The sequence below is a fragment of the Lycium barbarum genome, chromosome 1, assembly GCF_019175385.1.
Source record: "Lycium barbarum isolate Lr01 chromosome 1, ASM1917538v2, whole genome shotgun sequence".
NCBI classification, from domain to species: Eukaryota; Viridiplantae; Streptophyta; class Magnoliopsida; order Solanales; family Solanaceae; genus Lycium; species Lycium barbarum.
The window spans coordinates 141,964,596-142,027,656 of record NC_083337.1 but is presented as its reverse complement, the minus strand read 5'-3'; the positions used below and the strand labels follow the sequence as shown (position 1 = coordinate 142,027,656).

Genomic DNA, 63,061 nt, shown 5'->3' with positions numbered 1-63,061 from the left:
TGCTATAGTATTTTTTTTTGTTATTTGATGAAGGTTATTTTATGCCAATTAAGTATTATGATACTTTCTTTCATGCATTAATCAGTATATTTTCTTTACTCAACAATTATAATTTTATCGTTTTTATATAGGAATTAAGTTATATACATCGATAACATAATGAATTTCTTTTATAATCTTCTCTGAAACTGCATGAACAAAAAAGCATTCACAAACCGGTTTTCTTTTAGTGTAATTTAACATATTATATTAGACTATTTACAATTTATTTTAGATATTCACCAATGAATGCTACTTAATAGAATGAACTACAATTATCGTAAAAATTGATTTGAAGGTATAAGTATTTTTTTACACTGTCAATGCTCAAAACTTAAACTATTACGTTATATATGTTCATTTATTCTTTTTCTTGTATGCGATGATAGCCAAATCAAAATATTCACTTTGAATTTGGACCTCAACATAGGATAATCCATCACTTTATTCTTTGCTCTCTTCTTCCTTTTAAAAAAAAAAAAAAACGCTATTCTTTTTGTCTTAAAATGATTAATTTATTGTTTAGAACGCAACATTTTTTTTAGTTACAAATTTCCTCTTAATATGATTTTGCCTTAGGCCACGAGATCCGTTGAGCCAACCCTACGTTCATCCTACTCTCCCCAGAACCCACTTTGTGGGATTACATTGGGTATGATGTTGTGGTTGTTGTTGTAATTTACATCACGGCTGAAAACAAAGCAGTAGGGCATCATATATATTGACCAGTAATGGGTACCCAGAAAAATAGTCTAGGTACATGCAAGCTGAAACACCATTAAACACCATTGTTATTCAAATATATACAGTTTACTATTAACTAGCTAGAGAAGTCAGCTTTTTGAAGCAACATTTACAACCTGCAATGACTTTGTCAATTCTTCAATCATTGTAGGTTTCCTGACCTTCAATCAAGAAATAGCTCCTCCGGTGGCCACCATCTAGGCCGAGGAAAAAACATAGCACGCCTCTTAGCAGTCTCCAACAAGTCTGCATCCTTGCTTTCCCCGTTCTTCTTCCCAAAAACCTCCATTATAACTTGTATAATGTCCTTGAACTTCCCCTTCTTCATTGTCTTCCTTCCAACTTGCATGTTTTTTTTCCATGAACAACATGATTCTCACCATCTTCGGACTCTGTTACTGCAAAATCCACATTTCTCTTTATTCTATTATAGTCAACTACTCCCTCCGTCCCAATTTACATGACACTATCTAACTAGGCAAGAAGTTTAAGGGGAAAAAAGAAGAGAGACTTTTAAAAAATTGTGATCTAAACAAGCTTTAAATATTTGTGTGACTGTAAATCATCCATTAAGGATAAAAGGAAAATCTTAAAATTAAATTGTTTCTATATATAAAAATATCATTATTTTTAGGACAAACTGAAAAGAAAAGTGTGAATGGTATATGGAAGAGAGCGAAATGGAGTGTGTTATTTTTTAGTAATTAACATTTGTTTTTATAGGGGTTTATTGATGTATTAAAATATTCCCGCTTTTTCTCTCAACTCCCGCCTACGGCATTAACGGTTACCGACCTGTCTGGGTAACCAACACGACATCGTATGAATCCCCAAATTCCTTTTTACCAGGATAATTGACTAGTAGTTTATATTTACATTTACATGGTTCACGGGGAAAAAAGCGTTTCTCTGATTGAATATTCTAATATTAATCTATTACTTATCCTAGCAAATTCAATAAGACGTGGTGCTTAAGAGCAAAAAAGGACGAAAAATCTAAAACAAGCAAAGATGGATAACAAAAATTAAAAATGAAATTCTTAATATTGAAAATATGGTAAGAAGTAGAAGTAAAACGAACACATTATACTCTTCAACAAACTATGTCATGTTTTCATAAATAGCTCCAAGAAAATTAAATGTTCCATAGAATATAGATATCCGAAGACCTACCTTTTAAAGGCACTGATAATAAGGGCTTCTAAATTTAAGACAACTAATGTATATGTTGTGATAAATTTCACGGATGGTCACGTAACTATCCATTTTTCCCAACAAAATCACTTAACTATCTTTTTTAATACAAAAGTCATTTAACTTTGGGTATACTAAAAGAAAAGTATCAAAACCACTTTTCGATAACACTAAACCACTTTCTGGTGAATAACTCACTAAATCACCGGAAAGTGGTTTAGTGATACCGAAAACTGGTTTGGTGACTTTTGTGTTAGTATACTCAAAGTTAAGTGATTTTTGTGTTAGAAAAGATAGTTAAGTGACTTTTTAAAAAAAAAAAAAGTAATAGTTACATGACCATCTGTGAATAAAATTTAGTAAATAAGCTACTCACATCTTCATATTAGTAAATCAAATTTTATACAACCACATCCAAAGGATTGTATTGCAAACACATGGCTAACATCATATTTTAACTTGAATTAATCATAACTAATATAAATAATAACAATAACATTATTATGTAAACTAGGCTGCAAACACTCTATTGTTGTTGTCCAGGAGTTCATTCATAGCCACAATAAATTGTTTCGTCTCTTTCACGTTAAAGAGAATGAACGCTCGATAAATTCATCGGGCTTATAGATGTAAATGACTGCAACAACAACTCAAACCGTAAGAAACATTTACCAAAAAAGAACCTAAAAACACAAAATAAAATAACAGGTTACATACACTACATCATGGATTGTTGTTCTCTCTATATGTCCTAAGAGACTTATAAAAGTTTGAGTTCATCTGAAATCTCCTATATGGATGATTGGAAAAGGACTTTGATTGGGATGCATCAATATTGCTCGTTGCAGCAAGATTTTGAATTCCTCTAAATCTTTTTTCATCTCATAAATCATACTTGTATCTAAAAAATTCACATAAAAAGAGTTAAGAGTTATTGAACATTTAAAAAAAAAAAGGATCTTAGCCTTAAACTCGATCCTAAAGCACATATATACCTTGATGTAGTGTAAAGTTAGCCATTTTCACTTTTTTTTTTTGTCAAGAAAAATATCATCCACGAGATTGTCATGGAATGCATCCAGTTTGTGAACTACATCTATTGTCAGGGCAACTTGCTTATGAAGGACGAGAAAAAATGAAGAGTTAGCTATTATAAAATAATACTTCTGATTAAATGGTTCTATTTGTTGCTCAAGTTACTTGGAAATACAAAGATAAAATTCAAGGACATTTTAGTTAGAGTCGTGTGAACAAACATTTTTTCTTCTAAGGTGACACAATAAAACACATCATTATCTTTGCAGATACTTCAAGTCTTGTCTTAGAAGTTCAACGAGTCTACTAACCGGCAAGTCTTTAAGTAAGAGACATTTGTAGATATTGAAATTTTAATTGGATTAATCCATATAAAATTGAAATTTTAATTTGATTAATCCATATAAAATTGAAATTAAATTCTAATTTATTGACACGTTGACCAAGTCAAATTTTGGTTAATAAAGTTGAATTAGTTATTTAAGTTAAAATTACACGGCTTAAATGAAATCCAAGTTATAGATGGGTTAGTCTATTGAATTAGGGCTCTACAATACGAGCCTGACCCATGCTCGTCAAGCCCCAAATCTGCTAGAATTACTTGGAGACCAAGATACCCCTAAGCTCTAGCTCACACTATATAAAAGTGGCACACATCCTCTAATGAAGAAATCTTGAAAATTACATAAGATGTTGACCGGAGATTCACAATGAAATCTGCAGGGAAGTGGGGTAAACGGCCGATACTTCTGGAAGGATTCCTCTTTGGATAATAGGTACTGTAACTGTTATTCTTGTAATCGTTTTAATAGTTATTTTCTTTTATGGTTCATATTCCGGATTGGGTTCATGTAGTAATCGAATGAATTAAGTTGTCAACATGAAAGCGTAAGAACTCAACGGGATTCTCAGCATCTCATATAAAAAGAGTATGTAATGAGGAGAGCAATGACATCTACATAAGTCTTCTCCAAAGGTATTACTCGACCAGAAGGAGAATTCGAGAGACGTCCTCCCAGGTATTGCTCAAATTTTCTTTGTGATTCAACACATTAACGGAAGCCCATCCTTCGTTCGTGAAAACGCAACATAGGCCCTCGAAGCAAGGCGAACAACACGAAGATTAGAATCAAGGGATATGTCTCGAGTTGTACTCACAAAATATCCTTATATTGCAACTATTTATTTTCTGCTAGCAAAATTTGTCACGAACAGACACGTCAAATAAAAATATTAATAGGGTATTTAAAACATCAACTAGGTTTTTTAACTTTTTAATTTTTAGGATTTTCACTTTTATAATAATATAAATTATTGAAATACTTTACTTGTGAACTTAAGACCTGGTTAGCAATATTCTGTAATAATTTTTAACAAAAAATTATGCTTTTTAATTTTTGGGTTAGAATTTAGACCGAAAAAATTATAAAGAAAAATATTTCAAAAACAAATGAAGGGAACTACAACCCACATCTTTATTAGGACTAGATTGGACTCATTTTGAGGCCCATCTAAATAGCAGACCGACCAATGAAATCTCAAGATTTGTGGTCGATAAGGGCATTACTGGTTATTACTAAGGTGCTTTCTGAAGTTCTTAACTATTAGCTAGTGCTCATTTCTAGAGTTGGACTCAACTTATATTGACAACTCTAGGTTTTTAGTGCAATTTATGAAGAAATTGCACGATTTGTCCTTCAAATAGGCTAGTCTTTATTTTTTTCTCCTTCAAATGAGTTGATCTTTAATTTTTGACCTTAAAAATTGAACTTATACTTAGAGGGACATAAGTTCTTTTAAGAACGCGATACATAACTTATGTGATATTATGATGTGAAAATATGAAACTTATGCTCCGTGAACAATAGGAGCAAAAGTGCAAATGACCCTTTTTATTGGCCCTTATGAAGAAACTAGCAATACATGCCCGTGCGATGCATGGGCTGAACGTGTCTATTCACTTTAATTAGCCAGTCTTTAGGTTTGTATTTTGAAAATAAATTTTAAAAACATTCTAATTGTTATTATATATACAAAATGTATTTTATGTACCATCACTTTAGTTGTAATTAAAAGTCTTTGAGATGAAAAGAGTCGGACTTTTTTATCATTATCATGACAATGAAAGTTGTTCATTGGTGTAAAAGAAAATTAGTAAGAATATGAGGGAAAATTAATATTTTGATTCTAAATTTTTTCTTTTAAATTCTTTAATATTTTATATGTATACCGACATGTTGATATCCATTTCAATTAAGTAACTGTTCAGATCCAAACATAAGAACCATTTTGTTGTATATATTGGATTAAAACATTTTCATTAAATTAATTAAAAAATATATATTATAAGTTTTTATATTAATTGTTAAATAATATAAAAATATTATTATATTATTTAGTAATGTGGCCAAGGGAGTACTTCATTTTTATTAATTCTTAAAGAACGTGAAAAGTCAAGTATAGTAATGTGGCCAAGTAATATGAGACGGAAGGAGTACTTCATTTATTAATTCTTAAATAACGTGAAAAGTCAAAAGTGAACAAGTAAAAGTGCACGGAGGAAATAAATATGTGTCGGAGAATTAAAATAGAAGTGCACACGTGTATACATGAGAAGAGAATAAATATTCAGCTAGAACACGAAAAATCAAAAGTGAACAAGTAAAAGTGCATGGAGGAAATAAATGTGTAGGAGAATTAAATTTGAAGTGCATACGTCTATACATGAGAAGAGAATTAAATATTAAGTACTATGACACATGTCTACGTTAATATGGACGAAGGGAGTACTTTATTTTTATTAATTGTTAAAGAACGTGAAAAGTCAAGTATAGTAATGTGGCTAAGTAATATGGGACGGAAGGAGTACTTCATTTATTAATTCTTAAATAACGTGAAAAGTCAAAATGAATAAGTAAAAGTGCACGGAGGAAATAAATATGTGTCGGAGAATTAAAATAGAAGTGCACACGTATATACATGAGAAAAAAATAAATATTCAGTACTATGACATATATCCATATGAGATTTATTAATTCTCAAAAAATGTGAAAAGTCAAAAGTGAACAAATTAAAGTGCATGGAAGAAATAAATTTGTGTAAGAGAATTAAAATTGAACTGCATATGTTTATACATGAGAAGAGAATAAATATTCAGCTAGAACACGAAAAGTCAAAAGTGAACAAGTAAAAGTGCACGGAGGAAATAAATGTGTCGGAGAATTAAATTTAAAGTGTATACGTCTATACATGAGAATGAAATAAATATTTAGTACTATGACACATGTCTACATGGGATATAAAAATAGTTGGATAAAGTATACACATTATATAGCTCATGGTACAAGAATTTAATATGGGTACAATTCGTGAAGCTGTTGGTACAAGCTTGGGGAGCCGTGTTCGTACCCCCAAGCCGCTTATTATATATAGAAACTAGCAAACTATGCCCGTGCGATGCACGGGGCTCAACATGATTAATTTGGTTATTCAATTTAGTTAGTTTTAATGGTTTGTATATTTTGTAAATGATACCGCGATTCTCCTTAGTGAGTCTTCATATTTTTTTTCGTTTTATTTTTCCCCTTAATTTCTCAATTATTGTTAAAATTTATCTTATTGTGGTTATGTCCGCCTCTTTTTATATTAGTAAGTTGACAATTCAAATATTTTACATGTTAAGTTTATAATCACAAGATTCAAAGGATATTTTATTACATTATACACATTTTTAATTTAGAATCACAAGATAGTCTATCTTTATTTCTTAAACTCCGTGTCTAGTCAAACGTAGACACTTAAATTGAGACAGAGGCATTATATGCCAAATGAAGGAAATGAAAGGACAATTAAGATACTGCGGACCTGTGGGGACTTAAAAAGTAAACACACAAGAGGTAGAATTAATGTTCAACTTCTGAAATGTACACGTGTTAATTCCTGCTTAGAGTACAATTTCAGTTGCTTTTTGTACAACTTATTGTTGCTGTGTTCTTCCACCTTAGGCGTTTATATATAAGAAGAAGAAAAATATAGAATAGAAAAATAGACATATATTTTTAGTAATGTGGCCAAGTAATATGGGGCGAAGGGAGTACTTCATTTATTAATTCTTAAAGAACGTGAAAAATCAAGTATAGTAATGTGGCCAAGTAATATGGGACGAAGAGAGTACTTCATTTATTAATTCTTAAAGAACATGAAAAATCAAGTAATGTGGCCAAGTAATATGAGACGGAGGGAGTACTTCATTTATTAATTCTTAAATACGTGAAAAGTCAAAAGTGAACAAGTAAAAGTGCACAGAGGAAATAAATATGTGTCGAAGAATTAAAATTGAAGTGCATACATGTATATATTAGAAGAGAATAAATATTCAGCAAGAACGTGAAAAGTCAAAAGTGAATAAGTAAAAGTACGGAGGAAATAAATATGTGTCGGAGAATTAAAATTGAAGTGCATACGTGTATACATGAGAAGAGAATAAATATCCAATACTATGACATATATCCACGTGAGATTTATTAATTCTTAAAGAACGTGAAAAGTCCAAAGTGAACAAGTAAACGTGCACGGAGGAAAAAATTTGTGTAGGAGAATTAAAATTGAACTACATACGTTTATACATGGGAAGAGAATAAATATTCAGCAAGAACGTGAAAAGTCAAAAGTGAACAAGTAAAAGTGCACAGAGGAAATAAATGTGTCAGAGAATTAAAATTTAAGTGCATACGGCTATACATGAGAAGGGAATAAATATTAAGTACTATGATATATGTCCAAGTGGGATAAAAAAATAGTTGGGTAAAATGTACAAGTTATATAGCTTATGGTACAAGCATTCATTGCGTGTACAATTTGTACAGATTTTGGGACAAGTATTTGATGCTGTGTTGGTTCTCAGGCTTATATATAATAGAAAAGTGACATTATGATAAAAGCTGGAGGGTTCAATTGCAAAGATGAAGTACCCCTCAATTTCCCCGTCTTTCGCCCAGACAAGTATATTATAGGAAAAAGCAAACCGTTACAGAGACCAAGTAAGCAGATACCATTTCCATCTATCAATCCCTAATTATTTGCTCTTACCATGCAAACCTATTTTCAGATCCATTTTTAATCAGATTCTCTTCAAATTTGAATTCATTTCTAGTTCCAGATACCCATTTCTGTAAGCTTGCTTGTTCCTCTGTTTTTTTTTTTCTTTAATTCATTTATAGAATTGAGTTTGTTTATGTGAATTTTTATTTTTCGTCTGTTTTAGATCATGATCATTTGCCTCTTGTCTTTTTTTTTTTTTTTGGTGGTCTGATTAACCAGGACTTCAATTTTTTACATAAAGTTAGCTGAAGAGCAAGTTTGAAGTTCATCCTTAAAATTGGTATGATTTTGTTCTTTAACTTATGATTTATTTGTATCTCTAGCATGTGAAACTTTTATGTACAATTTTTCGTTTCGTTTGATAGGATCGATTTGTTTTCATTTCCCTTTTTACCCTTGTGGCTGATTAGAAAGTTACCATTTCCTGTATGTGGTTTTTTATTTGTCTTGTCTTGTAGTAGGTTCTAGGGCAGCTCAACAAAATTGGTGGTCTAGACCTGACCTTAAAAAAGGCTAAGATTTTAATTTTATTTTATATATGTTTATTTGATTTCTCTTTGTTTTGTAATGATCACGTACGAACCATCATCTTGTACATATCTTGACCAGTGGCGGATGCGCCAAACAGATATTCGGTTTATCTGAATCCGATGCTTTTGATGCAGAGCATAAATTTATGCATAAAAAATCACTAAAATTGCAACAAATAGTAAGTCTGAATCCATAGTTTTACAAATACAACGAGTTCAATACGAAGAGCCTTTAAGAATGAAATTATAAAATTTAAATCCTAGATCTGCCTCTGATCTTGATCATTTTCGCCCACCTGCTAGCTTCTACCATATTTACAAGATTAATCTCGTGGATATGGTGGCTTCAGAGGCCCACCATTCATTCCCATACTGTTAGGGTTTTGCCCGGAATTTCTTACCTTATTTGGATACCATCTATAAACTGCTAAGATGGATGTGTGTCATTTAAGATTAGATACGATGGAAAATGGTCACATTCAGTAGAAGGTGTAAGTGGCACAAACAAAGAATACAATGAGAAAAGGTAACTTGATATGATTTGGTCATAACCTACGTTGACTTCTAGATGCAGCTATTCATAGGTATATAACCATGGTATGGTGAGAAAGAATTAAAGGAGGATGAGAGGTAGATCTAAAATGGCATAGAAGTTGTCTCTCAAGACCTACAATGTCACACCCCAAAATACACGTGACCGGCACCCGGAACTCTACCCGAACCTAGTGGACCAACCCATGTAATAATTTCTACTTATGCACCTAAATCATGAATGCGAAAGCTTTTGAAAAATCCCAATCCGTTAAGTATTGAAAACCATGCATGAATACGGCCGTTACATCAACCACATTTCATTTTAAATGAAATATTCATGAAAGTAAAATAGTCTCATGCATGCATGTCTTATGAATAACGATAATTACAACTTGAAAGAACTACTACCATCTATGGAACCTCTATGACAAGAATTAAGCTAGTCAACCGAAACACCCCATGCGGAATCTTTTGAAAATCCCAATCCTTTAAGTATTGAAAATCATGGATGAATACAACCATTATATCAACCACGTTTCATTTTAAATGAAATATTCATGAAAGTAAAAAAGTCTCATGCATGCATGTCATATGAATAACGATAGTTACAACCCGAAAGAACTACTGTTATCTATGGAACCTCTATGACGAGAATTAAGCTAGTCAACCAAAACAATAGACACTGGTGACTCAAAGAATATAACAATCTAAGCTCCACAAGAAGTAAGTGGAGTCTCACTAAAAGTATTCGATTAGAAGATGTGGAGCTGTCCTAACTGCATGGCTCAGGATGATCTTGAAATCAAAAGTTGAATGGCCTAAGCTCCACATACCTAGTATGTATCATTTCCCCACGTAGTGAAACAAGATTTAAAGAAATCAAGTGATATGCATAGACATTGATATAAGAAGGAAGCATTTATACCAATTCTAAAGTTAGACGGTGAAATGGAATATCAAGGTAAAACGCATTTCAAAGTCCTTATTTCTAGCATTAAAAGACAGACTACACACCCAGTGAAATCCTACAAAGTGGGGTCTGGGAAGGGTAGAGTGTACACAGATCTTACCCTTAGCTTGGGAAGTAGAGGCTATTTTCGGTAGACCCTCGGCATAAAGACACTTCTAGCATTAAAACTTAATCAAAATCATGTGAGATTTTATCTTTTATGGGGAGCACTACACCGACACTGACATAAATCGAAACAATACTAGGTGATCAATCTAGTCACAAGTATTTGACCCTACTTGTCCGGGCGGCTTTCGGCCGTGCCGTACGAGTTGACTTAACCTTAGTACATTAAGCAATGATCATTTGCCCTCTCAATGTGGGAGTTTATCCCACAAACCTTGGCCAGCCTTTGAATGTATCCCTACACTAGCACGTGTGTTCCATGTCGACAAATATAACAGTTGAATCAATCTCGGTGGTCTCACTAGTAACTCCCAAAATATTTAACATTTTCAAAAATGGATTCATAGCCTAAAAGCCTCAAAGAAATCTATTTTATCAAATCACGGTGTTCATAACCGATCCAAACATTTGGCACAAAAATCAAGTGTAAAATTTTCCCAATTCATGTTGAAGCATTTAACAAATGAGGGACAAATCTTTAAAGATTAAAGAAATATCATTCCCGTCGAATCGAATTGTTAAACATAGTTCTATTTTTCATTAAAGAAAATGGTGATGATAACACGTAAATCAATTCAACAATATGAATTTCAGGAAAAGCTTCGAGAGGTAGTAAGTTACAATATACCTTGAATCGCTTTCCAAATCTTACTCCAAAGAATCCAATGACGCCAACAATTCACAATCTACATATACGAGCTTACGTAAAATCAATAAAGCTTCACAACCATACCAACTAAGTCAACTAAATGTCCAACACCTAAATTCAACTTCATAAGTTTAGCAAAAATCCATATTTTCCACTTCGAAAGTCAAATCCTTGGATTTTAACTTCAATTTGTCCATTACACGTGTTATGGAACCTAGTCGAATCCATATTTCCCAATTCGAAAGTCAAATCCTTGGATTTTTACTTCAATTTGTCCATTACATGTGTTTTGGAACCTAGTTGCTCCTTAAGAAAGTCAAAACGATATCGTTCAAGCAAACCCGCACTGCTCATCTTCTTTATCAACAAACTTTCCAATTTCAAGACTAGCTTTCTAGGGTTTTGTGAATCGGTGTTCAAATCCAAATCTTTCTTAAAAAATGTAGTCTACGATATCCATGGAACATAATATACAAGATTGGAGTGAAACGAATACCTCTTTGTCAAACCCTAGAATTTTCAAGACTTCTGTTCTTGAGAGATTCTTGAGATTTTCTTCAAAAATCTATAATTTCCATGATGTTGAAGAGTTAGGAAATGTATTTGATAAACCAAATCTACCGAGCAATGTATTTAATACTCACCTCAAAGTAGCATTTATGGAGTAGGAGCTCTCCCTTCTCTATAACCCCCAAGAACTTGTTCCAAACAATTAAAATTGCTCTCTCCCGAAATGCCTTTAAAAAGGCTGCTTCAGTTGGACGCCATAAGGGACACGTCACGCCACAATCGCCCGCGCCCGGCTTCTTCAGAAAATCTGGATGCCAGGTTTGGCGCCGTGCTTGCATTTTACTGCCTTGCTGCATTTCACAGCTTCCCTTTCTTTCTTTGCTACATTAATTCCTTCATTTCTTTTCATAGTCTAACTAAAGATCTTGTTCCTTAGTTTGATTATTTTATTCTCTTGTCCCCAGGGGCAGATTCTTAGGGCAATTTATGGTGCCCGTGAACCTATGGTCTCTCCGCTAAATTAGATATTTTATATATATTTCCTAGAATTTATCTAATATATCTGCTAACACTCATTCTCTGAAAAGGCTAAATGGTGCAGTTGGTTGAATGCTAAGTTATTTACCTAAAGGAGCAGGGATCAATTCCCACTTGATACTTCTTTTTTCTCCTTTTTTAGTTGCGCCCCCATGCTATTGAAATCCTAGATCCGCTTCTGTTTGTCCCCCACTAATTCCAGCATTCAATCAATTGCTTTACAATCAGATTCTCGCGTTCTTAAGAAACTTTAGTCCAAGCATTTACTCCTTTGAGAATTAAATATTTTCCAAATTAATATCTTATATTCCCCAACCTCCTCTTGTGTGCATTAGTCCACGCACTTGTACAACTTTACTTAGCATTTTTGAATCGTCTTAGATGGCCTTGTTACAATTGTTTGGGACCCGCATGGCTCGAGATTATATATATTGAATTCTTAAGTTCTAAATTAACCCAAATTAATTATCGAGATTCACGGGGCTTCACATACATCTCTTGGAATCCATGCAAATCTAGCAAACAAATGGCACAATGGAAGAAAAATATCTATATTATGTGAAATCAATTAGCTGAGATTAAATTTTGGTCGGGTGGGTATCAATTAGATGAGATTAAATTTTGTTCATGTTAGTACATTTACTTTAGTTCCAATATGCGCTTGGACTTTCCAGTCTTGTTAGAAATTATGTGCCAGTAGAAATTTTAGACAATCTCAAGTGCTAAGACTAAGTTTTTATAATATTGGGACTGAGACGGACATAAATTGAGCAATACAGATAGTGATGATTCATCCAGTGGGATTGAGGCCTAAGTTTTGCTGTGCAAACACTAGAAAATGACTTCTTTTGCAAAATAATTTCCATCCTAGACCAAAGAGGAACTAGATATGTTTGTAAGTGTTTCATCTCTACTAAAGCTGATGTCTTCTTTTCAGTTTCAGGTTTCTTAACAGCCAAGAGGATTTCTCCTTAGTTGGTCAAGGATGGCATCAGTGTCAAATGATGGGTTATCCAATGGTAGCGTGAAGAAGCGGTTGTTGGAAAATGGTTGTCACTCATCATACTTGAGCATTATACCAAAATACAAAATTCGAAAAGTCTCAGCAGTGCGAGATTTTCCTCCAGGGTGTGGTAAAGTTTCTCCGAAAGTTGAGTTGAATCATGAACAAAATGCTGTAGTGTCCACCAATATTGAAGAGATGGCTAACGCTGTGTTGGTCGATGGTGTTAAAGAGTCTGACTTTGAGATCAAATCACAGTCTGTTGAAGTTGTGGACTGTCTAGTTAACTTGGAAGAGCAACAAAAATTGGATAGGTTAGTAGGGGAAGTGGTAACGACAAACATGAGTGCAATATCAAATGGGGTGGGAGAAAAAATAAGTGACGACAAATCGCTTGGATTTGAGTTGCCGAAAGATCTCGAGAAAAGTGAAATGGAGCTTGCCAAGGGAACAGAAGACATCCAGAATGATACTTCAGTGAAGGAAGTTGATGAGCAGAGTTTACATTTGGTTGAAAATGTTAGTGGTGGGCATAAGACACCTGTGAGAGAAATCGGCATTGTGATTGATGAGCCAAGGCCTGTTAGTGAAGTCAAAATGTTGTCGCCACCTCTGCAGCTAGTCAGTGTTATGGAACATAACTCCTCCTCGCCAAAGAATAAGTACCGCAAAAGAAGAGTATCCGCTCTTCGTGACTTCCCTCCATTTTGTGGAACAAATGCTCCTAAGCCAACTGAACAGAATTGCTTTGGTGTTACTGAAGAAAGCAAGGATGTGGCTGGGTTCGATAAGGAAGTTATAAAGAATGAAGTAGTTGAGACATTGACAGATGTTACGGAGGATGCTGATTCTCTGAAAGAGAGGGACGTTTCTATTCCCAAAGGTAGGGAGTTGAAAGAAATACCGATTGTTCACAGTGAAGAACAGGAAGGCGTCCAATGTGATAATGATGGAAGAAGTCAGGTGGAAAGAACTGTGGTTATTATGCCCGAGATAATGACGAAAAAGGAGAGTGATGCAGGAGTTGTGGGGAAGGAGACTCTGGTATATTCGGAGGACGAAAATGAAAAGACAATTACTGTGTGTAGTGCTCTTGGTTCTGGAGATGAAAAGCCGATTACGGAGGGTGCTAAGCCATATTGTCCAGGGAAGCAAAAGAGTTTAGATGACCCTGTGATTGGAAATGAAATTGTTGTCTCACAGGTCAAAAGTGATCTGACAAAGACTGCACCCAATAGTTCTGGTTCTGGGCTTGAAATAGTTAAGCCAATTGTTCAAGGTCTAATGGCCGAGCCATACTGTCCATGGAGGCATGGAGAGAAAACTAGTTTAGATTGTGGAAACCAAGTTGAGAAGGCTAATCAGTCTAGGTGCAAGAAGGCCAAGGCTACTCCGTCTTGGCACAAGAAAGCCAAACATGTCGCCAGAAAAAGTAATCCTAGTGGTAAGAAAAAATCAGCTTCTGTTGGTGAAGCTACTGATGGACTTTCAAGTGCACTAGTTGTGTTCGACGACGAAGGACCTGGTTTACGGGCTTCCAGCAATGATGGACCTTGCGGTTTGAATAGGGAAGCACTACATGAAGATTCTTCTGTTCGACAAGGTCAACGTGAATTTGATGTGGCCCTACCACCTTTTGGTCCAAACAGTTCCAGTCATGGTGATGCCCGTACTAAAGTTAGAGAGACTCTTCGTACGTTTCAGGCTGTCTGTAGAAAGCTCTTGCAAAGTGAAGAATCAAAGTCAAAACCTGAAGAAGGAAAATCGAAGCAGGGGCCAAACAGAATTGATCTTCAAGCAGCAAAAATCATCAAAGAAAAAGGAAAAGAAGTTAACACGGGTCAGCACATACTGGGAGAAGTTCCTGGAGTTGAAGTGGGAGATGAGTTCCAATACAGGGTGGAACTTGCTATTGTGGGGGTTCATCGCCTATATCAGGCTGGTATAGATTACATGAAGCAGGGAGGTACGCTGATCGCGATTAGTATTGTTTCTTCAGGGGTCTATGATGACGGTCTGGAAGACGCTGATGTGTTGATTTATTCTGGGCAAGGTGGAAATGTGGTAGGTAAGGTCAAAACCCCCGAGGATCAGAAGCTGGAAAGAGGTAATTTAGCTTTGAAGAATAGTATATCAGTAAAGAATCCTGTTCGGGTGATTCGTGGATCTAAGGAGACCAAGACCTCTGAATCTGTGGATGGTAAAGGTAAGGTAGTGACGACATATGTTTATGATGGGTTGTACACTGTTGAGAATTATTGGACAGAACAAGGGCCAAAGGGTAAGATGGTTTTTATGTTTAAGTTGGTGAGAATTCCTGGGCAACCAGAGCTTGCTTGGAAAGAAGTAAAGTCATCAAAAAAGAACAAAGTGCGCCATGGTGTTTGTGTCCACGACATTACAGAAGGAAAGGAGACATTCGCAATAAGTGCTGTGAACACAATTGATGGTGAGAAACCTCCACTGTTCAATTACATCAAGAAGATGATATATCCTGACTGGTTCAAGCCTTCTCCTTTTAAAGGTTGTGATTGTGTTGGTAGATGTTCGGATTCCAAGAAGTGCTCATGTGCAGTTAAAAATGGAGGAGAGATCCCATACAACCGTAACGGGGCTATTGTTGAAGTGAAGCCTCTTGTATATGAATGTGGTCCTCATTGTAAGTGCCCCCCCTCTTGCTACAATAGAGTTGGCCAACACGGTATTAAAGTTCCACTTGAGATCTTTAAGACAAATTCAAGGGGCTGGGGTGTGAGAGCTTTAACATCTATTCCTTCAGGAACCTTTATATGTGAGTATGCAGGAGAACTTCTTCAAGACAAGGAAGCTGAACGAAGAATTGGTAATGATGAGTACCTTTTTGATATTGGGCAGAACTATAGTGATTGTTCCGTAAACTCTTCAGCAGAATTAAATGAGGTAGTAGAAGAAGGTGGTTATACAATTGACGCAGCTCAGTGTGGAAATATTGGGCGTTTTATCAATCACAGTTGTTCACCTAATTTGTATGCACAAAACGTTCTTTATGATCATGAAGATAAGAAAATGCCTCATATCATGCTTTTTGCAGCAGATAACATTCCTCCTTTGGCGGAGCTCATGTACCATTATAATTATTCCGTGGATCAGGTACATGACTCTGATGGCAATATCAAGGTGAAGAAATGCTATTGTGGATCTTCAGAGTGTAGTGGTAGGATGTACTAGGGGTTAGTAAAGCTTTCTTTCAAGTTGAGGTGAAAAATTCCTCATATTTGATGTAAGAATTTCCGCTGCATTTATTCGTTCTCGTTGCTGTTATGTCTTTTAGCTGCATTTGCACTGAATGATATACTATGTGTTTTTCTCCTCATACATGAATCAGGATGCTTTAGTGTTTGTATCTATCTCTTCTTTTCCTATAACTAAATAATATCTGCTACTTTGTGGGTGTGTGCATACTGATTTTGCATGGAAAGAGAAGCTTGTTCAGGGAGGCTCATAAGCTTTCCCTAATCAGGACTGTGATTTTGCATTTCCAATATGTTCTTCACGAACTTGAAGAATTCTACAATGGTCAATGATAAACTGACGGAGAGGCAGTTGTTGCCTTTGTACATGTGATTTATGTTGCTTGGACTCTCCAAAAATGTCAATGGGTGTGTGCCGAATCCTTAAAATAGCAGTGCTCTTTTTTTAGAGGATCTGACAAGTGTTCGGCTGCATTATTGAAGAGTCCGAGCGACATAACCTTTGTTGACATACAGTTTGTGTTGCTAAATGTGTCGTCGTTCAAAAAGGTTTAGAATCCAATCCTTATTATTGGAAGACGGTATACTCGAGCAAATATCAAATGCAAGCTCACCATACTTACTGAATCAATGCACGTGACGGAAGTTGTCATCTGATAACTGTAGTTAAGATCTGTTGTTTCTTTTGTGAATTTAACAATCATGTCAGCAGTGGAAAGAACAGGGACGTATTCAAGATCCCTGGCTGCTGCAAAATCTGACCACACTAGAACAGATGATATAAAGTGTTCCAACTTTACTAGTTGCAACTACACTCATTACTTATATGTTGAATCAACTGCTACTAGTATTATGTTTTACATCAAATAGAGAACGAAGTACAAGAACTTGAGCCATGATAACTCAACAAGATAGTTAAAACAAACAGCAGTGAAGAAATTTATTACTATTATAATATAATATTTATTAGAGAACGAAGTACAAGAACTTAACACATGATAACAACTCAAGACGATGGTTGAAGCATCGTGTTCAGCGTGGCGTGATTCCTAGTATGCCTGCAACTAATCTAAAATTACTTCTGTAAACTGATAGCCAAGCACTAATAACTCATTAGACATAGATATATGTTATACTGCTTATATATATATATATATATATTTTTTTTTTTTTTTTTGTCTAAGAGAGCTGAATGTCTGTCTCAATAGTAGTCCCAGCTTTCCATTCAGCAGGGATTACAGCCTTATCAGACTGCACCCATTTGGTCTCAGCACCAGCACTTGTGAGGAACCTCACTTTAAGTTCACCATTTGGTGGGTTCGGTAGGTCGAACACAGCTCCATAGGACCTCCTCATTGATATCCATTCTTGTGTTTTCTCCTGCATCAACATATAGCAATTATTCATGTTTGCCAAGATAGACTCTTAACATCACATAAATACTAAAGGTAGATAGTCCTTGAAAGGTTATCAATATACAATGCACCAAGTTGATGAACTTTTGATGACTTTCCTATACTTTATGCTACGAAATATGGCCGTGTTGTTTATTTACAATTTTTTATGACTTTACTGCAATAGACCTTTATTAGTTGGATGATCATCCTTGAGATTAAACCTGACTACAACTATTAAGCTTAATTTAAGTGAACTGGCACAGTTAAAAATTGTATAAGGTTGGAAAAATAGGATTATTGGATAGTAAATGTGGCAAGTTGACTCAATATGGTATAGGGCTTGTGGACAGACTCCTCTGCACTGCTCCGACTCGTCTACCATCCACACTAGTTTCAGCCAAGGGTGGAGCTAGAGGGGCAGAAGAAGGGTGTTCATATGAATCTCTTCGTTGTAAAATCTCACTGTATATAAAGGTTAATTTTTTTAATGTATATATATACTAGATAATGAAGACTTCGATAAAAATTCTGCCTCCACAACTGATTGCAGCCCAAAAAGATTTTGTTAATATGGTAAATGAGACGAACCTCGTAGACTTCGACAGCGAGGATGTCAGTAGCACCACCTTGGTTCATAAGAACAATAGCAAGGTAGTTAGGGTACTTGCTATGTTCATTGATTTTAAGCATCAGATTTCCTCCATATTTGCAAGAAACTCTACGATATTCTACTTCAACCACTCCTTTAGCAAACAAATGCTTAGCCATATTAGGCTGCTTAGCCAATTTAGCATAGGCGCGGTAGCTGAGAATGAAGTCTGTTCCAGGCCCTTCTCCACTGTCAGTCACCACTACCTTTGTACCTTCCTCACTGCATAATCCCTTGTCCTTGCACCTTACCTGTACATTTTCTTTGTTAACCAATGCTACTTGATTAAGTACGTACTGAATAAGTATTGAGTTTAACTAATAATATTCATCTTCAGTGTAAAGGATATAAGGTCACTTGTTGTAGCAGATAATATGCCTTATTTTCAAGATTACAAATCTCACATTTTATGGAAGTTACTCATTTACATATCTTAGTTGACCTGATAGTATAAAAGTTTCTTTACACAATTGTCGATGTATATAAATTAAAGTAACATAAAACAACATGTAACTAACTACCCCACAGACCACAGTAAGCATAATTTGATAAGTTTATTAGTAAAGCGAGTAATTTTCTATAATCAATTAAAATACATAGATATTAATATGTGTAATTAATTAAATCCTAAAGAAGGAACAAGGATTATATTAATTACCTGGTAGCAAGCTCCACAGCCAGCTCCATTTTTGTAAAGCCTCTTGGAGGCTGTAAAAACATGGCCACTATTAACATCTTTGCCATAGTCTCCGTAACCACACGCTCCACCTGATTAAATGTTCAAATAGTAATTAGCTAGTGCATGCAAGTTAACTTAATAATATACTATATCTGTATTAGTGGGAAGGGCCGGTTTAAAATCATGTATTAAGATGTGGGTGAAGTTCTCTTAAACTTTAGTTACATTTTCATCTCATTTTTATGTGACACTAGTCGATTTTGAAAGTCAAATAAATCAATGGTTGTCAACAAAGTGACATTAATTTGATGTCCCAAAAAGATTGACGCTTTTCGTTTTTTGTGAGTCAAACTTTTTAATTTTGACCGTGTGATTTAACATAGAATATTTTATTTTTTCGAAATAAAGTTTACATGTTTGAAAACTACGTAAAAAGTACTATAAGTCACCATAATTGATAATTTAAAATATTTAAAAGACGTATAAAATAATTACAGTCAAAGAACAACTCGTTTGACTTTAGAAAAACGAAAAGTGTCAATCTTTTTGGAATAGTAATTTTTAGAAACAAAGTCTTGACATGGAGTCAACTAAAAACTTTATGTACCTACAAAGCGTTAATTATAAATTTAACATATAGTATATGTTAGGGCATATACTTGGTGTCCCCTTGCCATCAGGGGTACTGTAATAGGTAGCTCTAGAAACATAATTATTGCTGTAGCATAGCGTAGGCAAGAGCAAAAACATGCAGAGAACAGTATAATCGTTTTTGAGAAAGACCGCCATTTTTTTTTTTTTTGCCTTTAGGAAAATGATAAAGAGTGTTGTGAATTAATGTTATATTGTAGTGAGGAAATCCTCTAAATTTATAGGTGTTCTGAAGAGGAATGGGGATGGACGTATGCTGCCACATTTCTCTTCCACTATGGACAGTGGAAACCACATGTAAACGAAAGAAAAGTTACTCCCAAAATTAACTTGATGACACACAATTACACTATGTGCTTAATCATTCACTGAACACCTTAATTAAACCCGGAAAGAACCACATGATATTTTTGCTTCCAGAAGCATGGGTGAGGAGTGAGGACTAAAGATCGTCGACCAAGGGCATTCTTGTAATTTCCACTGTTAAATGGTAAAGTCAGCCTCAACATCTCCTTTTCAAACGATCCGTTGGCCACCTCTTTCTTTGTAGCTTAAGTGTTTTTTTTTTTTTGGGTAGCTAAATTTTTGTATTAATCACCAAAGTGCATCATTACATATAGGAGTGTCTAAATGAGACCGAAAAATCGATCCGAACCGGTAAACCAAGTCAAACTGACTTAATAAACCGAAAACCGGCTTGGTTTGACTTGATTTGGTTTTAAATTTTAAAAAACCGATAAAATTTGGTTTGGTTTGGTGTTAAACCAAAAAAACCCGAATCAAAACCGAACCGAACCGATAGATACATACATATTTAAAATATATATATATATATATATATATAAATATGTATGTATCTATCGGTTCGGTTCGGTTTTGATTCGGGTTTTCTTTTCTTTCTAATTATTTGAATTTGTATTGGACTTGGAATGAGCCAAAGTTATATATATATATAACTTTGGCTCATTCCAAGTCCAATACAAATTCAAATAATTAGAAAGAAAAGTGTAGCCCATTTAAGTTTAAGGTAAAATAAAAAGAAATTTTGCTAAAGGTAAAATAAAAATTTTCCCCTTATCCAGTTTTACGGTTCCCTCTTTTACATGCCATCTGAATTACTACTAATAAGCTAGCATTTTATCTGTAACAAATTAAAGGGGAGAAAATGGCAATTGGAATTTAAAAAGATTTGGTAGATGATTTTGTCTTTCTGTTTATCATTTTTCGTTTTAACTTTTGTGCTTTCTTCTCAATGCTTCATAAATACGATGAGTCTAGATAACAAAAATTTGAGAGGGCTGCGAAATATCAAAAGGCTATATATAGGGAGGTAACTAGAATCATGAAAAGTAGATGTTATGTTTCTGTAATTCCTATACCTATAACCATAGGCCTATACCTAAATAAACTTAATGAATTAATTAAAAAGATTCTTAGATTTGAATGGATCACGGTCAAAGCCGTATTTAGTTACCGTTTAATTCAAAGATTCTTTGTATTAATACATTCTTAAAATCCAAAAAAACCCGTAAAAACCGAACCAAACTGATAAAACCGACATAACCGAAACCGATAGAATTTATACTATAATGGTTTGGTTTGATTTGAATATTAGAAAAAACCCAACTTAATTGGTTTGGTTTGATTTTAACCAAAAACCGAGTCAAACCGGACCATGAACACCCCTAATTACATATCTATAGCCTATCAAACTCAACAGGCTATTCCCATTTTGAAAAGGAAAATACTATTCTACTCTTCCTTACTAATTCAAGCTAGCTGTAAAAGAAAAAACAGTCAGAAAAGTAGCTTGTGTACATAATTCCTTATGCCCACAGGGGCTCTAGCAGAGCACATAAACGCAATGTCCCTAGCTAACAGCAACCAATCTCTCTTCCTGTTCTCTTTGCAATTTCACAGTGGGCCCATTTTGTGGCTGACAACTTTTTGTGGCCGGTGCTCCAACTTTTTACTCATTGTAGCTTCTTTTAAGATCTAATTATTAATATTAGATACCCTTTTATTTAATTATATTTAGTAGCTAATTCACTTTTCTAAATTACAATTGATAACTATATCAAAAATACATACCCAAATACATATATCTTTCTTTTTTCCCAATTACTATCCATTTCATATGTTTCATTTCTCAAAACCCTAAAAAATCTCTCTCCCCTTCTCTCAACAACCACCACCACAACCGAGCCGCCCTTCTCTCTCTTCTCCCTCTCCCTCTGTGCTCATCCCTCTCTCTCTCTTTTCACTCTATCCGCCGTCTGCATCGTTACTTTCAAGGAAGAAGATGGCCAGATCGTTACTCAAACACCCGCCGATTGAGTGGCCTGAGATGGCACACGATGCAGACGACGACGATGAAGACTCGGCGAGGAAGAAGAAGATGCAGACGACAATGACACAGATTTGGCCGTGTGTATTTTTGGTGGTGGCGGTGATGGCACTGATTTTGAGATGGCGGCGGAGAAGATGACGTGGAGGTGGAGAGATTAGGGTTTTTGGTGGTGGTGGTGGTGGTGTCTCAGATTAGGTTTTTGGTGGTGGTGGAGAGATTAGGGTTTTTGATGGTGGTGTCTCAGATTTGGCCGTGTGTATTTTTTGTATTTTTGTGTGTATTTGTTAAAAGTCAAATACAAATACATTCAAAAAATCTACATCTCACAAATACACTGTTTTTGAATGTATTTGTATTTGTATTTTTTGAGTGCATTTTTTATTGTATTTTGTAATAGCCAAACACGCTGTTTTTGTATGTATTTGTTATGTATTTGAATTTTTTTGTCTTGTATCTGAATGTATTTGTTGAAATCCATTCAAATATACGAAACTTTGAATGTATTTGGCTTCATATGTAGTTGGAATGTACACAATGTATTTGAAATACATAAAAAAAAAGCCACTGAAATACATCAATAACAAAAAAAAAATCACTGAAATACATAAAAAAAAAAAAGACACAGAAATACATTATAGCAAAAAAAAAAAATCACTAAAATACATCAAAAAAAAAATTAATATCTAATTTAATAGCTCCACCGTTAAAGGCTAAAATCAAAGATTCTATTTTTTTTTTTACCATGTTCTCGTGTATTTGTTGACATGTGAAAACATACACTATTTTGTCAAAATGTAGTTACAAATGGTAATATTTAAAAGGGTAGCTACAAATGGTAGGAAGCTACAATAAGGTAGTTATTTGAGTAGTTTTTTCCAGTTTCCACTTCCACTCCCACATTTTCAACCCCATTGTTTACAAAGTAAAATCATAAATTTTTTATACTAAATATAGCAGCTCCTGTATTCATATATACTTTCAATACTCCAAGTTCCTAAAATGATTCATTTTATCCCAATAAATACTGTTATGAACTTCTACTAACAAATGTATAAAAATAATTTGGAATTATTTGTTTGGTAACTTCTGTAGAAAATTTGAACAGAGAAGGCATTGGGAAAGTTTGTCGCATATAATAAGCCTTTATTTTTTGTTTATTGAAGTTTAAGGGATTTTGTAGACTCACGAAGGCTTTTCATTACAAAAATATTATCTTTAAAGGGCTCTTTATATACTTCATTTTTCATTCAAATATGGATTAGTGATAATTCAATTGTGGTAAAGAAAAGTCAATTAAGTTACTGTTTTCCTTTAACTCTAAACAATAAGCACATGTTTACCAAAATTTTGAAATTTATCATTCCCTTATAATTGTAAAATGTAGGACAAGGTTATGGTTACTGGTTAGATTAAGTTTTGAAGTATGTTATGTGAATATATATGCATAAAGATTGCCATAAAATGAGAAATTAGTATAACTTAAATAGATATATAGTGGATAATTTTGATATTTATATTTGTACCTATGAGGAAAAAATTTAGTTAGTGTTCGAATCAGATGTCCCAAAACTCCTCATATATAGGAAAATTCGCTATGACGATATTAGTGTTTTCGAAAAGTTTAGCTTATTTATAGGTTGTATATACTAAAAACCTCTTGGTGCTTAGAAGAAATGGAGACCCCACTTCTTTAATGTGTTCCATTGTTTTCGTTTATAGTTTTTTTTCATTATCCTTTGCATAAGAAACACTTACTCAGTGACTTTATTCTAAGGAAATCTACCTTGTTTGCCCAGGCGGTCTAAATATTATTCAAAAAATATCTATTTTAAAAAAAAACTACACTGCATACTTATTTAAATAAGATATTTACAAAATTCGGTAAGTATATGTAGTTGTATATCTTCAAGATGTGCAATTCATTATTTTGTGTACCATTAAATAGCTTGAATCAACTATCTTTTATCGTATTTTGTATACATTGCTTCCATTAAAGCCAATCATCTCTGCTCTTTATTCTATAACAGTATGTTATACAGTTTATTAAAGTATTAATGGCCAGAAAAAAATTATTTAGTGTTTAAATAATAGGTGCAACTAAAGATTAGACACAAATTAAACTATATCCGAATTCAAAATGTTGGGCACGGGCAAACCTCATCTAGTTCTATCAAGAGATGGAACTAAACGTTTACTTTTGACATAGCTATGTTGCATAAACTTTTCATTTTTCAAATTAGTAAAAGGCTGATTTTGAAATTACAAAATGATCATTTTGGATAGTTGTAGGCTTGTAGCGGAGAGGTGAAAATAATTCAGGATCTGATGTGATTACGGGATATTTGATGCTAATTTCTTAAGTTTTTGTAATTTTTCAAGCACTTTTGTTGTTACTTTTTGTGTATTTATGTCGTTTTGTAGGATAAGATGCCTGGAGAGCATAACGGAGCAAAACGGAGCAAAATAGAGCAAAAATAGAATAAGCAGCACTTTCTGGCAGCACATGCTAGCAGCACTTGCTGCAGCATGTTGTGCATGCAGCACCTGCAAGTAGCACTTGCTGCAGCATGTGCTGCACGCAGGGCATTTTTGTCCAAAATGTGTTCCCGTTTTGGAATGTTATAAATACTCTTTTAGGGTTTGTAAAACATTATCTTTGGCCATTCAACACAAGTTGGAGACTAGGGTTCCTACACCACACTTGGGGATTGAAGATTTGAAGTTTTGATAAGAAATTTCTTAACCCTTCACTCATTTCTTCAATTCCTTGCTTTGTATTGTATATCTAAGTGTGTAGAATTTTATTCCATAACTTTAATCTTGTTTATGAAAATATTCATTTGCAAAGTTGGATGAAACCTCTTGTTATGCTTATGTATTGAATGATCTTTATTGCTATTGAAGTGGGTCTTTGTTGTTTTAATTAATCTTGTTCTTTAATGTTTCTTAAGGGATTAGCTAAATCTTGTTATTTAATGTTTCTTAAGGGATTAGCTAACCCTAAGACTCGCCCATTTACTTTGATTGAGCTCGGAAGAGGAAATCTAGGTTGGGAAAGATTAATTAACAAGAATTTGAGTCATTAAATCCATCTAATAACTTGAGCTCGGAAGATGATAGTTACTTGAGGTTAAATTGATTGTGTCTAATATCACACTCTACGGCTTGGAAAAGCTTAGAGTGAAATTCATTGATTTGGTTGGAAGACTTTCAATGAGATTTTAGAAATCATTATCTATTAACACAATTCGGCTCTTAGTTGTAAAATCATAAAATACATTGGATCGTTACTTGAGAGTTTCTTGTACCCATTGATAATTTTACTTGCTTTCTAGGTTAGTTTACATTTCCGCATTAGTTATAATTTTCTTAAAAAAACCAAAATATTATCTATCGTTTGGCTTAGCTTGGTAAGTAAAAGTTTCTTACTTTCTTAATCGCCTAGTATATTGTTCCCTGTGGGATGGACCCCGACTCATAGTTGGGTAAATTATATTGTATACGACCGTGTACACTTTCTCTTTGAGGAGTGGATTTGGACGTTATCAGGATCTACCATTAGTGGTTTAGAATGAGTGTATTCTTATTTTATGTATACAAGAGTGAATTTATCCACACTTCGCGAGGTTATTAAAAAATAGTATTCAAACACAATTAACTAATTATTGTCAGTTTTTCTAACTAATAAGATTAATCTTCACTCATTGATTAATTTTATTTTTTCTCTAATCTTCAATTGTTATTTGTTATTCTAGTTATATTTTCAAGGTTGAACCAAAAGAAAAAAAGAAAATTTAGGTCAAGAAATTTAATATCAAATAAACGATCGTCGTTAGTTTTGACTCTCTCAACTCTCATCTCTCACAAGAATCGTATGTGGCTTGTCAAAGGCATACAGTTTTAACCCACCAACTTAATAATTTTCTTAAGATTTCTAATAAATATTTTTAAGTTATAAAATTTGTTTACCAATTTTAGGAATTTAATTAAGAAAATAAATTTATTCGATCATGTTCTCATTATCTTCTATACATTTTTGGAAATCTCTTTTTTTTTTTTTGTTATTTTTCTTGATTAACTGTCCTTTTTTTTCGTCACTTTTTCTATTATTTTCCATCTTATTGTGTTTCTCTCTTGTAATCCTACTCCTCTTCCAATTCATTCCAACATTATTTTTTGACCTTTTCCTTTCCTCACTTTCTTTACCTTTGCTTATTCAATTCCTCCCGAAAATCAATACCTATCATGTTATATTTTCTTAATAGGTAATTCATTTCTTGCATTTTTTTCTAGTAGTAAGCTCAAAATATTTAGACTGAACAAACGATACTAATATTCTATGAATGTAACGACCCGTTTGGTCGTTTAGCACATTAAAACTACGAAAAGGGTATGAAACTATATTGTATTTATTTATATGATTTTAATATATGAAATGGTGCATGAATTAGTTAAGTAAGTAAGTGGGACAAGCCCACTACCCTTTTTATCTGTGCACGTTATATTCCAAAAGAAAGAGGAAAAAATAAAAGAAAAAATTATTCACTTATTTCTAAACTAGAGGGGAGAAAAAGGACGAATAGAAGGAGCATTGTCAGTTAATGTTGAAGGAGCAGTGAAGTTTTATTTTATTTCCACCAAATACAAAGGCAATCAGGTATAGTACAATTAACTTTTATATACTCCTACAAGAAAGTATGTTGCAGAAAGTTTAGTTTAGTATGGTAGTGTTGGCAAGAAGTTATTGGAAGTCAAGGATTACCCTAATAACTAGAGGAGGACCACATGATGATAGAGATTGTAGGATTGATTATAAAATCGATTTCAAGGAGTGGAATTTGCTTCTTCTGTGCAAATTTCGTACTGCAATAATGACTACTTTTGGATTTTTTTTTCTTTTCTTTCCTTTTGTTATTTATACTCTACCAACATTATTATTATTATTATTATTATTATTATTATTATTATTATTATTATTATTATTATTATTATTATTATTATTTTGGGATTTTGGTATGATGGTTTATTATATTAGGCATATGAAATTGCTAATTAAGATTTTGGGGAAATTAGAGGTTTCGAGTCCTAGTCCTAAGAAAGGAGAATTAATGATTTGAGAGTCCATTCATGGATGAAATTGACCAATTTTAAAAATATACGATCCTTAGATAATGGGTGAAATTATTTTTCAATCAAATTCCAATCTTGCCCTTGTGGGCCCAAGGCCAATTTTTGGGGTGCGTTTTTGGGTTTCGAATATAAATATAGCAATATGGGTGTCCTTAGATTCATATTCTAACGTAGATCGCATATTTTATAGATTTTGATCGTTCAGAGGCTCTACGCAAAGGGAAGACATTAGTTTGATTGTTCGTGGCACCCGCTTGGCATTGAGGTAGGTTACGGTCTACTTTAGTTAGACTCTGATTAGAAAATCATATGTATTTGTAGAAATTGACGGGGATAGCATGTTAGGCCTTCGGGCATGAAGTGCAAATGAATTCTAATTAGGTTGGTTCTGTCAGCTGTTGGCTTGTCGCCAAATGTGTTATTTTCTGTGATTATCAACTGTTTGTATCTCCGTCACATACTAGCTCACTCATCACATAAAAAGGAATGGTAATATTTATAATTGAACAGTGGACAGTAGTATGATTTGTACTTGTTAATTTTATATTAGTGGTATTGTTGAGACTGATATCATGCATGACATGCTTTCCATATTATTATTGTGATGATTGGTGAGGTGAGTGATTGAGAGACTCAGAGGTCTTTGCTGGAGATTGTGAGTGACAGAGAGACTCCGAGGTCCTTGCCGGAGATTGAGAGTGATTAATAGCCTCCGAGGTTTCTGCCGGAGAGCACGAGCTGTACATGGACTTCGCGGTTCCCCCATGGGTCATGGCTTGGAGGCACTGCCCTTAGCATGTGTGTACGAGAGTGGACTGAGAGAGGAGACTGTTGCATTGCATTGCATCCATCCACTCATATATTTGACTGGTCATTTGGCGAACTAAAGCTGTCTTGGTTGATTTCATTATTTCATTACACTTTACTTGTATATGATACGTGACTATACCTGTTTGCTCTATGTGCTACTTGTTGGTTTCAACTTCTTCATGCGTTATCTAATCATTGTCGGCCTATGATGCTTACCGGTACTAGTGTTGTACTGATACTACTCTTGCTGCACTTTTTGTTGAGTGTGGAGTACGATCCAGGCTCCAGTTCTACGCCCCGTGGCTGATACGCGAGGGTGACATCTTTCGATCATTCAGGGTGAGCTACTTGGTCACCCGTGGCCCCTGAAGGACCCTCTTATTTAATTCTATTTTGTTTGTTCGACAGACAGTATGTAGCCTTCGGGTATTTTCAGACTTTTATTCCAGGCTATGTTAGCGCTCTTGTGCCCTTTGACCAGATTTTGGGGTTGTCGTGACATTTCTAGTTATGATGAGTATTTAAGACTTGATAACTTATTGTTATTCAATTTTCCGCTTGCTTTCTCTTATATGTCCACCTATTGCTCTACGGGTCTGGATATGCTTTGTGATATGCTTGATGTACCTATTCGAGTCTCTACTCCCGTCAGAGATTCTGTGATAGTAGATCAGGTCTATAGGTCTTGTGTGGTCACGTTTATGGGGTATGATACTTGGGTAGACTTGGTTATTTTGAATATGGTGGACTTTGATATTATTTTGGGCATGGACTGGTTATCTCCTTATCATGCTATTTTAGACTGTCATGCCAAGACAGTCACGTTGGCCATGCCAAGTATTCCACGGTTAGAGTGGAAGGGTACTCCTAGTCCAGCACCTAAGAAGATCATATCATTTCTTCGGGCAAAGAAGTTAGTGGATAAGGGATGTTTAGCATATTTGGCTCATATTCGGGATACTAGTGTGGATACTCCTTCCGTAGAGTCAGTGCCAGTTGTTTGTGAGTTCTCAGAGGTTTTCCCTACAGATTTGCCTGGTATGCCGCCTGATCGAGATATTGGCTTTTGCATTGACTTGGAGCCAGGCACCCGACCTATTTCTATTCCACCCTATCGGATGGCTCCGGCAGAGTTGAAGGAGCAGTTGCAAGACTTGTTGAGAAAAGGATTTATTAGACCCAGTATTTCTCCTTGGGGTGCTCCCGTTCTGTTCGTGAAGAAGAAAGATGGTACCATGCGAATGTGTATCGATTATCGGCAATTAAACAAGGTTACAATCAGAAATAAGTATCCAATACCCCGCATTGATGACTTATTTGATCAGCTTCAGGGTGCGTCGATCTTTTCTAAGATTGATTTAAGGTCAGGCTATCATCAGTTGAAGATTCGAGCGGAGGATGTTCCGAAGATCGCTTTCAGGACCCGTTATGGTCATTATGAGTTCTTGGTGATGTCCTTCGGGCTTACTAACGCCCCTGCAACCTTCATGAATTTGATGAATGGGATCTTCAAGCCTTACTTGGATTTGTTTGTGATCGTGTTTATTGATGACATCCTGGTGTACTCTCGAAGTAAGGAAGATCATGAGAAGCATCTGAGGATCGTGCTTGGCCCGTTGAAGGAGAAGAAATTGTATGCCAAGTTTTCCAAGTGTGAGTTCTGGCTCAGTTCCGTAGCATTTTTGGGACATGTTGTGTCCAAGGATGGGATTATGGTTGATCCCAAAAAGATCGAGGCGGTTAGAGATTGGGCCAAGCCTACTTCGGTGACTGAGATTCGGAGCTTCGTAGGCCTTGCGGGTTATTATCGCCGATTTGTGAAGGGATTTTCATCTATTGCTTCGCATTTGACTAGGTTGACTCAAAAAAATGTGCCTTTCCAGTGGTCCGATGAGTGTGAGGAGAGCTTTCAAAAGCTTAAGGCTTTATTGACTTCAGCCCCGATTTTGGCTTTACCAGTGGAGGGAAAGGACTTTACTGTTTATTGTGATGCTTCACGCATTGGCTTGGGATGTGTGTTGACGTAAGAGGGTAAGGTGATCGCGTATGCTTCGAGATAGTTGAAGGTTCACGAGAAGAACTACCCCACTCAGGACTTGGAGTTGGCTGCAGTAGTCTTCACTTTGAAGATTTGGAGGCATTACTTGTATGAAGTTCATTGTGAGGTCTTCACAGATCATCGTAGCCTTCAACATGTGTTTAGTCAGAGAGATTTGAACTCGAGGCAACGTAGATGGATGGAGTTACTCAAGGATTATGATATTACTATCCTTTATCATCCGGGAAAAGCTAATGTGGTAGCTGATGCGTTGAGCCGAAAGGCAGTGAGTATGGGCAGCTTGGCGCGTTTGATTATGGGAGAGCGTCCTTTAACTATGGAGGTTCAGTGTTTGGCTAATAGTATGGTGAGGCTCGATATTTCAGAACCTGGTAAGGTTCTAGCTCGTGTGGAGGCGAGGTCGTCTCTTTTAGAGCAGATTAGGGCCCAGCAGTTTGAGGATGTGAAATTGTGCAAGATTCGGGATAAAGTGCTAAGTGGAGAAGCCAAAGAGGCTATTCTTGATGATGAGGGTGTTTTGAGGATTAAGGGGCGCATTTGCGTTCCGAGAGTTGGTGATTTGATTCCGTTGATCTTGAAAGAGGCTCATAGTTCCAGATACTCCATTCATCCAGGAGCAACAAAGATGTATCGTGACTTGAGGCAACACTATTGGTGGGGTACAATAAAGAGAGACATTGTGGATTTTGTTGCTCAGTGTTCGAATTGCCGGCAGGTTAAGTATGAGCAGCAAAGATCAGGTGGTGTGCTTCAGAGGATGCCTATTCCCGAATGGAAATGGGAAAGGATCGCTATGGATTTCGTGGTTGGTCTTCCGAAGACTCTGGGCAAGTTTGATTCGATTTGGGTTATCGTGGATAGGTTGACTAAGTCCGCGCACTTCATTCCGGTTCAGACTACTTATAACGCGGAGAAGTTAGCCAGGATCTACATCCGAGAGATAGTGCGATTGCACGGGGTTCCTATTTCCATCATTTCCGACAGAGGCACTCAGTTTACTTCCCATTTCTGGAGGACTTTGCAGAAGGAATTGGGAACTCAGTTAGATCTTAGCACCGCGTTCCACCCGCAGACAAATGGTCAGTCCGAGAGGACTATTCAGGTGCTTGAGGATATGTTGAGGGCTTGTGTTATTAATTTTGGTGGTCATTGGGACAAATTCTTACCCTTGGCAGAGTTCGCGTACAACAATAGCTACCATTCCAGTATTGACATGGCGCCATTCGAGGCTTTATATGGTAGGAGGTGTCGTTCTCCTATTGGATGGTTTGATGCTTTTGAGGTTCGACCTTGGGGTATAGATCTGCTGAGGGAGTCTTTGGACAAGGTAAAGCTTATTCAGGAAAAGCTTCTGGCAGCTCAGAGTAGGCAAAAGGAGTATGCGGACCGGAAGGTTCGTGATACAGAGTTCATGGTTGGTGAGCAGGTCCTATTGAAGGTTTCACCCATGAAGGGTGTAATGCGGTTCAGGAAGAAGGGCAAGTTGAGCCCCAGGTTTATTGGCCCTTTTGAGATTCTTCGTCGTGTTGGTGAGGTGGCATATGAGTTAGCTTTTCCACCAGGTTTGGCAGGTGTTCATCCGGTATTCCATGTTTCCATGTTGAAGAAGTACCATTCAGACGGGTCTTATATCATTAGGTGGGATTCAGTATTATATGATCAGAATCTGTCCTTCGAGGAAGAGCCGGTAGCAATCTTGGATAGGCAAGTGAGAAAGTTGAGGTCCAAGGAAATTGCTTCAGTCAAGGTGCAGTGGAAGCACAGTCCGGTTGAGGAGGCCACTTGGGAGACCGAGACGGATATGCGGAGTAGATATCCTCAGTTGTTCGACAGTTCAGGTACTTTCTTTTCTCGACCTTTACCCTTGTCGCTCGAGGACGAGCGATTGTTTGATTGGTATCTGATGTAACGACCCGTTTGGTCGTTTAGCACTTTAAAACTACGAAAAGGGTATGAGACTATATTGTATTTATTTATATGATTTTAATATATGAAATGGTGCATGAATTAGTTAAGTAAGTAAGTAGGCCAAGCCCACAACCCTTTTTATCTGTGCACGTTATATTCCAAAAGAAAGAGGAAAAAATAGAAGAAAAAATTATTCACTTATTTCTAACCTAGAGGGGAGAAAAAGGATGAACAGAAGGAGCATTGTCAGTTAATGTTGAAGGAGCAGTGAAGTTTTATTTTATTTCCACCAAATACAAAGGCAATCAGGTATAGTACAATTAACTTTTATATACTCTTACAAGAAAGTATGTTGCGAAAAGTTTAGTTTAGTATGGTTGTGTTGGCAAGAAGTTATTGGAAGTCAAGGATTACCCTAATAACTAGAGGAGGACCACATGATGATAGAGATTGTAGGATTGATTATAAAATCGATTTCAAGGAGTGGAATTTGCTTCTTCTGTGCAAATTTCTTACTGCAATAATGACTACTTTTGGATTTTTTTTTCTTTTCTTTCCTTTTGTTATTTATACTCTACCAACATTATTATTATTATTTTGGGATTTTGGTATGACGGTTTATTATATTAGGTATATGAAATTGATAATTAAGATTTTGAGAAAATTAGAGGTTTCGAGTCCTAGTCATAAGAAAGGAGAATTAATGATTTGAGAGTCCATTCATGGATGAAATTGACCAATTTTAAAAATATATGATCCTTAGATAATGAGTGAAATTATTTTTCAATAAAATTCCAATCTTTCCCTTGTGGGCCCAAGGCCAATTTTTGGGGTGCGTTTTTGGGTTTCGAATATAAATATAGCAATATGTGTGTCCTTAGATTCGTATTCTAACGTAGATCGCATATTTTATAGATTTTGATCGTTCAGAGGCTCTACGCAAAGGGAAGACATTAGTTTGATTGTTTGTGGCACCCGCTTGGCATTGAGGTAGGTTACAGTCTACTTTAGTTAGACTCTGATTAGAAAATCGTATGTAGTTGTAGAAATTGACGGAGATAGCATGTTAGGCCTTCGGGCATGAAGTGCAGATGAATTCTAATTAGGTTGGTTCTGTCAGCTGTTGGCTTGTCGCCAAATGTGTTATTTTCTGTTGTTATCACCTGTTTGTATCTTCGTCACATACTAGCTCACTCATCACATAAAAAGGAATGGTAATATTGATAATTGAACAGTGGACAGTAGTATGATTTGTACTTGTTGATTTTGTATTAGTGGTATTGTTGAGACTAATATCATGCATGACATGCTTTCCATATTATTATTGTGATGATTGGTGAGGTGAGTGATTGAGAGACTCAGAGGTCTTTGCTGGAGATTGTGAGTGACAGAGAGACTCCGAGGTCCTTGCCGGAGATTGAGAGCGATTAATAGCCTCTGAGGTTTCTGCCGGAGAGCACGAGCGGTACATGGACTTCGCGGGTCCCCCATGGGTCATGGCTTTGAGGCAATGCCCTTAGCATGTGTGTACGAGAGTGGACTGAGAGAGGAGACTGTTGCATTGCATTGCATCCATCCACTCATATATTTGACTGGTCATTTGGCGAACTAAAGCTGTCTTGGTTGATTTCAATATTTCATTACACTTTACTTGTATATGATACGTGACTATACCTGTTTGCTCTATGTGCTACTTGTTGGTTTCAACTTCTTCATGCGTTATCTAATCATTGTCGGCCTATGATGCTTACCGGTACTAGTGTTGTACTGATACTACTCTTGCTGCACTTTTTGTTGAGTGTGGAGTACGATCCAGGTTCCAGTTCTACACCCCGTGGCTGATACGCGAGGGTGACATCTTTCAGTCATTCAGGGTGAGCTACTTGGTCATCCGTGGCCCCTGAAGGACCTCTATTTATTTCTGCTTTTGTATTCGACAGACAATATGTAGCCTTCGGGTATTTTCAGACTTCTATTCCGTACTATGTTAGCGCTCTTGTACCCTTTGACCATGTTTTGGGGTTGTCGTGACATTTCTAGTTATGATATGTATTTAAGACTTGATATCTTGTTCTTATTCAATTTTCCGCTTATTTAACTTGTTAATAGTAATGTGGTTCGCCTACTCGGAGGGACAGTGTAGGTGCCACCACGACTCGCGAATTGGGTCGTGACAATGAAAATCTAAAAACTTTGAAGACTTTTATGAACAATAAATTAAAAACAAAATACTTGAGTACTGTAGTTTTTCATATCTGTATTTTTTTTTTTTTTGGTTTTTTTTTTGGTTTCCCATCCGGTGTCCGGTACCCGCATTGGGGCCCGAGTTAATTACTTAATCTGTAATTAAGTAACTTTCTTATGAATTAAATTGCATTCTATGAACTACAAACTAATTTTACATATATGACTTTTTTCCGGTGCTTCCACTTTCGAAACACCCTAGTTAGAGACATAAAAAGTTATTTAACCTCGCCGATAAAGAAAAAAATCAAAAGAAATTAAGAATTAACTAAGAAAATGAAAACTTTAGATATATGAATTGAAGATGGAAAACTATATATTGACATAAGATAATCAAATTCTTTAAAAAGTACAAAAAAAACAAACGTTTTTCTTCATGTTTAAGAATTGAGAAGGGAAAAGACTATATTATCGTTAATATAAGGTAATCAAATTCATTAAAAAAATACAAAAGGAAAGAAAGAGGAAAATCGAAATCATTTTTTTAAACATGCAAATTTGATTTGCTACAATCGGCCAAAATCAAGAAAGAATTTTACAAAAAAAATACATGAAGCACCAAGCAAACATAAAGGAAAACCTAAAATTTTAACAGCATAAACATGAAGGAAAACGTAGACATATCAAAAACAGGAAAACCGAAAGAAAACTTACTTCAAAGGTAGAGAATAATTTACATGGGTCAAAACATGCATATTTATTTGGATGGAAATACTTATATATTGGTGTGATTTTTAGGTGCCATAAATTTACACATTAAATAATTGGAGGTTATAAATATAGAAGGCTTGGGAGTTATGAATATTATTAGTACTAATTAAAAGTAGAATTTATGAAGATAAAGTGGTGTGAGTTATGGAGATGAGTTTTTAAAATTAAATAATTAAAAAAATAAGGGGAAAATTCAAAAAAAAGGAGAAAAAAGATAAATAGAAATGGTGACCATAGAAAGGTGTCACATCACCTTGTTTATGCCTAACTTTATATTATATATAGGATTTAAATATGGTATGTATATACATTGATAATTCAAACAACAAACAATGAATTCAGTTGAACTTTTCGAATTTGCCATAGATCACAGTTCACCCCGATCTATGTAGCACATGTTGGTATTTTTATCAATAGTTGGTAATGCAAATTAAAGTCAAAGATTTTGTATGGGTTCTTTTTCTTCTCTTATTTTTTTTTCTTTTTATTTTTTTTATATTATGTGAAAGACAAGAGTCTCTCATTAATTAGGACGAATTCCTTTTTTCATTTATATTGAATTGATCTTATTTGGGCTTGAAAAGAGCTGGTAAAAGGGAGTGGTCTTGTGTATAGAGAAAAAGGGCTTGAAGGCAAAACTAGTAGATTTGCCTCCCCCCATGCACAAGATTTACGTTAGGCCTAATCCAGATATGGTTTTCAAAACTATTTTTAATATTTTTTAGCCTACTAGAAAAGTGTCCAAATAAATGATTACAAGAATATGTCTAGATACATTTCAAAAGAAATTCTATCTAAAAGCTCCAGCAGAATTAATCCTTTGTGACAATTGACTTTAATCATCTGTAACAGTCATTTTGAATGTTGTAACAATTCTATGACGCCCCATAATTCTGCTTGTAATAACATCTCCAACAGTTTGCCTATAAAATGAGTTGTGTTTGTGATAAGTTATCCTACACGAAAAAGTATTATCTCTTCTCCAAAATTGTTTTCCTCTTTTTGTTTTTCTGGGCAATTCAGCTTTTGCGACTTTTGAAAAATAAACCATTAAATCTGAAAATGTATTATCTTAACTTTGAATGGCTTCTAAGACATAATAATCACTATAAAATTGACGGTTTTAACTTATTTTTGGAATTAAAAGTAACAGGGGAAGTTATTCAAGTAAACGTTGATATCTTATTAGCATATTAAATCAGGTAAAGTCTTAATTCTTTTTTAAATGTTTCTCTGTCTTATAGAATAATTTGAAAAGTTTCTATAACAATCTCCTCAATAGAAAAAAAAGAAAGAAAGTAAAATCAGTAAGAACTTACCTAAAATCAATAATGTCTCAAGACAGATTACACTAATTGATCAGACATTAAAAAAAATATTTCTATCAAAATATAATTAACTGTCATGCATTTTAAGAAGCTATGAGAATAAGCATCAAATAAACTATATAAAGTTTGTTAAATAAATTTAAGACCTCTTTTTAAATTTTGACTTTAGGCCACATATTTTATTGAGACACCCCTAATGGGTTGGATTATTTATTCTAACAAGAATAAGGGGTCATATTTACCTCTCTACTTTCAATTATTGTCTATATCTAACCTCCATTATACTATCCGGACAAAATCACCCCTGTCGTTAGCAAAGTAATAAAAATACACCTATATCTAAACACTACTAGAAAATCACCATTTTCTCACTGAAACTTCTCACTAAAAATCTTCAATGGCTATTCCCCCCGATATTTTAATTGAATCAGTGAGAAAAGAAAAAATAATAGTGTTTCCATACGAAAAAAATTAGAAAGTTTCCCAGCGTTATAGGAACCTGTTTCCTAACATGCGTTTTCCCAGTGAGCTGGTTCAGTGGGAATGAGGTGAAAAAATCTTGTTTTCACACGAATTTCCCACTGATTTATCGGAGGGAAAAGCTTTATTTCCAGTAGTGAACAGTGCTCCACCATGGCTATTAAAATCCCACATGGTCTGACATATGAGTGAGCTGGACGTCATTTGACATACTACCTCACCACCCTCTTCCCCTTTTATTTCTTCTTCCATATTCCTTGTAAAATATTCATGTTTCCGGTAAAGCCTTAAAGGCAAGGAAAGCTTTCAAGCTAATAAGCTACTTAAGAAAGAAACTAAAGAAAGAAAAGATTGAAAAGAGAGATACGAAAAGAGTACAAAGAGAGATACGGAAAGGTCTAACAATTGCCAAAAGCGGAAGCTTCAATGTTAACGGGCTTATTGTCTCCTTTCTTATCAACAAAAAAGGGAAAATAAGAGAGGGATCACTCCTCGTGCAGTCGCAAACATAACCGAACTATAAGTTGGATTCTTTCTTCTTATCAGTACTGAGTTTTTTTTTATTCCCTCCCCTTTGATTCCCTTTGTTAGAGTTATTGCTCCTTTGGTGACTCGAACCCACGACTCTGGGATTATAGGCGGGGGGTGCTTACCTACTGAGTTGTTTAAAGATGTAAAGATATGACACTTGAGCCTAACTCAACCTCAAAAACTAGCTCATGAAGAGAGAATTGCCCAAGTCCATATAAACAGATTTACGTGTTATTTTATTTTATTTAAATGGTTTAACAAAATGGAAAAGAAAAGGGTATGTTGGGTCTTGGTTCACACTGATTTAAAAAAGATTTATTTTTATTGTTTATGTTATAGTAGAAATTATGCTTGCAAGCTTGAGTTGATGTACCTATCTGAGCGTAATTTTTTCTATATAATATTTGGAAATATTTGTCTACGTAAATCGAAAAGACAAATAACCCGAACCGCAATTCAAAGTTGATAAAACTGATCAAATGTTTAATTACTCTATTAATTGGACCGTGTAAATTACAATACGTCTACATTTACAGCACAGTGGCACCCGGAACCTCCAAATTCTGGATCCGCCTCTGCACTCAGTCAATTCCCCAACCAGTGTTGGACTCTAACCTACTCTAACACCCGGGCCCAATTGGAGCGTCGGCAGGAAGCCTAAACAAGGATAGACTTAACTCTGATACCATGTAAAGCTATGACACTTGATTCTAACTCACCCCACAAACTATCTCACGAGGAGAGGATCTCCCAAATCCATATAAACAGACCACCAGTCCATTCTCCGACCAAGTGGAACTCTAACACAAGAAAATCTTACCTTACATTTTCTAAATGTGTCTGTCTTCATTCTTAGGTGACCTCATGCTTTGGCCGTTGCCGAAAAAGTTAGACCCTTTTCTACTTTGGTTCGAAATTAAAGTCTTAGATCATTATAAAATGTAGGAGTATTACTTCCAAGTGAAATAAACACGGAATGTGACATCAAGGGAAATTTATTTTCAAAAAAGGTGTAGAATCCACTCCTTGTTAGTGGAAGATGGTATACTCAAACAAATATCAAATGCAAAGACCATATTTATGGAATCAATATACATGAAGGATGTGATGGAATACATGCATAAACAGCCGAAGCAAATAGCCAGGATCGAACTTGCATGTAATATAGACAACACATAATAAAGATTTTAATCAAACATAAAATAGATACTTATCTCTTGAAGCGTGAATGCTACCACGAATATCTAGCATGAGCAAAAACCATCCACAGGATCATCCTTCAGTTCCACGGCCTGCAGTATTCTGCTATATAACCTAACTAGCCTCTGGACAGTGAATACTTGTGTGGGCAAGCATTACGGCTCAGGAAAGAGTCTCTATGTTAGGGCTGAAAGCACACTATATATAACCACGTTTTAGGGTGCAAACCCTAGTCCAAAACGTGTCGGCTTGCTTTTCCCCAAGAATATTATTTTCCAAGTCCAAGAATAATTAGGCATAGCAGGGACCACAGATTTAATAACGAGGCTTCCAATTGTGGTATTAATTCGGAATATGAATTAATCCTACCACAATAAATTATAATTTATTCCACTAAAAAACTGTAATTAAACCCCTTAGTTTAATTTCGAAATCTTTCTTTAAATTTTAACTCCCATGTTAAGATTGCATATACTTTCGGAAACAGCCGTCCTACCTTGGTAGGAGTAAGGTCTGCGTACACTCTACCCTCCCCAGACCCCACGATGTGGGATTTCACTGGGTTGTTGTTGTTGTTGTTGTTGTTAAGATTGCATATACCAATCAATTAAATTAAATTACTGACAATTTAATCCATTGACTAATCAAATCCTTTATATTTCTGCTTAACTTATATCATGTGACGGATACAAAATCCACCTGTAGGGTTTTCATATGAGACTTATAAGAATTCATAAAGGTGTATCATCAATCTCAAAGTCAAGACATGGATTCTATCAACTAATTATTATTTCACAAATGTATTTTGCCATTATCCAATTTATCAGGAATACATAGACCCGCAATTGAGTCGTACCTTTTAATAAATCAAAATAATGAACAAATTACATTGATCGTAATAATTATATCAAGATTAAGAGTATAAGTACATTTAATGAACTAGAGAATTTGTTTTATATATTCAGTACAAAACACTTATCTCTACTTGGTCTGTTCATTACACACAAAATGTACTAGTACAAGAAGACGGAACTATACCGCTCCCATAATGAAGATACATTATATTTAATCTTGTGCTACAATCATACCGATGGCTTTGTCCAATTTCCATCTTAGATTAGATTGTGAACATAAACTTTATACTTATAAGAATCGATGATTTAATCTTCCGTGTATAAGCTAAACTCTATACACTAAATTATCTACTATATAAGTAAAGGACACACATACTAGTTCATGATCTATTTAACTCTTTATTAAAAATTGAATAAATAATTTTTCTATAATAAATACTATATCCAAACACATGATTAATAGTATATATCCCAACAATCTCCCACTTAGGTTTTTAACCATGACAATTGTTAGAATATACCATATCTAAACGAATGGTTAATGGTACATACCCCAACAATCTTCCACTTAGACTTTTAACCATGCATTCACAACTTTCACATGTATTCCTTTTGCACAACTACCAAAAGTCTTAGCCAATAAGCTCTTTGCAAAAAAACTTGCGAAGTTGTTTTGTGATGCAACCTCATCTAGTAGTGCTTCGTCGTAACTGGCCGATTCTATACTAAGATCTTCAGGAATCCTATCATGAAACTCCCCCAAAAGTGTATTTCGTTTCAGGATCCTATCATGAAACTATCCCAAGAGTATACTGTTGACACCCAATTTTGTCCCGCCTTCCCCAAAATATTTATTTACGCTTCTAATATTTTTGGCAACTTAAGATATAATTATTTATATTTTACTATAATTATTAACTTTTATTAATACCGACGTTTCATTAGCCTGTTGTAGTCACTACTATTATTATCTTTTATTTTATTACTGTTACTACTACCATCATCATCATCATCATCATTATTATTATTATTATTATTATTATTATTATTATTATTTTATTACCAGTATTAGTATGATTTGCATTATAATCATTTCAGCATTTTTACCATCTTATGCACACGCATCGCATTTATTTGGCGCAGTTAAATAATAGCGTTTATTTACTGATATTATCGCACGACCATTATGACGTCATATAATTTTATTTTTATCCGAGAACTGATAAATACATACTTTTATAATAGGTAATATTTTTATTAAAATAGATCTTTTATGCAGATTTAGAAGCCCAAATTGTTTCTTTCATTCAGCCAAATTTTGGGCCCATCCGTCCCAATTAACCCACAAACCTTTTTGGACCAGTCCATAATTAAACCCTAAAACTATTTGGGCTAAGGCCTAATTCATCCGACCCAGCCCACTACCCGCTAACCTACCCGGCCCATTTCGCTTCCTAAGTGATTCACTAACCTAAACCCTACCTAGACCCGCCGCACCCCCTCTTCTCTCTCTTTCCCTTTCTCTTCTCTTCCTCTCCCTCTTCGTCAACGGACAGGGTAAAATTACAGTCGCCTTTCACCTCTATCAGACCATGCATGGTCATTTTGGGGAAGGACATTAATGGTTCGTCCTTCCCCCTATCCGGATTCAACCGTTGAAAGAAGGGTAAGATTTTGTTTTCTTCTTCTTTCCCCTCTGCTTCAATCTGAAATCCTTAATGAGTTTTGGCTGCTTGTTGATTTCAAATCGTTTCCTTACCAGTTCTTTTTCATTTTTGCAGTACAAATTTAATGGATTTTTGTCTCTTTATTTCGTCTGTTTCTAATCGATGACAGAAGAGTTCTAACGTTTTGTGTTTGAAAAAGATTCAACTTAAATCCCGCCCAATTTCTTCTTTTAGAACCCGAGGCAAACCTTAGAAATCCCGCTATAAATAATCATTTCTGGAAGTCATTGAGGGAGGTTCCGGAGTCGCGGAAATTCCTTAAAAAAGGCGAGTTTTGAGTCGCCTGGAACCCCCCTGAAAATATAAGTCTTTTAGCCGCAGAAATTCCCTAAAAATTAAAGTTTTTCCAGTCGCCTTGAACCTCCCTAAAAATATTAGCCCACTGTTTTCTTAATATTCGAAGTGTTGATTCATTTTTACTTCTCATTTTTTGCTTCTGTTACTGTTTCGCATCCGAGTCTACGCAAACTCGGAGATTTGAAGTGTTCGAGGGTATATCGAAACCCCCGGCCCCTGTTCGCTGCACCCGAAGAAGGTCAGTAAACTTCCCTCTTTTAGCATATTTTAGCCTTTTATTTGTGTTTTGTTTATATGTGTTAAGTTGATTAGTTATGACAATCGTTAGTATAAATTAGGCAGATGTGTGTTAAGTGCTAGCTGTGTTTGGTTATGTTGTCCTAATTGTTAATTTTAGTCATGTTTAAAGAGCAGTTTAATTCCCATTTACATGCTAATATCAGTTTAGGTCTTTGATTTAAGCATGGTAAATGATTAGTTTAATCAGCATTATGCCTGTTTTAGCTTATGTTCCATATGTTGATTAGTTTAAAGTCTTGGTTAGCTGCATCTCTCTATTATTTTGGCTTGATAAATCAACCCCTATTATGCAAAGAATATGGTATCAGTAGCTCTTAGGCCATGTTAGATAGTATGTTTCCCGTAAAACTTTGCTTGTGTTATTAAATTCATTATTGCAAACTGTATTGCATGCCTAGTGGTCGATAGTAGTGTATATATTACTGGTAATTTATGTATGTTGGATTAACGATAGTTAAAGGGGTTGTGAGCCATCATGTGACTAGTATAGAATCTGTTTTCTTTGCTAAGGGATAAGCTGATTAAACTTGTTTGGTTAAGTAAAACTCTATGTTTTGTCTCATTTAAGATTAAACTTGAAGTTTGGTTAAGTGATAATGGCACATGATGTTAAGCTGTAAACATGAGCTCAAATGTTGGTAATATCTGGGCTATCCGGATTCAGTTTAATGTTGTACTAAGTGCCATTTGAATTATGTGTGTAAAAATGTCTAAATTAGTTATGTGTTTAATCTAGAGTTTCAGTGTTTAGTGACAATGATTGATGCTTGTCTTGCCATACATGTGCTTAATCTTAATCAACCTTAATCTAACTAGGTTTGCTTATTTTAAAAGTCCCTCTGATTACCTTGTATGATTAATCATGCATTTCAGCAAACTTGTCTACAAACTCTGTTTTCTCTGTGGTTAGTTGAGCCAAAAATTGGCTTGTGAATATTCTGTATTGATTAGAATGCATGTCTAAAATTGTCTAAATGCTGATTTGCATCCTCATGATGATTAGCTGTGCCTATCTAAGTTTCCAAATTGCTTGACTACACTGCATACTTTCCATTGGATCAAACCATATATCACTTGTTTGCCTGTTACAAGGGTTTAGTTTTGGCATGTGAGGCTATCCTATAAGTGTGCTTTCTGTCCCCTTCTACTTGTATCAACCATATTTATATGCTTAAGTCTTAAATGGACCAGTCTAGCTGTGCTCAATGTTATGGCATTTTTGGGTTGTTGTACCTTGAAGTGTTCTCAAGCTGTTGCATTTTGGGAAAATTAGTTGCTGCCTCTTTTTCGTTTTAAAAAAAAGAAAAAAGACACTGCACTCGTTCTGGAAAACTTGACCTGAACTGAAATTCACTTCATGCCATCATTATGCTATAGGAAGATTTCATGAATGTGATGTTGATTCTGTACCTTTTTTTATTCTTGTATGGCTGTCCATTGCAAGTATACTGTGTGATTATGTATATATTGTATATGACCAGTATATCTTAGTTAATACGTTTATGGGGAGGTTAGAGTGGTCATTATGGATCAAGCTTGAACCCTCCCCGGTGTTAGCTATGCCTGGGATTCATGAAATCCCTTGGAACTTGTGCAACATCGGGAAGACGGCGGCGAAAGCCTTCCAATACTAACCATCTAGACATCCTTACGAATGTGTATACGCGAAATATACTCGAATATACGTAATATATACATAAGTTACTTATTCTGAAAACTGGAACTGCCCTATTGTTTTTGGGCCTATTTCACTGTTTCTTTTGTATTTCTGACATGTTTTTGGGCCTGCCTCATCCTTGTGACGGCTATCATCTTAATTGGGCTTGCATCTATTTTTATTTGACTGTTTTGTTTGGTATCTGGGCCTCACTGCCCATTTTATCTGTTTTATATGTTGTTAGCTTCGGCTGCTAGCTCTCGTTTAGGGCTTGAACATTTTCTCTAAGTGTCCTTTTATTGTGTTGTGTGCTAATTCAAGCCGTATACTTAGTTCCTTTATTTGGGCCTTAGTCTTTTATTATATACTAATCCTTTTCCTTTCATTTTATGCATGACCATCGCATACGAGTCCAAAGGACTCGTCTTCTCCCGCATTCGGTGTTGGGCTAAAGCCCAACATGATCTCTCTCGTGTCCAGCCCATCCGCAGCATATATATAAAAAAGAAAGGAATTCTGGGCTAAAGCCCAATGGCAGAACAGATCGCAGCAGTCTTTTAAAAAATGGGCTCACCAACAGCAGCACGATCAACAGTCCTAAAATGGGCTGAGCCCATTTAATATCATTTGCTCCTTTATTTTATTTTGTTTTATGCATTTGATTTTGTATTTGTGCAACCAATACTTTACTTTGTTTGTTTCCTTAGCTAGAATGAACCTTAACAGAATTAGTGGGGTTTAGTTTTAGTAATAGGCTCAAGTATATTTATAAATAACTCTTCAAGTTTGAATCAATCACGCATATTTTTAACTGTGCATAGTTAATAAAAAATAAAAAAAGGATAAAGAAAATTCACATTAGCTATTTTTGTATTTTGTTTATACTCCTAAATCGCAAAAATCAATTAATACCTCGCCACTTGAGATGTCTCAAATATTTATTAAAACGCTGCACAAACCCACATTTTCTTCTACTTATATGCAAATTATTATATTTTATGCAAATCTTATTTTAAATAACGTTATTATTTAGAGCCTTAGCAACATTTATAAATTTTATTTTAAATGGCATTTGAACTCTCCTTTTATGCAAATTATTATATTTTCTACAAGTCTTATTCTAAATAGCATTTTTACTTAAAGCCTTAGCAATATTTATAAGTATTATTTTAAATAGCATTATTATATTTTCCTTTAAAACCTTAGCAACATTTACAAGCCGTTTTCTTAAAATTTAAATATTATATTTGCGTCTTTAGCCCTAATTAATTAACCTAAGTTTGGACGGTAACCGTAGTTAACGGATTCTAAAGGATGCCTAATCCCTTCCCTTTAGGATAATCTAGAACCCTTACCTGGAATCACGCTAATTAAGCAGACCATTAACGGAGGTTTAGTTAGGTTTTACCTTAGTTAATAAATTAGGTGTCCTAATTCACCATTAAATTAATTAGGTGGCGACTCCTTAAAATAAAACGAATAGGGATCACCAATACGTTGTACTCCTACTTTAACCCGTTTAAATGGGGTATAACATATACACCGAACCGATCTTGATTATTGTTCTCCCACTATGACTAAGGACTACTACTATTATAGTCACACTATCATATTCCCGAGTATTAATACTATCTTCATTGTCTTTCAGTATTGAAATATTAACGACTTCATATAATGTTATTTGCTCAGCATCACTGCCACTAGTTAAAGGTAGTGAATTTCCTTACGCCTATTAACGTTTCTCCCACTACTTAAATCCAATGGAACGTCAACCCTGATTTGTCGGTTAGATGTTCTTGAACTTCTGAATTTTTAGATGGCTCATTTGCTATTTCTTTGCTTAGTTCCTATAAAACTAGTTAGTTTACTTCTAGGAACTTGTTTTATTAAATAGTACTTTTTCTAAAAATCTGGCATTTGTATTAATAATTACCTTATTTTCTTTTAGGACAGTAAATAAACTTCCTTTCGTTCATATTCCTGAGTCTATATCATTAATCTTACCACCTTCAAAAGAGTCATATTTCTTTGGTCCACACCAATCTATTGTAGAATACTTGGTGTAGACAATTGAAATGCAATCCCTCTATTTAATAAGTAACTAATGAACTCTGTAAAGAGGTACTCGCCGCTACGATCAAATCGCAGTGACTTAATATATTTCCCTGACGCTTTTTATTTTCGCCTTAAATACCTTGAAATTTTCAAAGCATTCGGACCTATAGAGCATCAAGTAAATATATTCATATCATGAATAATCTTCTATGAATGTCATAGAATACTCATAATCACCTCTTGCCTTGAAGTTCATTATACCACAAATTAACTTAACTTATCATTAACTTTATTTCCTTTTAAGAGAAAAGGTCCCTCAGTCATTTTCCTTCTAAATAGGACTCATAAGTTGGTAGTCCCTCTACTTTCAATGAACCTCAAAAGTTCATCCTTTGACCAACTTCGAAATTCTATTCAGATTAAAATGACCTAGACGCAAGTGCCATAGATAAGTTCATTCAATTCACGAAAGAAAATTCTCTTATGAGGCAGATTAACATTATTCTGTTCAGAAGAGATATTAATTTAAAGTGTCCACGCATTAATGTACCACAAGAGATAAAATGTTTATCAAACTCAATAACACAAGAGTTACAAGAAAAATAAACTAACTATCCATCTCTTGTTTGGTTAGAAACTGAAAATAAATTCTTTCTAACAGAAGTTACATATAATGCATTCTATAAATTAATGTCTTATCTCTATCAGGCGAAGTTCCTGACTAGTTGTAAGTGGGCTGGATAAAGTCTATTGAGAATTTGAGATATAATCATTAAATAGATCATTAGTTATGTAGTAAGAATAATAAAATTCAAAACACACATCAGACATACAACCATGCATATTGAATAGCTAGACTTGATAGGGAAACTTAACTATTCATGCAAACTATATGAGTCATGCCAGATAATTCACCCCATAAATTAAAACAGAACCAACTCAGATGGAGAGTAAACTGCTAATTTAAGTTAGGTAAATATCACTTTTAATAAACCCTAGTTCCATTGAGCCAACGTGTAATTTAGTTGGAGAGTCGAGATAAGCTATCAATTAACTAGGGATTGAAGCACAGTAATTGAACATACAAACTCATTAATTCACTGTTATATACAATAGAGACCATAGAGAACTCATTATATCACTGTTATATACAATGGAGACCATAGAGAATGAACCTTACCACTACTGTTTGAAGAAATAAAATTTAATTTAACAAAAAATTTCCAGAAAATAGAAAAATGCCCAAAAATCCATCTAAACGACCCCTAATGGCCACAAAAGGGCCTAGGTCATGAGCCTTGCTCAGTGGGTCGTTTCCGATGAACATACCAAATTTCAGGTCAATCGGAGTTCATCCAAAAATAGAATTCCGAAACCATGACCAATTTAGATAAAAATGTTTCCTTTTTTTTCCCCAGCCAAAGTAGGACTTAAAATATATATATACATTTGTACAATAATTCTTATCACATACCATCATTAGCGTACGAATATACACGAATCAAGAACAACGAACAAAATTTCAAAATATATTTACATAATGTTAGTGCTGTTTTCTGGAAATTAGCATGTTTATGTAATCATTGCATATAAAATTCAAAACACATCACATAGATATCCATGCATCTTGAACAACAAATTTCAATATAAAAGAACAATTCATGAAATATATATATGTGATGCCAGGTATTCACTCCAGTAAATTTAAAACCAGAGCTAGCTCAGATGGAGAGTATACTCTTAATTTAAGCCAAGTGAATATCATTATCCCTAGTTCCATTTATCCAACATATAACTCAGATTGAGAGTTAATATCAGTTACTAATAACTAGTGATTATACCTAGTGAAAACCCATAATAAACCTATCCGATATGGAGGAAGACCTAAAGTCAACACATAAATTTATTATTTCACTAGTATTTAGTCATGAAAATCATAAAAAAAAAAAATCTCTATCATTACTAGATCATAGGCGAGTTATTTTTTCTAAAAATTCATTTTCAGAAAAAGAAAAAATGCCCAAAACACCATATAAACAACCGCAAATCGCTGAAAAACGATATGAATCATTACATACAGTAGTATTTCTTACTGGGTCGTTTTCGGTGAATCTACCGAATTTCAAATCAATCAAAGTTCGTAATATTCCGGATCTCTAATTCTATGATCAAATTAGGAAAATAACTGATTCAGGCAACAACAACAACAACAACATACCCAGTGGAATCCCACAATGTGAGGTCTGGGGAAGGTAAAGCATAATCTGATCTATATCCTTATCATATATCAATTCATGTTAAATCATCATGTGTAATTATGTTCCAGACTCAACATAAATAAAACCAATATAAAGAATAACATTTTCATACTTAAATCAAGTTTCAATCCGACAAAGTATCTAAAACTCATCTAAACGACCTCGAAATGCCGAAAAATGACATCGCTCACTGCAAGGCAACAGTGACTATATATTGCTTACTAGGTCGTTTCCGATGGATCCATCAAATTTCAGGTCAATCAAAGATAGTGAAGTTCATGACCATCAAACTATGACTAAATTTGAAAAGTAATTGTTTTAGGCAGAGTTAAGGATTAAATCATCTAATTTATATTTTTATTCTCTTTCTTTAACTATCCATGAGCACAAGTCATGTGTAATGTCCTTCCTTTGGGTACAACACACCACACTTACTTATAACAAATTGTCCTCTCGATTAACACACCCGAGAACTCAAGTTATTATATTTCTCCCTTTCGGGAAAAAACTTCGATATCTGTTTTCATAAATTAATTAAGCGTTACTAGTTTTTAAAGAAAAATATCTTCATTAGATAAAATTACTAGTGTACACGTATGAAGGACAATTTATACATGGTACATTAAGAACATTTCAATGACTCTAATAGATAGACCACTTTAATGGATCCTATTTATTAATCAAAATTCTCAGTCCATGTATTAATATAATCTCACATGTATAGAGCTTTAAGAATTTTCCTATGATTTCACATAAATAATCCACTGTAATAATAATTATTTATTAATCATAAAATTCTTAATTTTTATACATCATTATCCACATTTATAAGGAGGAAGACTATACCCACGCAAAAGGAAATTATGCCTACCTAATTATACAGCCATCCACTTAAGCAAACAAGAAATAATAGCATAAGGCCACAGTTCAAGAGTTGCATCCACCGTAGGTTAAAACTTGAAATTAACTTGGCAAACAAATTTGCTTACTGTTAGACGCCAAGGCAAAAGTCATAATGGACAAAAATCATAAGCTATGCCAAAAACATTTTCTTTTGTGGTGCGCCACAGGTCAAGAATTAAAACCGGATATTTATCATGCTCAGGAAAGAGTCTATCTGTTAGGGTTGAAAAGCACATTATATATAACCACGTTTTAAGGGGCAAATCCTAATCCAAAATGTGTGGGCTTGCTTTTCTCCAAGTAGGTGTTTGGACATGCGGTTTGAAACCATGGTTTGAAATTATGAGATGAAACCAGCGTTGGACATGCATTTCATCTCATGGTTTCAAACCATGATTTGAAACCCCAAGTCATCCGAAAAGGTATGATTTGGAGTTTCAAACCATGATTTCAAAAAATTTAAATATAAAACTTGACACATAAGTTTATATTTTGTAAAAAAAAAAAGACTCATAAGTTGGTAAATATTTTTAACAATTATTTAAATATGCATGCTCGACGTGAAGAGATTGTTCGCACCATGTGGGAGGATTATATTAAAGAGTAGTTACATTACTATTCATGTTAAATTTTCGTTTTTATTGAACTAAAATTTGATCAATTGATATGTATTTTTTCGAAAGGCCTTCTAGTAGTGTATTAATTTTGTTATGAACTATGACTTGCTCATTTGGTAAGATTGTATAAGAATTGGGAATGTTTTGATAATTTTCACAACTTGTGGAGTTTTTATGTCTGTAAGAGAAAATACAACTTAAAATATCCAAATTGCATGTCCAAGCATGGTTTGAAACCATGTTCAAACGGCTCCTTCAAGAATATTATTTTCCAAGTCCAAGAATAATTAGGCATAGCACGGGCCACAGATTTAATAACGAGGCTTCCAATTGTGGTATTAATTCGAATATGAATGAATTAATCCTACCACAATAAATTACAATTTATTCCACTAAAAAACTGTAATTGCACTCCTCAGTTTAATTTCGAAATCTTTCATTAAATCTTATTTAACTCCCCATGTTAAGATTACAGATATCAATCAATTAAATTAAATTACTGACAATTTAATCCATTCACTAATCAAATCCTTTATATTTCTGCTTAACTTATATCATGTGACGCATACAAAATCCACCTAGGGTTTTCACATGAGACTTATAAGCATTCATAAAGGCATATCATCAAGCTCAAGTCGAGACATGGATTCTATCAACTAGTTATTATTTCACAAATGTATTATGCCATAATCCAATTTACCAAGAATACATAGACCCGCAATTGAGTCGTACCTTTTCATAAATCAAAATAATGAACAAATCACATTGATCGTAATAATTATATCAAGATTAAGAGTATAAGTACATTTAATGAACTAGAGAATTTGTTTTATATATTCAGTACAAAAACACTTATCTCTACTTGATCCATTCAATACATACAAAATGTACTAGTACAAGAAGACGGAACTATACCGCTCCCATAATGAAGATACATTATATTTAATCTTGTGCTACAATTATACAGATGGCTTTGTCTAATTTTCAGTTTAGATTGTGAACATAAACTTTATACTTATAAGAACAGATGATTTAATCTTCCGTGTATAAGCTAAATTCTATACACTAAATCATCTACTATATAAGTAAAGGACACACATACTAGTACATGATCTATTTAACTCTTTATTAAAAATTGAATAAATAATTATTCTATAATAAATACTATATTCAAACACATGGTTAATATTATATGTCCCAACAGGATGTAGCTATCTAATAACTGTACGTATTTAAAATCTGTTGTTTCTTTTGTGAATATAACAACCACTTCAGTAGTGGAAAGAACAGAGATGTGATGTTTCAAATCCTTGGGCTACAGGTGATAAAAGCACATTTGATTACTCACATTTTGCATATTACTAATTATGTTTTACTTCTATTAGAGAACAAATTACAAGAACATAAGCCATGATAACTCAATAAGATCGTTAAACCAAACAACATTATGCTATATATTAGAGAACGAAGAACGATTTGAGCATCTTGTGCACACGGTGGGTGATTCCTAATATGCGACTAATCTAAAATTTATTCGGTAAACTGATTGCCGAGACATCACCAAGTAGCACTAATAAGTCATTAGATACAGATATATGTTATATCATACTTCTATATATTTTTTGGTCTAAGAGAGTTGAATGTCTGTCTCAATAGTAATCCCAGCTTTCCATTCAGCAGGGATTACATCCTTGTTAGACTGCACCCATTTGATTTCATTACCATCACTTGTGAGGAATCTCACGTTAAGATCACCACTTGGTGGGCTTGTCAGGTGGAACACAGCTCCATAAGCCCTCCTCATTGATAACCATTGTTTTGTTTCCTCCGGCATCAACATGTATAATAATTGCTCTTTATTTTGTGTGGAAAAGATATATTTGAAGATTATGAGTTTGAGATTCCTATTCGTTTTATGCTATTGAGTTCTAAGTTAATAATGTATACATGCATGTTCAAATTCCTAAGATAAATATAGGCTTTGGATCAAAATCACCGAGTTCGGCTAAACCCCTAACATGTACTCTAGCTCCACTCCTGCTTATAAGCTTGTTAAACTATGACATAGTTTAAGAAAGAAAGGAAAACTTTTAAAACTTGTGGTCTAAAATAAGTCATAGATATTTGTACATCTATAAATAATCTCATTAAGAGTAAAATGAGATATTTAAAGTTAAATTATTACTAATAAATATAGAAATATGTCATTCTTTTTTAAACTGACTGAAAAAGAATAAGTGTCACGTAAATTGAAACGGAATATATATAGCAGACAATAAACTGAAAATTCTGGCTCCGCAACAGAGAATGAAGCCCAAAAATGATGTTCTTACTATGGTAAAATGAGACGAACCTCGTAAACTTCGACATCAAGAATGTCAGTGGCACCACCTTGGTTCATAACTACTATAGCGAGGTAGTGACGGTACTTCCTATATTTATTGATTTTAAGCATGAGATTTCCTCCGATTTTGCAAGAAACTCTACCGTATTCTATTTCAACCACTCCTTTAGCAAACAATTGCTTAGCCATATTAGGTTGCTTAGCAAGATTAGCATAGGCTGCTTTACTGAGAATGAAGTCTGTTCTTGTAGGAAAGAATAGGAAGAGAATATTTTTCTTAGAGAATGCTCAAGTTGTATTAGGCTACTTAAGGCCACTTGAGATGATTACAATCATCAATTACATCTCTATTTATACTACTCAAAAAAACAATTCAAAAGTCTTGCACAAATAACTAGACACATGTATCACAATTCACTAGATACATGTATCACAAACTGCTAAAAGATTTCTTGAAAAACTAAGACATAATATTGAAAGATTAAATGATATTCTTGAAATAACAAAGGACTCCTAGAAAACATAAAAGTCAAGGATAGTATCCTTGTGAATGCATAAATTCCAACACTCCCCCTTAATGCATTTGCTTGACAACTCCAATGCGTTCTCGAAGATAGCAAAACTTTTCTCTAGGAAGTGCTTTGGTGAAGATGTCAGCAAGTTGTTCTCCTGTCTGGCAATAATGCAACTGAATTTCACCTTTCTCTTGTGCTTCTCGAATAAAATGGTACTTGATGGAAATATGCTTCGATCTTTCATGGTTGACCGGATTCTTGGCAATGGCAACCGCGGATTTGTTATCGCAATACAAAACAGTCCCTCCTTTTTTGTTTTTCACCAATATCTTCAAGAATTCTCCTAAGCCAAATATCTTGAGAAGTAGCCTTAGCTGCTGAGACATATTCTGCTTCGGCAGTGGATTGAGCAACAACACTTTACTTTTTTGACAACCAAGAACAAATGCTTGAACCAAATAAGAAGGCATAACCAGAAGTACTCTTCATGTCATCTATACTTCCAGCCCAGTCACTGTCAGAATATCCAATTAAGTCCAAATCTCCATCAAATTTGTACATTATCCCATAATCCATTGTTCCTTGCAAGTAGCGTAGAACACGCTTTGCAGCTCCAAAATGCACTTGGCTTGGTTCTTGCATGAATCTGGATAATAAATTAGCAGCAAACATAATGTCAGGTCTTGTTGAAGTAAGATATATCAGGCTTCCAATCAAGCTCCTGTAAAGTGAGCTATTAGCTTTCTTTGCTCCATCATCTTTTCTGAACTTCTCATTTGCTGCTAATGGTATGGCCACAGACCTGCAATCCATCATTTTAAATTTTTTGAAGAATACTTTTAGTATACTTCTTTTGAGAAACAAAAATTCATTCTTTCACTTGAGAAACTTCAATGCCCAAGAAATATGTTGCAACCCAAGATCACTCATTTCATAGGTTTGCATCATATCTTGCTTGAATTTCTGCATCATCTTCAAATCATTTCCTGTAAAAATCAGATCATCCACATAGAGGCAAACAATGACAATGTTGCCATGTTCTTGCTTCACATACAAAGTGGCTTCGCTTTTACTTCTTTGAAAATTATTTTTCAGAAAGTATGTATCAATTTCATTGTACCAGGCTCTTAGCGCTTGCTTTAGCCCATAAAGAGCCTTTTTTAGCCTGTACACCTTCTCTTCTCCTCCTTGAACAAAAAATCCTTGAGGTTGCTCGACATAAATTTCTTCATCAAGTTTTCCATTTAGAAATGCAGACTTAACATCAAGTTGAAAAGTCTTCCATTTCTTTTGTGCAGCAATAGCAATCAAGGTTCTAATTGCCTCAAGACGTGCAAATGGAGAGAAAGTTTCATAGAAATCAATACTTGGCGTGAAACCTCTAGCAACCAACCTTGCTTTGTGCTTTTGAAATTCTCCTTCTTGATTGAGTTTGATTTTGTAAATCCATTTTAGACTTACAACTTCTCTTTCTTTGGGTACATCCACAAGCTCCCAAGTATTATTTTTCTCAATCATCCGAATTTCTTCTACCATGGATTTCTTCCAAACATCATGCTTTATTGCCTCCTCATAATTTTCTGGCTCAACACAGGCAAAGTTGCATCTTTGATAGATGTCACTCAACATTCCTGTTCCTCTTGGAGGTGGTTCTTCATCTTCTGGATCTGAGATTTCTCCCCCTTGAGGGACATCTTCCTCATCCTCATCCTTTTCTTGACTTGGCACATCTAAAGAAATGATAGAAGTATGCTCCACCTTTTTATCTTTCCAATTCCATGCTGTTTTTCATAAAAAATGGCATCTCTACTAACAACAAGTTTGTTAGTTTTGACATTGAAAAGTCTATCCTTTTGTCACATCACGATAACCAAGAAATATACATTTTGGACTCTTTTCATTCAATTTTTTTCTTTCTTCAGCAGGTATATGAGCATAACAAATACACCCGAAAATTTTAAAATGACTTACAGAAGGTTTCATTCCACTCCAAGCTTCAACTGGTGTCTTGTCCTTCAATGCCTTTGTCATGCACCTATTGAGGATGTACACTGCTGTATGTACTGCTTCTGCCCAAAAATATTTTGGCAACCCTTTCTCATGCATCATCGTTTTGGCCATTTCAACAATGGTTCTGTTTCTCCTTTTAGATACACCATTTTGTTGAGGAGTGTACCCTACTGTAAGTTGCTTCTCAATGCTTTCATTTTTGCAATATTCTTCAAATTCTCGACTTGTGTATTCACCTCCTCTGTCACTGCGAATGGTTTTGATGCTGCAACCTTTTTGCTTCTCAACAAAGGCTTTAAATCTCTTGAATGTAGCAAATGTTTCTGACTTTTCTTTCAAGAAATAAACCCAAGTCATTCTTATCATCAATAAAAATTAGAAAGTACCTTTGGCTTCCCAAAGATGGAGTCTTCATTGGTCCACAAATGTCTGTATGGATTAGTTTCAAAAGTACACTTGCTCTCCAAGACTTCCCTTTTGGAAAACACTTTCTATGTTGCTTTCCCATAATACAACTTTCACATGGATCCACCTCAGTATGTATCTCAGGAAGGCCTTGCACCATGTCTTTTTGCTCGAGAAGCTTCAAACCATGAAAATTCAAGTGACAAAACCTTTTGTGCCAAAGCCATGAATCATCCACAACTTCATTTTTTAATGCATTGTAATGAAGTTGTAAAGGAAAGTTTCTTTTTATCATCTTTACCAACAATGACTTGATTTGGCTCAATTTTATCATAAATTCTACAATAATTATCTCTAAACACAAGAGAATAACCATTTTCCATGAGCTGACCAACACTAAGCAAATTTTCTTCCAAGTCAGGAACATAAAGAACATCATGAATTAACTTACCACTCCCTTTTCTGTTGCTCGAAATGGTACCTTTACCTTTTGCATCAACTAAGGCTCCATTCCCTATTCTCACTTTAGAAGTGATGCTGCGATTAATTGAGAGGAAAGCCTTTTCATCTCCAATTATATGATTGGTACAACCGCTATCAACATACCATTTATTGCTTTTTGCTGAAGCATCAGATTGAGAAGCGTAGAAAAGGTTTTCTTCCTTTTCTTCCTCCTTTCCTTCACAGAAATTTGCTTGCTCCCGTTGCTTGTGCCTGCAATCCTTCTCAATATGGCCAAACTTTTTACAAAAGTTACATTGGGGCTTGCCTTTGTGCCAACATTTTTCTGCATTATTGATTAGTCTTTTTGCAAATTTAAAAAAAAAAAAAAAGACTAGTACTTTTCTCACCTTTTTCTTCAACCTTCTTAGTCGAGCCATCACGATCCTGCTTCTTTTTTTGGATTGTACTTCTTTTTTTGTTGATTCTTTGAGAAATTTTGAGAATTCTCATTGGTTCTAGACTGGAAAGCCGTCTCTTTGGGTTGATCCTCACGAAAATATCTCCGTTTCTCGTGTGCATGAAATCATCCAAATAGCTCTTTGATGGAAAGCTTAGAAAGATCTTTCGTCTCCTCAGTGATAGCAACAATATACTCATACCTTTTCGTGACACTAATTAGAATCTTTTCCACAACTTGTTGGTCAGAAATTTCATCATCATGACTTCTCATTTCATTAACAATATTCATGACTCTTGTGCAATATTCATCTATTTTTTCAGATTCTATCATCTTCAAATTTTGAAACTCTCTTCTAAGAGTTTGAAGATTGATAGTGTGTACCTTTTCGTCACCATACACCTCAGCTTCCAGAGACTCCAAGCTTGCTTTGCAGTCTCACAAGTAGCAATTTTTGCAAAATATGCTCTTGAGACTCCCATTTGAATTTTGCTCAAAGCTTTTGCATCTTGACGACGCTTACCCTCAAGATTTTTCATCTCTGCTACTGAAAGTTCACCATCGTCTTCTGGCTCTTCATAGCCATTTGCAACAATAGTCCACAAACCTTCAGCTTTCAGATAAGTTCTCATTCTTATCTTCCAGTATTCAAAGTCATTTCCATCAAAAAAATGGAGTAAGAACAACTAAAGAATCAATGCCTTCATTTGTTTTAGATGCCATAATTTTTTTCCTTCACCTAACCCCATATTAAGAACGAAAACTGCTCTTGATACCAATTTGTAGGAAAGAATAGGAAGAGAATATTTTTCTTAGAGAATGCTCAAGTTGTATTAGGCTACTTGAGGCCACTTGAGATGATTACAATCATCAATTACATCTCTATTTATACTACTCAAAAAAATAATTCAAAAGTCTTGAATAAATAACTAGATACATGTATCACAATTCACTAGATACATGTATCACAATTCACTAGATACATGTACCACAAACTGCTAAAAGATTTCTTGAAAAACTAAGAGATAATATTGAAAGACTAAATAATATTCTTGAAATAATAAAGGACTCCTAGAAAACATAAAAGTCAAGGATAATATCCTCGTGAATGCATTAATTCCAACAGTTCTATGCCCTCCTCCATGCATGGTCAGTCACCATTATCTTTGTTCCCTCCTCACTGCACAAATTCTTGTCCTTGCACTTTACGTCTTTACCTGTAAATTTCCTTGTTAATTAATCAATGCTACTAACTAACTACATAAAATATTTTATATTATCAGTGGATTTTTACCTGTTATAACCTATCTTATTTCTTCATGTTTATAATATATAACTTCTCTATGGATAGTTAGTTATAGCTATCTTTTAAGTGACCTGAAAATATATATTTTTTTTTCGCACGGTCAACATATTGAAGTTAAACTCATAAAATGAGAATAAAGGAATATATTACCTGGTAACAAGCTCCACAGTCAGCTCCATATTTGTAAAGCCGCTCGGAGGTTGCGCAAACTTCCCCATTATTGGCATCTTTGCCATAGTCTCCATAGCCACACGCTCCCCCTGATTAAAATGTGCAATGATTAAATGTTTAATTTAGACGGTGCATGAGCAAGTTTAGTTGATTATTTTTGTGTGTGTTATAAGATTATATTTAGATGTGGGTGATGCTCCTATGAACTAGTACCAGATATGTTACGGACCTCTTAAATATTACTTACCTTTTCATGTCTTTTTATGTGACATTAAGTCGATTGCGAAAGTGATCAAATTAATCAACGTTTGTCAACAAAGTGACATTAATTTGATGTTTTTTAGAAATAAAGTCTTGACATGGTGTCAAGTAAAAACTCTATGTACCCACAAAAGGTTCATTTAACATACATAACATAAAAGTTATTTTTAAGTTGCTTGAAGCCAACTATCACCATAAACGTGTTTACCCCGGATTTGGATAATCAATTAAAATTGTAGGTGAGGTATAGGATATGTGGTTATATCTTGACCTTTTTCAATAAAAGAAATATATGAATATGCTATAAAGGAGCAACTGATGATCAATGGTTTGCTATAGACTGGTGTATCTACTAATACATAAGCGTTATTTGATTCAGGAAACGTAAGAAATAAGCACAACAAATATGGATCGAATCTGATGTTTGAGAGGGAGATTTATATATTTTTTGCTATTACAAGAGCTCTTCAAAATGTAGAAGCCAACCCCCTAAGAGGAGGACAATGCCCCTTATTTATAGTAGCGCCCCATGGGCTGCATACAACATGAACAATAAATAATAATGAAAAAGCTCTGAGTTGGATTAGGTTGGGTTAGGTTGGCCGTACGGTCTGACACCCGTACGATTGACAGTTGAGCGTGGAAGGACGTTATCGACGCGTGGCAATCGCCCAACGGATCACCCGGACCAACGGCCACGAACAAACGGACTAACGGCAACGACCAACTCGGCCATGAAGGAAACCGGACCAAATGATGCCCCGACCTTGGCCCCGGGCTGGGCGTTCCTCCGGTTCAGAACGAAATTCATTATGCACGTTCTTGTCCCCTTCTTCCCTCGGCTCCGGGTCTCACCGGTTCAACGCATACCTGGTTTTTACCGTATACAGATAGTCCCCACACTTCCCGGACCGTAGATTTATCGGAGTAACGAGAAGTGGATGAATCAATAAACTGGTGACCCTGTTTTCCCGTTGCTATCTTTTCACTTTTGGCAGGAACAGTTGCGTCACGTCCCATTTTCTTCGGCCACGTGTCTTATACCGGATGGTCAACTCTGACAATCGCCGTAACGCACGTCGCTTCAGGTCACTCCTCATTAATTATGGGACATGTGGCTCCCCCTGATTGGCCGGCATCGGTAACCGTTCCATTCCCATGCCTATATAAGGCTCTTCACCTCTTCATTCTAACACTTTTACGATCCATTCCTTTTCATTTTCACTCTTTACTGCACTTCTTCATCTTCACCATATATAATTATCCTCCATAGCAAGTTTGCTGCTGATTCATCGCTTATACCACATAAAAAAAGAAGCAACCTTGTTACCATCTTTGCTAACCGCTCTTGCTCGAGTGTCGCTGCTTCTTACTCTGTTATTTCTTGAATCGTCTGTTCCCTTACTCTTTTTTAACTTCCTTTCTGAATCCACACAACTTCTTCTTTCATATTTTCAAAATGTCTGAGACCACTTCCCATGATATTCCCTCGGTTTCATCTCAAGGAACAGACCCTGCATCTCCGATTAAAGCAAAAAGCACCTTCGAGCCCACTGCCTCGGACATTATACCGGCCAAGCCCAACTTCAACAAATACCTCGAGGTCAAAAAACCTTCTTCGGTATCCGATAGGGGGTTCGATGTGAGGCGATATCCCTCATCCATTACTGAGGAAAAGCTCGACTTAGTCCGGGCTGATTGCGGGTGGGACACCCGTTCGGTCCAAGTTTTTGCTCCCGGGCCAAGTGAATTAGTCACCGACCACCGGGAAGGTTTTTTTATACATGTACACTTATCCTTTCACTCTTAAGCTCGACCCTCCGATCGATCCGGTCATCTTAGACATGTGCCGGACCTACGACGTGACCTTGGTACAGATTGGTCCGATCGTTTGGAGGGTCGTGGCATGCCTCCGGTTGTTGTCCAATAATGCCGAGAAGGAGCTCACGCTAGCCCACTTGATACGCTTATATTCCCCGAGGGTGTTCTGGGGTGGCGTAATAAAACTCGCCAAGCACAGCCGGAATCCATTTTTCTCGAAAATGGACGAGGATAGAGAGAGGGGCTGGTTGGAGCGATATGTCCGGGTGAGGACCTCGGATATCATTCCGGATAGTCACATGCCTATTCCGGAAGCGTGGAACAACAAACGTAAGCCTCAACTCTAAGTAATTGCCTTCGTATGTTTTGTCAAACTTCGATCCCACTTTCTCATCGCTTTTCTTGTTTATATTTAGCCAATGGATATATTCCTCCGGTCGTCCGGAATCTGAATGAATGGGTCACCGCACTCCTTAGTCAGTATGTCCACGACGACCGGACGTGGGGCCACTTGTCACGCGACCGATGGCTCGCCCAGAACCACGGTAATACTTTGCTTCTGCCCGTGTTCACTGCACCTTCTGCTACCCGTATTCATTGCGTCTTCAATTTTCAGGCTTGCCCAAGGGCTCGGTGGATCCCAGATCGGAGACGGCAGCCCAACCCACGACATCGGCACCCGAGTTCGATTCAGCAGGTGCATCTCGGACAAAGGGCAGAAAGCTAAGAAAAGGGCGAGGAGGGTCGTTAGGACTTTACGGGACGAAGCAGAGCCCGACCTCCTCGTCCGAAATATCAGTGCGGCCCCTTCCGTGGCCCTTATTCCGGAAGGGGTTGTCACTGTTTCACCCCATCCTTCGACCGGGGAAGGACCCTCGGCTCCCGTCTTATACACAGGTGAGGAAGAAATTCATTTTCCAACTCCTCTAAGGTCGATTGAATTCATCGATATTTCAGGCGACGCTTCTTCCGAGGAGACCCCCCCCCTTCAAAAGACAAGAAGATCCAAGGAGGCGGCGGCTGCCGAAACCGATCAAAGGACCGAACCGGTCGTAGAGACCGAAGTCCCCCTTTTCGTTCATTCGATGCCCGAGCACGAGCCTGCTGCTTCTTCGGAGATCTCTGCTTTTGCAGAAGCAGCTGAAGTCCTTCCGAGTTCCCCAACTCTGGTTCCGAGGCCGGATGAGTTTGAGGATATGTTCTTGAGCACTCCTCCTGCAACCGGCGAAGCCGCGGGTTTTGGGCATCTCCAAATCCCTCGGGCCACGAGTACGGCTAGCCAGTCATCTGAATCCGGTGCCAGGGACAGCTTGGTGCGTATCTTTCCGGCCCCAAGTGTGGAGCCGAGGAGGACAAGATTGGCTACTGTCACCGTCCCCGAGGATTGCAGCTTTCTTTCTCGCCCGGTGGGCGTGGCCAGCTATCTGAGGCCTCTTGTCTCGGATTCGGACAAGCAAAAGATGAACGGGGTCTCTTGGAAATGCCTCATTAACGAGGGTATGCATGCGGGCAACCGGGTAAGTTTACTAGCCTTCTTTGCATAATTCCACTGAGAATTTTAGCCTTGTTCAAGTTTTTAACTTGCTTCATTTGTAGAGTGTGGTGTTGGTTAACGAAGCCTTCGTCCGTGCCCAGCAAGAGGTAGACGATCTCAAGGGCCAACTGGATGCCCAGGGCCGGGAAACGGAGAAATATTTGCACCTTCTTCGGGAAAAGGAGGTGGAGTTGAACCAAGCACTTGCTCTTTCCAACCTCCGACCTGAGCTCGATGCGACAAAGGCTGAAAACTGACAGTTAAAGGGTGAGCTGGCCGCGATGGCCGAATATAACCGGAGCCTTGAAGCGGACAAGATAGGCCTTAGCCGAGACAACACTCGCCTCTCTTCAAAACTCGGCGAGCTCGAAACCGCCATTTCTAAACTAGGGGAGGAGTTAGACACTGCCAAGTCCAAGGCTTCAAGCATGGCCGAGAGGCACCGGCTGCTCGAGTCTGAAAGTGCCCAGGATAAAGAGCGTATGAGGGTGTTCGAGGAGAAAGCAGAGAAAAGAGGCCAAATGTGCGATGCTCTGAGAACCGAGCTCCGGGACACGGCCGATGCTAATGACGCCCTCAAGGCCAAGCTCGAGTCAGCCATCCAAATGCAGAATGTCCTCGGAGAGGCTCGGGATGCTCTGGCAGCAAAGTTAGCCCAGGTCGAGGCCGATTTGAATGAGGCTTTGAAGAGCGTGGAGGCCGCCGAGGCTCATGCTGCCATTGCCGCTGAATACGAGAAATGGAAATCTCGGCGGATCACTCTCGAGCAAGCCGAGCACGGCTTTGCGGATCTTCTGGCCCTGATTCTTGAGGCTAGAAGAGTTTAGGAAGAGGCCAAGGGTGCCCTCGGGTCTGAGTCTGACGACTCCGAGCGGACAGTGTCCGAAGCCTCCGGATCCAGTCATGCCGGATAGATTAGGGCCTGTATTTGGCCTTTTTGTTTTTTATTTTTGCCTTTGTAAGAATCCATGATGTAAAATCCTTCGTATGAATATAACATGTGTTTTCCTTGACTCTTTGCCTTTGTTCTATTGTTTGTTGTGATTTCCGACCGGATTGCCGGTCTGCCTTAAAGAATCATTATTGCTGACTATGCCTGAATATCGGCTTCTTACTTCATCCGGTGCATTTTGTCCGAGAATCTATTGAGTTTTTGCCCGTGGGACTTATCTTATGCTTTGTGAATTCGGACGTCTTCGAATCACGACAGACATTTTTAGGGCCGAAATTTCTCGGCTATTTTTATCTTTTAGGGCCGGTATATTTCGGACACCTGAGTCTCAACCTTAGCCGGTTTTTGATGTAAAAGTCCCCATTTGTGGGGTTAAAGATTTTTGCTTGGTTCGCTATGACCTTGTTGCCTTTGTTGAATTTCGACCGTAGCGCCCAGTATCGGGTATATGAATGAAGTGGTGTCGAGATACGGCAGTAATCGTCGAGGTAGAGTGTTTTACTATCATCGGGGTAAAGTGCTTTACTAGTAAGACATCTCGAGATAATGTCATCCAAACTTTCGATAACTTTTGTATTGCAAGTATTTATATACATGAGAATGAACTTGAACTTTTTCCTCCTGCCTTTGCCGTAGCAAATACTAAATGGACACGATTCATTCTGATCGTTTGGTCCTTACATCGGAACCTAGTGCAGAAGGTCCGGTTCTTTGTTTTGCCGTAGCAAATATTGCGTGGACACGATTCATTTTGATCGTTTGGTCCTTACATCGGAACCTAATATTTTAGGTCTAGTTTTGTTTGAGTGCTCCTCCGATTTTCGCTAACCGGGGCAAACTTCGAAGTGGGTATTATAGTCCCCTGGCGCTTATCCGAGCTGCAAGGTCGGGTGAGTGCTATTGAGTCCCCACTCGCATTGTGCGACCCCGAGTAACACGTTGCACTTGTTACCTCATTAAAAACCTTGTCGGAAAACCCATTTTGGGACAAAACCGCACAAAGGAAAAGAGTGCAACACGTGTTTTCAGATTTAGATTCTTTTCTTCGCCCGGTACTACGCTTCCTGCAAAAAAGAATGGTCAAAATAGAAAAACATGGGGAGTTCATACCTTAGCGGTAGTATCTTTTCAGATGAGCCACATTCCAATTATTGCGCAGCCGTTGCCCGTCCATGGACTCCAGCTGGTATGATCCTTTACCCGTTACCTCGGTTATCTTGTACGGTCCTTCCCAGTTCAGACCCAGTTTTCCTTCGTTGGGATTCTTGGTGTTCAATGTAACTTTTCGAAGCACCAAGTCCCCAACCTAGAAATGACGAAAATTGGCTCTCCGATTGTAGTACCTTTCCACCCTCTGTTTCTGGGCTGCAATACGGACCAACGCGTTTTCGCGAAGTTCATCCGTGAGGTCGAGTCTTACGGCCATGGCCTCCTCATTTGACTCCTCGGTCGTATATCGGAATCGGAGGGTCGGTTCACTAACTTCTACGGGAATAAAGGCTTCAGCCCCATAGACCAACGAGAAAGGAGTTTCCCCCGTGCTCGATTTTGATGTGGTTCTGTAAGCCCATAACACCTTCGGTAATATTTCTCTCCAATGATGCTTCAATGCTTCAAGTCTTTTCCTCAGATTTTGGATTATTGTCTTGTTCGTGGATTCCGCCTGTCCGTTCGCACACGGGTGATACGGAGTTGATACAATTTTCTTGATCTTCAACCCTTCAAGGAAATTGTTGACTTTGCCACCCACGAACTGGGGCCCGTTATCGCAGGTTATCTCAGCAGGGATTCCGAAACGACAGATGA

General features: G+C 35.9%; 3 protein-coding genes across 4 annotated transcripts; 1 reads left to right on the top strand and 2 right to left on the bottom strand.

Annotated features, from left to right (window-relative positions):
• Positions 1–7,949: 7,949 nt before the first annotated feature.
• On the top strand, positions 7,950–16,448 carry LOC132640842 (histone-lysine N-methyltransferase, H3 lysine-9 specific SUVH6-like). Of its 2 annotated transcripts, none has more exons than XM_060357621.1 (4): positions 7,950–8,051; positions 8,120–8,182; positions 8,332–8,392; positions 12,951–16,448. In XM_060357621.1, exon 4 carries the CDS (start codon positions 12,993–12,995, stop codon positions 16,215–16,217), a length of 3,225 nt encoding a protein of 1,074 aa, XP_060213604.1. In that variant the 5' UTR covers positions 7,950–8,051; positions 8,120–8,182; positions 8,332–8,392; positions 12,951–12,992; the 3' UTR covers positions 16,218–16,448. The 2 variants fall into 2 exon arrangements, with proteins under 2 accessions (XP_060213604.1, XP_060213603.1); XM_060357620.1 differs by having other exon boundaries at positions 12,945–16,448.
• A 779-nt stretch (positions 16,449–17,227) lies between these two features.
• On the bottom strand, positions 17,228–20,008 carry LOC132610239 (expansin-like B1). The gene is made up of 4 exons (XM_060324578.1): positions 19,625–20,008; positions 18,945–19,054; positions 18,226–18,537; positions 17,228–17,620 (listed from the first exon to the last, which is right to left on the bottom strand). The coding sequence occupies exons 1-4, from the start codon at positions 19,752–19,754 to the stop codon at positions 17,420–17,422; spliced, it is 753 nt and encodes a 250-aa protein (XP_060180561.1). The 5' UTR covers positions 19,755–20,008; the 3' UTR covers positions 17,228–17,419.
• A 30,654-nt stretch (positions 20,009–50,662) lies between these two features.
• LOC132615299 (expansin-like B1) lies at positions 50,663–52,280 on the bottom strand. The gene is made up of 3 exons (XM_060329863.1): positions 52,003–52,280; positions 51,389–51,623; positions 50,663–50,860 (listed from the first exon to the last, which is right to left on the bottom strand). Exons 1-3 carry the CDS (start codon positions 52,278–52,280, stop codon positions 50,663–50,665), a joined length of 711 nt encoding a protein of 236 aa, XP_060185846.1.
• Positions 52,281–63,061: the final 10,781 nt, after the last annotated feature.

Coding starts and splice junctions, on each gene's coding strand:
- LOC132615299 (XM_060329863.1), bottom strand. CDS start 52,280: ATGTCTCAGCAGCTAAGGCTACTTCTCAAGATATTTGGCTTAGGAGAA. Junction 51,624..52,002: donor AAAGCACTTCCTAGAGAAAA/GTTTTGCTATCT, acceptor CTTTCCTACAAG/AACAGACTTCATTCTCAGTA. Junction 50,861..51,388: donor TTGATGTCGAAGTTTACGAG/GTTCGTCTCATT, acceptor TTGATGCCGGAG/GAAACAAAACAATGGTTATC.
- LOC132640842 (XM_060357621.1), top strand. CDS start 12,993: ATGGCATCAGTGTCAAATGATGGGTTATCCAATGGTAGCGTGAAGAAG.
- LOC132610239 (XM_060324578.1), bottom strand. CDS start 19,754: ATGGCGGTCTTTCTCAAAAACGATTATACTGTTCTCTGCATGTTTTTG. Junction 19,055..19,624: donor TGATGGCAAGGGGACACCAA/GTATATGCCCTA, acceptor ACATTTAATCAG/GTGGAGCGTGTGGTTACGGA. Junction 18,538..18,944: donor GCTGTGGAGCTTGCTACCAG/GTAATTAATATA, acceptor GAAAATGTACAG/GTAAGGTGCAAGGACAAGGG.